We start from the raw sequence: 72,089 nt of genomic DNA on the forward strand, positions 1-72,089 counted from the left end.
GCGGATGAATTCTTTATCTAGGAGATCCTGAATTTTTTGTTTGAGCTCTAACATGTCAGCTGGAGCTAAACGATACGGTGCCTTAGAGATTGGCACGGTGCCTGGCACAGGGTCAATGACAAACTCCACCTCTCTCTCTGGTGGAAACCTGTGATGTCATCAGGAAAAACGTCAGGAAAATATCGGACTACTGGTAAATCGGATATTGACGGAGTGGGTACGTCAGGTGCGGAAATAATACTGGCCAAGAAAGCCTGACAACCTTTGTGAATAAGTCTCCGCTCTGCATGCAAGAGATCATGCGAGGGAAACTTCTCCATCTTTCTAACTCAAAAAGAAACTGCTCCGTGACCAACGATCTTACCCACACTGACCTTTTTTGAAAGTCAATAAGAACTTTGTTCTTCATCAGCCATTCCTTTCCCAAGATAATATCAAACTCTGACATCGACAACAAAATCAGATTGGCATACACTAGGCCCTGCAGTTCAAGATCAATATCTCTGACCACGCTAGTAGCTGACAACTCTTCACCTGATGGGACTGTCACTGAGTAGTTCACTTCGAGTCCAATGGACTTGAAATCCAAATGATTAGCAAACGTCTCTGAGATGAAAGAGTGTGTGGCCTTGGAATCTATCAAGGTCTTCGTGGCCACTCTTTTTATGAAGATATTTCCTGAGAGACGTTAGCACAACACAAAAACTTACACCCCAAAATACTAATCTTAAGCTCATGCATAATTGGAAATTTCTATCTCAAGTCACCAAAAATACGGAACAACACAATAATAATCCCAAATCAAATTTGAAACATGCATGGAAAAATTAATACGGTGCTGAATTATATAATTTACCAGTCAGAAGAGTCGTGTCTAGGTTCGCCTCCTCAGATTGCATGGAAAACACTCTTCCCTGGGTCGGCTGCCTCCACTGCGGGCAGTCCTTCAGCATATGATCGCTGGCTCCACACTTGAAGCATTTTCCCAATCCCCATAAACACCGTCCCGCATGCTGGCGCAGGCACTTTGTGCACACCGGGTACTCACCAGGCCTCTGAGGAGCCTTCTGTTGAGGAATAGGACCTTTGCCTATCGGCGGTCCCTGAAATAGCCTCTTCCCCTGCTGTTTCTGGAAAGGCCTCTTAAACCGAGGCTGTTGCTGCTGCTGAGGTGCCTGATAGGGCCTATTGTCATGCCTGTCGTTCTCAATGTCCCTCTGGTCCTGCTCTGCTGCCAAGGCTCCCGACACGGCAACAACATAAGTATTAGGACTAGCAACTCTCACATCACGGCGTAAGATCAGCCGTAACCCATGAATAAAATGCCTCAGCTTCTCCTGGGCATCATTCGAAGTGAGGGGCGCTCTCCCACCACAGTCTGGAATTTTCTGTCAGCAGAAAAGTGGCACACCTGACACTGTCTGCATCGTGCAGTTCCATGAAAGACAAAATTACCTCAATAGACTTAATTCATCCCTCAGCTATCATCGGGTCATTAGTCCCCAAGAACTATTTTCGGCCCATCCTCCTGAAGCTCTTATATACCGCCTCTTGTCTGGGCCTCGCTCCTGTATCTACGATAGCATGATTCTCCGCAAACTGTGCGAAGAAATGATTCATCCCTGCAAGCATCTGAGCCTGCATATCTGGGGGTGGATGAGGAGGAGTGGCCCTCTCCCCATGCTGAGCTTCTCTATTCTCATCCCTTGCTCCATGGGCAACCATACGTCTAGAAGGTATACTGTTCCAATATTTACCCAACACGTAAACCCAACATGCATGAACATAATATCTATATCATAAGATGCACGTAATTCGAGCTTAAAACATGTACATGCTGAAATCATGACTTGATGCTTGCTACATGAAAGAATTTAGAACTTTAAAACTTACAGACTTAAGGTGTGACTTCGTGAGTTTCTCGCAACTGGCAGTAGGTACAATCCTTTACAAGAACACCGCTCTGTTACCAAATATAACATACCGTATTTTTTTTACTACTTAAAATTTTTGGAAAAATAAAAATTTTATTAAATAAATAATAACATTTCAAATTGCGATAAAAATAAACTACTCATCTAAAATATTTGAAATAAAAACGATTACAATCAAAGTTTGCCAAAAAGGTACTCGTTTAAGCATCGTGAAATAGTTTCATAAAATCTGAGTAACTAAATTAACGTGCTTGAAAATTCTTGAAAACATAGGCGGTCCTCGGGTTTAGACTCCGCGCAGTCCAAGCCGACTCACTTGTCCCCACCTCAAACTCGTCCTCACCTGCATCGATCAAGCTTAGTGATTCTAAAGACTCAACATGTATAAACTAAGAATAACAAATAATACGTAATAAAACCACATGCATTTTAAAGTAGAGCATACATACTTAAACTTGAACGTACTTATATAAACATAGACATGCCACCATATCTTAAAACTTTTCATAAAAATACTTTTATTATACATACTTGGACATACATAAACAACATCATTTTGCGTAGAGATATGTTTCAAAGCAAGTGACCCATACATAAATGCGCCTGAACAACAAACACAATATACCTAAACACACCAGTGATCACCCGGTGGTTCCCAACGAAGCCTAGAACAAATAATTCTCAAGAACATGTGAAGAACATATTTTTATGTCATCGCAGTTTGAGCACTCCCACGAAATTATTCATAACACACTCGTTCTTGTCCAATCGTTTGGTTTTATTACGTATTATTGTCCAATCGTTTAAAATGCTGCCAAAACCAATCGTTCAATAAGTCCAATCGTTCTTGTCCAATCGTATTATTGTCCAATTGACTGGTCGCTCAATAAATTCGATTTGACAGAATTTTTTATAATTGGTATAACCAATCGTTCTTGTCCAATCGTTTGGTATAACTGGACTTATTGAGCGACCAGTTGTTCCATTCATCTGAACTTTTGGGACTGTACCCAATTCCATGCTCTTTGCCTTGTTCATATTTTCAAAATCAGTCGATTATTCTGCCGAATTCTTGAACTCAAAATTCTCATGTACCATGACTGATTTAAAAAGTTAATGTATTCCCTTTGCTTGTATTCAGTTTTGGCATTGTACCACTGGTTGAGGTTTCATCTTGGCTATCAAAGAACATACAAGTATTATCTCCTACAAGTTTTTGCAAACTTGCATTTCAGTTAGTAAAACTGATGACTTGTTCCAAGCCTTAATTACTTCAGTCAGTTTAGAGTTTTCAGCTCTTAGTTGTTGAATCAATAAATCGCTTTCATCTTTTTTGGCTTTCAAACTATCAATCTCCTATGTGACATTTAAGCTCCCAACTGATTTAAGGCTATCAGCTGTGTCAGCTGAGGGATCATTTTGCTTTGATTTGGATTCTTCAAAGGAGATAGCTAGTTCGCGGTACTCATTTACCATGTCGTGCAGTGTTGAAATAAGCTCTTCTGATGTAAAATCGCTTGAGCTATAGTCAAATACCTGATCACTGCTGGACTCCAGTTCAACATCATTATCCATGAGGCATTTCACCTCATCTTCATCACTTAAGCTGTTTGAGCTCTCAGTTTCGAATGCTTTACTGTCAGAGTCAGCCCATTTTGACTTTTTTCCTTCTGCTACTTGAGCTTCATGCTTTTTCTCGAATGATTTCTTCTCATCCCTGAACCTTCTTATGTTCTTGAAGGGCTTTTTACCCTTCTCATATGATCTTCTACTATCTTTTTTGGGCTTTGGACAGTCACCAATAAAATGGCGGTCTTTCCACAGTTGAATCATATATTAGGTTCTTCTTTGGGTTCATTCCTATGGTAGTTCCTCTGAAAGGAGGCTTGATTCTTCTTCATTAACTTTCTAAATTTTCTTACATACAATTACATTGCATCATTGCTTAATTGCTCTGATGACTTTTCAGTTGAAACTGATGGTTTCAATTTCATTGCACTTAGAGCAGTTTTGACTGTTGGAACAATTGGACATGGTTTTAACATTCCATTCCTTGGGAAGGCCACACATAACTTTTAGGGCAATCTCTTTATTTCTATGCACTCTTCCAAGTGCATTTAATTCATTCACTATTCTGTTAACTCTTTCATCAAAGTCATTCATCGATTCTCCATCTTTCATTTTTATTTTGTCAAACTTCTGAACAACAACAGACAGCTTATTTTCCTTTGTTTGCTCATTTCATTCACATAGATGAATCAGCTTTTCCCATATTTATTTAGCTAATTTACACATTTTGATCTTGATAAATGTTTTCTTGTCCAGAGCCTTGTACAAAATTTTCTTGGCCACATTGTCTAAGTTAGCTTTTCTTTTGTCTTCTGAGGACCACTCATCTCGTGGATTCTCTATCCGATGTGGTGCTCTATCAGTCAGAGCAACAGCTGTATTGGCATTTATGATTTTCATTAGTCCATCTGTGATGACATACCACATGTCATCATCTTGAGCATCTAGATGAGTCTGCATTTTTATCTTCCAATCATCAAATTCTTCTCTAGAGAACATGAGAATCTTTTTGAAAGAAGACATGATATATGTATCAGTTCAAGCATTTGTAAGTATTCAAGACACGATTAACCGCTCTGATACCAATTGATAGGATCGTTTAAGGCAGTTGAAGTGTTTAGAAGGGTGGTTGAATAAACACTTAGAATTTTTGTACTCTTTCAATTATGTGAATCAGTTCTTTGAGGAACTGATCCTAAAATCTTATTTGTCGATATAGATCAGTCAACTGATAGTAGTGCAAAATAAGACTGAAATATAGATTGAATACTAAGTGTAAACTGCTTACTTGGGGTTGAGGGATTCGTTGGATCTCGCTTGGGGCCACTGCTACACATACTAACACATTATCAAGTGCTTAGCTTTCATACCTAGACGTTTTACTCGTACTCAACCCCGAAGTAAATAAGTGGCTTATGACGTTCTAGAACACTCGGGACTTGACCTCGTTAAATCATCGTACTAACCCATGACATCAAACCCCGAAAAATTCTAAAGTGATGTGTGAACATTTCCCAGCAATAAAATACATGAACTCATCATTTGAACTTGAAAAAAAAGTGGAAACCTAACACTCTCACAGATGGGGCCGCACTCGGGTGGTAATATATTACGGCTCGAGCGCCAGGACTACTGGAAGCCTACACTCGGACAGAAGGAGTGGCGCTCGGGCGGTAAAACATTACCGCTCGGGCGCCGAGTCTCCTGGACTCCACAACTTAGAAGCTTATTCTCTCCAATTCGATTACACAGATAGTGAAAAACACCTCGAAACTCGTCCTAGGACACTATGGCACTAACTCGACTCCACAAAACGTCCCAAACGACGACACAAACCAAACAAGCAACAAATCCGCAAACACGAAGTTTGGCTCCAAAAGCATTCCTACGACTTCTAATTCAACCCGGTGCCTAATGACACAAAACGAAACACCAACAATCATCCCAACGTCATTCTCGATACACATAAACGTAGCAGCGGTCACCCATCGACCCCCAACGAAGCCTGCAACAATAAAATTTTAAGAACACGTCAAAACACATTTTCAGAAAATCTCAGTTTGAGCAGTCCCACAAAAAAGATCATAACTCACTCATTTGTTATCCAAATATTTCGAATTTACTGTCAAATCGAAGGTATCAAAAATTTCTACGTTTTATATGTTAAAAATTTTTCCAAAAGGTCGATCGAAAAGTCGCAGTATTTAAAATGATAGCGAACTTCGAGTTTTGAGATCCAAAAATATTTCAAAATCGATCCAACCATTTTTGCTCAAACTTTTCCATAACATTCACATGGTTTTCATACAATAAATATCAAAATATTTACTATGACAAGATCGATATTGAGCGAAAGAATATACATGTCTTTAAATCTTTAACGTTATCGAATGACGACACCGAAGCGGAGAAAGATTCGAGATTGATCCGGGACGAAAGTGACACTATTTTCTTTCAATAAAACTCACAAAAATTTTCTGGAATGCTGAAGGGAATGGGGCGGCTACTCTCTAAACCAAGAACCCTAGGTTTTCTCTTTTAAAAATATAGAATATGAATAATGAAGTGTGTGTATGTGTGTGTTAGCCGGTATGTGTGTGTGTTAGTGGGTGTATGCGTGAGTTTAGTGGTGTAACTAGGAGAAAAATTTGCTTAATTAACTAATTAAAACGCTGAGTTGTTGTACTGTTTAAAAGTTTTGAATGATATATTAACATAAATAATAATTTTTGTTAAAACGAAAAACAATCAATTCTACAAATTACGATGAAATTAAAGTACGACTCATAATTATTATTTTTAATTATGAAATGATCTTTGTTTTAATATAAATCAAATTAATTAAAGTAAACGTTGTTTAATATTTGCCGTGGGCCCGTTAAATGACCTTGGATGACCCAGTTTCGTATTCTAAAGATTTAGTATATTTTTTGGGTAAATCTGTGAAAGTTTATTTTTTTTTGCTCTTTCACATGAAATAATAAAAATAAAATAAAAATTGTGCATCTGTTTCTTTTTTCAATATAAATTAACTGTTACACTAATTCATAACATAATATTTAAACTTATTATCATTATTATTAGTTGAGCGAGAGATTTATGACAACTAGATTTCGAACTCCAGATATAATAAAAAGCTATAATATTTAAACTTTATTATTATTACTTTGATACTGATGTGGAGTATTTTTTTTTTAAATTAAATTATGGGTCACTAAATTGGTTGTTGTCTTTCGTTTCATTTGTTTTCGTCTTGTTGTGCTAATTGTTAATTTGATTTTGGATCGTATTATTATTATTATTATCTAGTTTTGTTTTTATATGATTTGCGTTATATTTTATATTTGAAAGACACACTATTGTTATTATTTTTAAATCAATTTGAATACATGTTCAAATAGTTTGTATTCTACTTGATCATTCAAAAAAAAACATAAATCAATCGCAATCATCCGAAATCGTTCAAAATCATAAAATTAATTATGCCTATAAAATCACGATTATTTTTTAAAAGATTAAACAACCGTATATGAAATTTTGGTTTGAATTTTTTAAAAAACCGCAAAACGACTCTGTGATCACCCTTACCCACATGTGCTACTTTTCGGTGTGTATCGGAAAGCAATAGTTTGTAAAACACGCTAGTCAAGTAAAGCACAATGGGCAATCCCCCTGTTTGACAGGATAACTCGAAAAAATGTTGATAGGAGGAATCAAATTCTTGATTATTGATCAAACACTCACTTACTTCATTAACTCGAACACTCTTTTGAGAACAACTATATATAAATGTAATAGCTGATGTGAGACATGTAAGACGATGTTGTTAGGGTCAATACTTCAAGGGGTTCTAATTTCTTTTAATTGTAACATTGATATGTTTGTTGAACTAGCTTAAAATGAAGACCAAAAAAAATTATTTGTAGTATTGCGATACAACACAAAATAGCCAATTGGACTTGTTGAGGGACGAAAACTTGTCATCACGAATTTAGAATGGGTATGCAGTTAAATGTCATGTAACTCAATTACTTGATTTAACCACCCATTTATATGTGTTTTCATAATTATTCAAAAATGGTAGATTTCACGACACATTGCGCAGAAAGAAGGTGGAAAATTGTCTATAAGATAGATTGAGTTTTCGATTTTGCCTTCTAGACTAAATTTGATAGATTTGTTTTCCTAGATATTTACTTAAGTTGAAAATTTGTCTATAAGATATAAGATAATAGAGTTTGATTCCTATAAAACTCTAGTTTCCTTATTTGTAGGTGGAAGTATCTTTGAAGATCTTAGGTTAAAGAATTACTCTATATAAGAAAGTGGGACAAAGATTGAAAGTGTGTGCGAAGGAGATAAAAGGACAACGCACAGCCACTGAAGCTTTGCTGGAGTGAATTCAGTCGTGAAGATTTACATAAGAAGCAGGAGTGATTACATCGAATACATGACCGTGTGGTTGATTGGTGTTGCCAACATTCAAGAACAACACTGACGCAGAGTGTTTGTTCGAAGGGTGTTTTATGGTTTTGTGTTTGAATAATACGTGTTGCATCTAGTATTTACTTTGATTTTTTTGATGCAATTTAATTCCTTGAATTGTCAAGGAATTTAGTTTTGTTTAATCTCAGTAGTGTTAATTTTACTGTAAACGATTTACATATTCTCTAGTGAATTTTTCATCGTGAGGCTTCGCACAAGTATTAGTACTTGTGCATAATTTAACCAAACTGTTCTTTTATTAAAAATTCTATCTATACGCTTAATATATAATTTCCGCTGCCGTGTTGTGTATCGTGTTGACAAAACCGTTGTAACACCATTACCCCATTACAATAAACTAAAAAAATCCAATAATGCGGAAGCCTTATAAAAGATTTGGAGAAAAATAATAAATAATAAAATTTTGGCAAAGTTTACCCATAAATATAAACTTACCAAATATTCCCGAGCAAACAAAACAAATATTACCACAATCAATCTTTTCAAAATACACATAGATCCCATCTCCATAAATACCAAGTGTTAGACAAAAGTTAAAACAACATTTTCTTGTTCAAAACATGAACCAAAGTACAATACTCAAAACCATTTATAATTGCCACATTTTATCAAAACATCATTATCCAAGCTTTGGCACATGCATCTTCCATGCCTCGACACTTCCATCGCTATTCCTATTTATCTGCATCACATGACATAACTGGAATAAGTTTACAAAACTCAGTAAGCGGAAATTCAATAACAATTACATATACAATAGTGGAAAGAAAGGAATCATTACAATAGAACTATAGAAAATGTCATCGTTCAATGGAATATATAGATAACAATTATAAGATGGCATTCTATCAACCATTTTATTCATTTTCCTTGTATGGCATTGATAAGTCATCCGTCGATGGTATACATGTATATTTCAGTCAAAATCAGTCACTGTACATGTTAAATGTTGATCAACTTCCGTTATGTGGGTTTAGAAGTGCTAAAAGCACCACCACTACCATATAACTATCAAGCCATAAAAAGAACCATTGAATCATTGTATCAAACATGTGGTGTGCATGAATTAGAACTAGCTCCTTACTTAGCAATCGACATCAAAATTCCTTTCCTTTTCTTACAATCAATGAACCATTACATAACAAGTATATAATCAATGGATTAAAGGAGCTAGGAACAATAACAACATCATTCATAATACATATAGGCGATGAGATGCATTCAAGGAAAAATCTCACTTACAACCAATAGAACTTGTTGTGATAGCTTCTTGGTAGTTGATCCTACAACATAAGATCAAGATTATACCTTTAACTTCACATTTTCAACCTATGAACTATCATTCAAGCCTAAACCACCATTCCCTTCACTTCAACCAAATACCCAAAAAATAAATTCCCTTACCTTGATTACTTGCTCTTGAGGTTATAAAGATCACATCTCCAACTTGAAGATTTAAACCTTTGAAAGAAAGGAATTAAGAGAAGAAATGAAGAACCCTAACCCCCCAAGTCGATGCATGCAAGAGAAATAAGATAAATGACTAACTTATTGGCTTAGAAACTCTTAAAAATGTGTTTTCTACGTCAAATACATGGACCCCGTGCCCCCCTCCGTGTAAAGGTCCGTGTACACTCGGGAAATCACTTATCTTTCATGGCAAGCCCGGACCCCGTGTAGGGGTCCGTGTACCTACTTCCAGGGGCCGAAACTGCAATTTTTCTTCCGAATTAGCCAAAGTGGTAAACATGAAAGTTGTAGCCCTATGTCTTTTCTTGAATCTCCACAAATTTTAGGTAATTTGAAGGTCTAAGTAAAAAGTTATGCCCATTCTACCAAAATGTGTCAGTGTAGGAACGACGATATACATTAACGCACTTCGGGCCACTTTTGCCTCATCTTCCTCAACTCTTTGAACCAAACTCAAAGCAAGAAAGTTTTAGCCTTGGATCTTAGCTTTCTAATGCAATTGGCCTCATGTCATTTCGATCAATATTCCATTCATTATGCTAAAAACCGTAACAGATACCAAAATTTTCATACCGTTTCTGCACCCCAATTACCTATTTGGCTCAAACCATTCAAACCATCAATCCAACTCCCAACATTATGCCTCCATGACAACAACAACAACTCCTCAAATACACAACCATCTACTTAACCGTACCAAAACCATACAATAAATAACCATGAATACAATGCAATAACCATATTGATGCTATAACATGAAATACCAACCCTTCCATCAACTAAACTCATAAACCTTAACAATAACCATGATCAATAATAACTTAACCATATATCCATAACACCAAATCATAGAGTAACATAATTGAAAATAGAAAGATAAAAGGTTGAGATATTACAATCTCTCCCCCTTAAAAAAATTTTGTCCCCGAAATTTGCTTACTTCAAAATAAATCTGGATAACGTTGTCTCATCTCTTCCTCCATTTCCCATGTAGCCTCTTCAATCACATGATTCCTCCAAAGAACTTTAACAAAGCTAATTTCTTTGTTCCTGAGCACCTTAACTTTGCGGTCAACAATTTGAACCGGCACTTCTTCATAGCTCAGATTAGGCAAAAGATCCAATGCTTCGTGTCGAAGAACATGGGATGGATTGGACAAATACTTCCGTAACATTGAAACATGGAAGACATTGTGAACTCGATCCAAATCCGGAGGCAAAGCCAATCGATACGCTCTTTCACCAATCCTATCCAAAATCTCAAAAGGTCCAATATAGCGAGGACTCAATTTACCTTTCTTTCCAAATCTCATAACTCCCTTGAGGGGAGCTATCTTAACGAACACATGGTCACCTACATTGAATTCCAAAGGCCTTCTTCGAACATTTGCATAAGTTGTCTGTCGAGATTGAGCTGTCTTCATTCTTTTTCTGATCAGTGTGACCACATCAACCATTTGTTGAACCTACTCGGGTCCCAACATCTTCCTTTCTCCTACTTCGTCCCAATATAAAGGTGATCTACACTTCCTACCATAAAATGCTTCATATGGTGCCATGCCAATCGAGGACTGGTAGCTGTTATTATATGTGAACTTGACAAGAGGTAACTTCGAATCCCAACTACCAGGAAAGTCAATAGTACAGGTCCTCAACATATCCTCCAAAATCTAAATAACTCTCTCTGATTGCCAATCGCTCTGAGGATGATAGGCTGTGCTAAAGGCCAATTTTGTACCCAAAGCTCTATGAAGACTCTTCCAAAACTCATATTTAAACCTTGCATCACGATCTGAAACAATCGACACGGTTATCCCATGAAGTCTTACAATCTCTTGGACATACGTCTCTGCATATTGAGTCATAGAATATGTAATATCCCAAGTTTTTATTGTGCTTTGATCAATTATTTCATGTGTTATGGTTAAGGGATATTCATAAATTGATATGGTCAAGTTTTGGGGATGGTTTTATGCTTGATTTTAGAAGGAGTTTGGTTGTTATAATTCATAAGAAATGAGTGGTATAAGTAAAGGTTTGATATTAAGTCGAGAAGAGATGTTTTTAGATGACTGGTCGGGGTTAAAGAGCTAGGGTGCAGGCGGCAGCGCTGCCGGGCAAGCAGCGCCGCACCTGCGCTGCCCTGCCGAAGCAGGGCCGCACCTGCGCTGCTACAGGCAGTGCGGGTGGCATCTCCTAGTCTAGGTGCAAGCTACAAGGTAAGAGCTTAGTTATTCTTTGGTTTTGCAAGGAATTGTTGGGTTGAAGGGTTGCGTTAACTTTATGGATCTATTTATATATGGTGTTAATTCATAGTTTTTATGGTGTTTATTGTTGTAGGGATTCTTTTGAGGTCATCTTTGCAACCAAGTATTGATTGGGTTGTAAGTAGAGGTTATTCCTTGTGCTCACATGATATATATGTATCCAAGCCATTTTTATTGATGTCTAGCTTCTTTCATGGATATGTTATTGCCATATTTGTTGTTATATATTCATTGATCCAAGAATTTTATTGATTTCATTGATAAAGAAGCTAGCAAGCTATTGTGCCTATCAAGTGTTTGTTCAATTGTCCCAATGAATTTTATATGCTTCAATCCAAGGAATGATAGTAATTCATGCACGTCATTGGCCAATCACATGAAGAGTATCTCTCACAGTCTGGTATATATTTTCATATATCACAGAGATACTATCCATAGGTTATCTCTCACAGTCCGATATATATTTATATATATATTAACAGAGATAACATTCACAAGTCACAGATTACAAATTACAGACTATCATTTCCTTTCATGGTTATCTCTCACAGTCCGATATATATTTATATATATTAACAGAGATAACATTCACAGATTACAGTTCATTGAGCTATTGTTTCATTTCCTTTAATTCATGTTATGATATACCATCTATATTGATTCTTCCACTATTGTCATTGAAGATGGTATTGTTTAATATTTATTGTCATTGCGATGTTTCAAGCCAAGCCATATATATATGTAATTGTTATGTAAAGTTCTCTACTTACTGAGTTTTATCTCATTTCAGTTAATGTCATGTGATGCAGGTAATAAAAAGATTTGAAGCAGATTGTCCAAGGAGGAGAAGTCATATAGCTATTGTAATGGAAAACTTTTATTTGATTATGTTAATGATTTTATTGGGGTGTGTTGAACATTTAAAGTTTTAAAAATATCATGTGTTTTATTATATGTAATATTGGTATTTGAATTAGATGTTTGAGATTATGTATTGTATGTATTGTAAGATAATGTTTGCAATGTATATACATTATAATTATTTTTATTTTAAAGATAAATGCTTCCACTGATGTCAGATTATATTTGTATTTAAAATGTGTTAAGTGGGGTGTTTCAGAATATGTCGTCTTGACAGGGATAAAATGTGATGACTTGGTCAATCGATCCATGATCACCCAAATAGAATTATAGCCCTTCTGAGTTCTTGGCAACCCAACAACAAAATCCATAGTGATGTGTTCCCACTTCCATTGCGGTATAGGTAAGGATTGCAATAAACCCGCCGGTCGTTGGTGCTCAATCTTTACCTGCTGACAAGTCAAGCATTCAGAAATAATTGATGCTATATCTTTATTCATACCTGGCCACCAATACAATCGACGAAGATCTTGATATATCTTGGTGCCACCAGGATGTACTGAATAAGGTGCAGTATGAGCTTCCTTCAAAACATCACGACGAATAGCATCACTAACAGGAACACAAATACAGCCTTGAAATGTAATCATGCCATCACTGTTCAATCCAAACTCAGAATTCCTCTTCTTCTCTGCCTTTTCTCTCAATTCCAACAAAAGAGTATCCAACTGTTGCTCATGCTTAATTCTGTCAATCAAAGTCGGTCGAATAACTAAGGTTGAAAGTCGAGCGATCGTACCTTCCTCAACCAATACGATCTCACTTCTCTGCAAATCCAACAATAGAGGCTTTTGAATCATAGAACCCAATTGAAGACCTGAATTTCGGCTCAATGCATCAGCAACCACATTCGCTTTTCCTAGATGGTAACTGATAGTGCAATCGTAATCCTTCACAAGTTCTAACCACCTTCTCTGACGCATGTTCAGTTCTTTCTGAGTAAAGAGATATTTAAAACTTTTATGATCTGAGAAAATCTCACATTTCACGCCATATAAATAATGTCGCCAAATCTTCAAAACAAATACCACTGGCTTCCAACTCAAGATCATGAGTCGGATAGTTCTTTTCATAATCCTTCAATTGACGAGAAGCATAAGCAATAACTTTGCCTCGCTGCATCAACACAGCACCGAGACCTTTCTTGGAAGCATCTGTATATACCACGAAATCTTCAACTCCCTGAGGAAGTGCTAACACTGGAGCTGAAGTCAATTTGTCCTTCAATACTTGAAATTCTTGCTGACATTCATTAGTCCTTTCAAACTTAACTGTCTTTCTCGTCAGAGTAGTAAGTGGCAAGGCTATTTTAGAGAAATCAGCAATAAAACGACGATAGTACCCTGCCAACCCAAGGAAACTTCGTACCTCAGCAACTGTCAAAGGAATAGACCACTTCTTAACTTCTTCAATCTTAGCCGGATCCACAGCAATTCCTTCCTTGGAAACATATGACCTAAAAATGCAACTTGCTCCAGCCAAAATTCACACTTCTTCAATTTAGCATATAACTGGTTGTCCCTCAACTGCTGTAACATGATCCTCAAATGCTCCCTATGTAGATCTCGAGTCTTTGAATAGATTAAAATATCATCAATGAAGACAATAACGAAACTGTCCAAATATGGCTTGAAAACCCGATTCATAAGATCCATAAATACATAAGGAGCATTAGTTAATCCAAACGACATAAACAAAAACTCGTAGTTACCATACCTGGTTCGAAAAGCCGTCTTATGTATGTCATACTCATTTACTTTTAATTGATGGTACCCTGACTGCAAATCAATCTTAGAAAATATAGTAGCACCTTGCAACTGATCAAAAAGATCACCAATTCTGGGCAGAGGATATTTGTTCTTGATCGTTACTTTGTTGATCTCTCTGTAGTCAATACAAGTCTCAAGGACCCATCTTTCTTCTTCACAAATAATACCGGTGCCCCCCATGGAGATGAACTTGGTCTGATAAAGCCCTTATCTAATAACTCTTGCAATTGACTCTTCAACTCTTTCATTTTAGTTGGGGCCATTCGATAAGGGGCTTTAGAAATCGGTGTGGTACCTGGTACAATATCAATAACAAATTCCACCTCTCTATCCGGTGGCAATCTCGGCACATCATCCGCAAAGACATCAAGATAATCGCTCACAATATCAATGTCACTCACATTCCCACTCCCTTCTCTAGTTATATCCACCACCGATGCTAGAAGCCCATGACAACCCTTAACCAACATCTGTTGCATTTGCAAGCAAGAAATAAAAGAAAGGTCAAGCGAAGTACCTGACCCCGTGAAGACCCTGCTATCACCATGCCCTGAAGGAAAACGTACTGTCTTGGCTACACAATCTATCACAGCTCTGTAAGTAGATAACCAATCCATTCCCAAAATAACATCAAACTCAATCATGGGAATGACAATCAAATCGGCATTCAACAATTCATCATTTACTTGAACAGGGCATGCTCGAATCACACTTAAGAATGAATATAATCTCCCGAAGGAAGGACAATAGAAAAGTGGACAATTTCACAAATAGGAACAAGACCCAAAGAATGCATAAATTGCTCAGATATAAAAGAATGTGTGGCGCCAGTATCAATAAGAGTAGTAGCTACCTTGCCTGAAATAAGAATGGTACCTGAAATGATTGATGAATCAGGATTAACACCTTCCTTTGTCAAAGAGAAAATACGCCCCTGAACACGGCCCTTGCCCGATGATTGAGTGCAATTGATCGTGATGTGCCCAACTACTCCACATCTATAACATTTGTTGCTTCCAACTAGGCACTCTCCTTTATGTGGTTTATGGCATTTAGGGCATAAAGGCTTATCTGATTCAGATGGCATCGCAGGAGCTTTACCACGATATTCTTTCTTTCCTTTCTCCTAGTGTCCTCCTTTTCCTCCTTGAACTGAAGCTTGACCCTTTTGGACAAATTGTTGCCTCCTGAATTGTCTTTCTTTATCAATCTCTTTCTCATCATATTCGGCCAACAAGGCTTTCTCAACAATCTCCTTGTAAGAATTAGCATTCGACATTCGAACATCTCTTCGAATCTCCGCCCTCAACCCCCGCATAAAATGCTCGGCTCTATCTTTGTCATTGCTTGCAATGAAAGGAACAAAAAGACATCAAAGGGTCCAAGAATGTAATCATTCATGCTCATTGTCCCTTGCTTTAGCTCCAAGAATTATTTCACCTTGCGGGCTTTAACATCGCTAGGAAAGGACTTGTCATAGAACAAATCTTTAAACTCATTCCATTTCAATGTCTGAACATTAATCGTTACCTTGGTTGCTTCCCACCAAATTCTCGCTATCTTGGTTAAGAGAAACACAGCACAACTCACTCGATCTTTATCATCAAAGTTAAGGTAATCAAAGATCGCCTCGACCGCCTTCATCCACTCTATTGCAATCAAAGGGTCCGGACTCCCTACAAATTCGGGTGGATTCATCTTCTTGAATTTATCATAAGCTCCCTCAACAACTCGTTGATCACGACCTTGGCCTCTACCTTGAACCGGTGTTTGCAATTGGAGAAGTTGCTGAATTTGTTCCCCTTGCACTTTAGCTTGCTCATGAAGTAGCCTACCAAACTCATCAACTACATTAGAGGAAGTATTGTCTCGGTCTTCTCCGGCTCTCCTTCTAGGACGTACTTCATGAGCTTTTCTCTTGGGTGGCATTTTCATATATTGCATCTCAATTTAAAATCATTTTCAAACCATATTACATGTAAAGCTTATAATCATACCAATACATCAATAAGATGCAGAAAGATACATACCGAAGTGTCACAAGCATAGGAAGACATGTGCCAAATCATTGGTCCGAAAAACGTTGCTCTGATACCACTAAATGTAACACCATTACCCCATGACAATAAACAAAAAAAATTCCAATAATGTGGAAGCCTTATAAAAGATTTGGAGAAAAATAATAAATAATAAAATTTTGGCAAAGTTTACCCATAAATATAATCTTACCAAATATTCCCAAGCAAACAAAATAAATATTACCACAATCAATCTTTCCAAAATACACATAGATCCCATCTCCATAAATACCAAGTGTTAGACAAAAGTTAAGACAACATTTTCTTGTTCAAAACATGAACCAAAGTACAATACTCAAAATCATTTATAATTGCCACATTTTATCAAAACATCCTTCTCCAAGCTTTGGCACATGCACCTTCCATGCCTCGACACTTTCATCGCTATTCCTTTTTATATGCATCACATGACATAACTGGAATAAGTTTACAAAACTCAATAAGCGGAACTTTCAATAACAATTACATATACAATAGTGGAATGAAAGGAATCATTACAATAGAACCATAGGAAATGACATCGTTCAATGGAATATATAGATAACAATTATAAGATGGCATTCTATTAACCATTTTCTTTCATTTTCCTTGTATGGCATTGATAAGTCATCCATCGATGGTATACATGTATATTTCAGTCAAAATCAGTCACTGTACATGTTAAATGTTAATCAACTTCCGTTATGCGAGTTTAGAAGTGCTAAAAGCACCACCACTAACATATAACTATCAAGCCATAAAAAGAACTATTGAATCATTGTATCAAACATGTGGTGTTCATGAATTAGAACTAGCTCCTTACTTAGCAATTGACATCAAAATTCCTTTCCTTTTCTTACAATCAATGAACCATTACATAACAAGTATATAATCAATGGATTAAAGGAGCTAGGAACAATAACAACATCATTCATAATACATATAGGCGATGAGATGCATTCAAGGAAAAATCTCACTTACAACCAATAGAACTTGTTGTTATAGCTTCTTGGTAGTTGATCCTACAACATAAGATCAAGATTATACCTTTAACTTCACATTTTCAACCTATGAACTATCATTCAAGCCTAAACCACCATTCCCTTCACTTCAACCAAATACCCAAAAGATAAATTCCCTTACCTTGATTACTTGCTCTTGAGGTTATGAAGATCACACCTCCAACTTGAAGATTTAAACCTTGGAAAGAAAGGAATTAAGAGAAGAAATGAAGAACCCTAACCCCCCAAGTCGATGCATGGAAGAGAAATAAGAGAAATGACTAACTTATTGGCTTAGAAACTCTTAAAAATGTGTTTTCTACGCCAAATACTCGGACCCCGTGCCCCCCCTCCGTGTAAAGGTCCGTGTACCCTCGGGAAATCACTCATTTTTCATGGCAAGACCCGGACCCCGTGTAGGGGTCCGTGTAGGTGTCCGTGTACCTACTGCCAGGGGCCGAAACTGCAATTGTTCTTCCGAATTAGCCAAAGTTGTAAACATGAAAGTTGTAGCCCTATGTCATTTCTTGAATCTCCACAAATTTCAGGTCATTTGAAGGTCTGAGTAAAACATTATGCCCATTCTACCAAAATGTGTCAGTGCAGGAACGACGATATACATAACGCACTTCGGGCCACTTTTGACTCATTTTCCTCAACTCTTTGAACCAAACTCAAAACAAGAAAGTTTTAGCCTTGGATCTTAGCTTTCTAATGTAATTGGCCTCATGTCATTTGGATCAATATTCCATTCATTATGCTAAAAACCGTAACAGATACCAAAATTTTCATATCGTTTCTGCACCCCAATTGCCTATTTGGCTCAAACCATCAATCCAACTCCCAACATTATACCTCCATGACAACAACAACAACTCCTCAAATACACAACCATCTACTTAACCATACCAAAACCATACAATAAATAACCATGAATACAATGCAATAACCATATTGATGCTATAACATGAAATACCAACCTTTCCATCAACTAAACTCATAAACCTTAACAATAACCATGATCAATAATAACTTAACCATATATCCATAACACCAAATCATAGAGTAACATCATTGAAAATAGAAAGATGAAAGGTTGGGATATTACAACCGTGCTCAACAACGAATTCTGATAAACTAGCTTTAATCTATTTACTTTCTGTACGGTTATGTGCACCAACCCTTTCAAGTGGTATCAGAGCCAACACTTGATACACTAAGTGATTGATTCTGACATTCTGCTGTTCGTATAGGAACTATACTAATAACCTGATGGATTCACTAGCATCAAGCACTGCGTTCAGACCACCAGTTCTGGATGGTTCAAACTATGCCCTCTGGAAAGTCAAGATGAGGATGTTAATTAAATCTATCGAAGAAAGGGCGTGGCAACTTGTCTTAGACGGATGGTCTCCACCTAGGACAGTTGATGATGATGGTGATAGTAGAAGTAAACCAGAAAGTACTTGGTCCAATGATGAAGTCCAAACCTCGAACTTCAATTCGAAGGCAGTCAATGCTATCTTCACATCTGTTGATATCAATATGTTTAGTCTCATAACTAACTGCATCTCTACCAAGGAAGCTTGGGACATTCTTCAAAAGCACTGTGAAGGGTCAGAAAGTGTTCGAAGAACCAAACTCAAAATGTTAACCTCAAAATTCGAGAACTTAAGGATTGAGGAAAACGAGACTATTGTGGACTATGATCGAAGATTGCGTGACATTGCAAATAAGTCCTTTAGTCTCGGTGATCCTATGTCAAACGAAAGATTGGTTAGCAAGGTACTGAGATCCCTTCTTGAACTCTTTAATATCAAAATATGGGCCATCGATGAATCCAGGGACACCTCTACACTTAATATGGAGGACCAGATAAGTTCTCTCAGAACTTTTGAGATGAATCTAGATCTGCAGAAAAAAATGCTGGAAAGACTGTTGCTTTAGAATCTACTGATGACTCAGTGAATAGCCTAATTCAAGAGGCGAAGGATTCTGATCTTGGTGATGAATCAATCTCCTTGATCACAAAGAAGTTTGGTGACTACCTAAAAAGAATGAGAGACAAGAAGAAAACTGGATCAACACCAAGACCACAATCTATCCCTTTTGAAAGAAATAAAACAACAGCACCAAATCAAGTAAATTCCAGATTCAAAACCAATTCATCAGGTCGACCAGAAGCAACGAAACTTGATTCTGTCCAATGTCGAGAATGCTCTGGATTTGGGCACTATGCAAATGAGTGTGCAAATCAACTTCGCAGAAATAAAAATATGGCAGTCTCCTTGAGTGACGATGATACAGATGAAGAATGTGACTTGAAGGAAGGAGATGATTGCACCTCCCTCTCTGCCATTCAGAAAGACATCTATAAACTGCAGGTCAATCCTTTTGAGTCGCAACACCTCGCCGCAATACCATATCAAAATCAATGTGCCTCAATGTCAAATCAATAGAGAACACTTACGAGGAAGAACTCACTATTGAGATCGTACAGATGATGTACGAAGAACTATATGGTGATTGGCTCAAGAGGAATGAGTCAAATTCAATACTTTCAAAAGAAAACATTGATTTAAAGAGTAGTTTAACTCGGCTTGAAGTTTTGCTGAGTAAGAAGGATTTAGAACTATTTCGAGTTAAAGACGAGCTTGATAAGGCATCAAAGACTCTCACTAAATTCAATTCAAGCTCATCTAAACTTGACACAATGCTAAACATGGGAAAGGATGGAAAGACTGGTCTTGGTTATATCGAAAGTACTTATGAACACGGTGAGTCGTCCAAAGCTGGTTCAAAGACTACAGTATTTGTGAAGGGTGTAGAAGACCCCAATGACCCATCAATTCTAAATCCACCCATGAAAATTGAATCAAACTCAAAGCTGAAAACACCTAGTTCAACCTGCTCGCCTTCAAAGTTTCTTCTTCCACCCAAGAAGCCTCAAGTCGAGAAGACAATATCAGCCCCTGAAACTAAAAAAGAAAGCGTTGTTTCATCTGTCATTGCTGTTATAAGTCTGGGCACATCAAACCCTTCTGCTACAAACTGAGTTGGCACTCAAAGCAGGTATTGCACAAAGTGTTGTCCAAGAGCAAGCACAACACCGCAGTCAAGAAATCTTCCACAAGGAAAATATGGGTACCCAAAACTGTGATTTGATGCAATGTCATTTATATTTTTTTAAAAACTAACATTGCAGGTACATGGTACTTTGACAGTGGGTGTTCACGCCACATGACTGGATCTAAAGAACACCTCACGGATTACATTGAAGTAAAAAGTGGGCGTGTAACCTATGGTGGTGGTGCCAAAGGAAGAATAGTTGACAAAGGAACACTGAATGTTGATGGTCTTCTTGAACTTCACAACGTTCTACATGTTGAAGGACTTAATTCGAATTTAATAAGCATAAGTCAACTTTGTGATGATGATTTACATATTAAGTTCAACAAAAATAACTGTGAAGTTCTTAATTATGCAAATGTTTGCGTAACGTCAGGTACTCGGTCTGCTGACAATTGCTATCTAGTGGGAGAAGGCGATGGGTGCCGAAGTGTCAAGGTGAGTGATTTGGACCTATGGCATCAAAAATTGGGACATGTGAGCTTCAAGACTCTGAAGAATCTGTGTAAGTTTGATGCTGTGAGAGGTATGTCAAATTTAAGCTCAGATAACTCTTATGTCTGTGGACCGTGTCAGAAAGGTAAACAAACCAGTGTTGCACACCCCGTGTTGCAACATTTTGGGACAACACGGTGTCTTGAACTTTTTAACATGGATCTAATGGGTCCAATGGATGTTGAAAGCCTGGGAGGTAAGAAATACTCACTTGTTTGTATTGATGATTTTTCTCGTTTCACTTGGGTAAGCTTTATAAAAGAAAAATCATATACTTTTGATGTTTTCAAAAAACTGCATGCTAGAATAACTAATTTGCATGATGTGAGGGTAGTTAAAATTCGGACTGATCATGGCAAGGAGTTTGAAAATTCTCGTTTCACTTCCCTATGCGAAAAGAAAGGAATTTCTCATGAATTTTCTTCTCCTAAAACTCCGCAACAAAATGGAATAGCCTAAAGGAAGAATCTAACTCTTCAAGAAATGGCACGAGTCATGCTAAGATCAAAAAATGTGTCAAAAGGTTTTGGGCCGAATCCTTGAACACAGCCTGTCACATTTCCAATCACGTGTTTCTAAGGAGTGGTTCCACCATGACCTCCTATGAAATCCTCATGGGGAGAAAACCAACCCTCAAATACTTTCATGTTTTCGGATGTGTTTGCCACGTTCTAAATGACTGAGAACATCTTGCAAAATTCGACTCCAAAAGTGATAAGTGCTTATTTCTCGGATATTCAATGAACAGTCGGGCTTATCGCGTATTTAACTTGAGAACACGAACAACCATTGAATCTATTAATGTTGTTTTTGAAGATCTTGCAGATCTAACAGGAAAATTGAAGTAGGATGATACCGAAGGACTACTGGAAATTGCAGAGCCAATGACCAGTACTGGTGTTGAGACTGTTGTTGGGACCAGGGAAACAACACCGCCCCCCAGCAGAACTGAAGTCATGGAAAATGAAGAGATTGATGATGATGAAATAATCAACAATGGAAAAGATATTCCCAGCAAAATCCAGAAGAATCATCCATCATTACAAATCATTGGTGAAGTAAATGAAGATGTGAAAACAAGGAAAAGGAGAAGGTTGACTATCGAAAGATGATTGGGCTGGTATGTATAACTTCCTCATTCTCCCAGGTAAGTCACTCTTGTTTCATGTCTAAATTAAACCCAAAAATATTTCTGATGCATTAAAAGATGAATTCTGGGTCAATACTATGCATGATGAACTCGGACAATTTTTACGCAATGAAGTTTGGGATTTAGTGCCTCGACCTTTGAATGTCAATGTTATTGGGACAAAATGGATCTGTAAAAAAAAACTGATGAATCTGGTAACATTTTTCGTAACAAGGCTAGATTGGTAGCTCAAGGGTATACACAGGTTGAGGGGGTGGATTTTGATGAAACCTTCGCTTCTGTAGCCAGAATTGAGTCTGTCAAATTGTTACTTGCTGTTGCATGTCACATGCATATTAAATTGTATCAAATGGATGTAAAAAGTGCATTTTTGAATGGAATTCTGAATGAGGAAACTTATGTTAGTCAACCCAAAGGATTTGAAGATCCTCATCACTCGGACCACAAACTGAACAAGGCTCCCTATGGACTGAAACAGGCTCCATGTGCATGGTATGACAGGTTGGCAGAATACCTGATAAATTTAGGCTTCAAACGAGGTGAGGTTGATAAAACCTTTTTTTTCAAAAAGTGCATCATGATGTTCTGATATGTCAAGTGTATGTGGATGATATTATCTTCGGAGGTTCATCACATAAGCTTGTTGACAACTTTGTTGATTGCATGTCATCTCAATTCGAAATGAGTATGGTAGGAGAATTAAAGTTCTTTCTTGGATTACAAGTTAAGCAACTGCGTGATTGTATTTTTGTATGTCAATCCAATTATGCAAAAAATTTGATTAAAAAATTCTCTACCGACGACTCAAAACACATGAAAACACCTATGGGGTCTAGTGATAAAGTGTCCACAGATGGTGTTGGCGAAGGTGTTGACAACACCATGTATCGCAGCATCATTGGGAGCCTTTTGTACTTGACTGCTACTCACCCCGATAACATGTTCATTGTGTGTTTATGTGCTAGGTACCAAGCTAATCTGAAATTGTCACACATAAAGGCTGTGAAACGTATACTTAGATACATTTCTGGTACGCTGAAATTAGGTCAGTGGTACACTCGAGACACTAACACAAATATAGTAGGATTTTCTGATGCTGACTGTGCCGGTGATCTAGACGATAGGAAAAGCACATCTTGTCGGTGTTTTTATCTAGGAAATAATCTTGTATCATGGTATAGTAAGAAACAAAACTGCATATCACTATCCACTGCTGAATCTGAATATGTGGCAACTGCTAGTTGTTGCTCTCAATTAGTCTGGATGAATCAAATGATTGAAGACTATGGCTTTCATAGTGACACAATGATTGTGCATTGTGACAATTCCAGTGCTATAGACATCTCTAAAAATCATGTTCAACACTCTCGAACAAAACACATAGACATAAGACATCACTTTATTCAAGATTTGGTTGAGATATGAATAATTCGACTGGAATTTGTTAGAACTGAAAACCAGCTAGCTGATATTTCACAAAACCTTTGGACTTTGAGAGATTTTCTAACCTTCGGAAGTCTCTCCGCATGTGTGTACATTAATTATTTTTACGGTGTTTTCATTGGTGCTGACAACACCGGTGCCAACACCAATTTATGCATGACCATTAATAGGATATTAGACATTCTGCATATTCATAATTTATCCTTTTCATTGTGTTTTATACATCGTGTTGACAAATCTCTCAAGTGTGCACCCTGACAGTGTACAGTCCTTCTATGCTAAGTGAGTATTTTACACCCAGCCTAAAACTGTTGTGAAAAATTCAAGAATCTCTTGGATATATCCAATGCTAATGAAGTAAGCTGCGTCCCTTTAAATCGCTTATCAGGTGAAAAACAGAAAAGAGGAACAAAATCTTTCATGTATTAAAAGTAAATGGAAAAAGCTACCTAGAAGAGTCCATCGAAGACCGTTCTTCTAGTGTGGGAGCTACCACTTCTAAAAAGACAAACAAAGAAATGGAAAAAGCTACCTAGAAGAGTCCTGTGAAGACCGTTCTTCTAGAGTGGGAGCTACCATGTCTAAAACAATTTTTTGAAGGATTGTTGCGCATGTTAATGGTGTTGCACTTCCGTGTTGTCAACACTGAGTACCAACACAATACTAATTTCAGATTGCCTGACACTTTATCTTTTCATCTAAATTAAGGCATCACTACGACATGCATTTATGTTTTGTGGATTCGTCAAGATCAGCAGGTTATCAGGTCCTAACTTACATCAGTTGATGAAATTCTTTAAGTTTTTTTTGAAGAAAAGTGACTTCTCATGTGTATGGGGTGTAATCGAAGTAGGTTTGTTTTGGATCATCTTTGGAAATGTTTTAATGCCTACCCAAACTTTTGGTACCATTTGATTAAGGAGTAAAATTTAATGCCTACCCAAACTTTTGGTACCGTTTGATTAAGGAGTAATAAGTCGGGGGAAATATTTCAAAAAGTTACCATTGAGGTAGAACGGCTAATCTGTAATCATTTTACCGTTTACTTCACGTCGTTCTAGTTGAAAATGTTACCGTTAGGGTTTAAGGTTATATTTACCTCTGTCAATTAAACTTGTAATTTACTTTTGTTAGTCTTCTCTGAATTTCTGGAATAACGCACCGTTATCTCTTCTTTTCTCCATGAGTTATTCGCGATTCGCTTGTCTATCTTATCACATGGCTGATAATTCATTTGATCCTCAGGATATTCGCAGTGAAATGGCGACTAGTCACAGTGTTCCTCCTCCAGAAACAACACCACCAACAACACTGCCTCTTGAGAGCACTCTTGAGAATCCATTGCAGATTGTGGCTGTTGCCCCAGAACCTGTACCATTGGAAGCAATTGCTCCTGGAGAATCGGGGAATCCCTGGGATGCAGACAATCCTCCGGATACCGAAGCTTTTCAGCGCGCTTTTCCTTCACAGCCTCTGACTTATCAAAGGCGATCAAAACGACAAGCAGGTTATAGCCCTAATTTCGACCAACCCAAGAAGCCACGCATGGCCACCTATTTCACTCTGGATCCAGATTTTCATCAGGAGACGACTCCAATGATGAAAACTTTGAGCTTATTGCCCGAAAGTGGCCTACTCCTTCAAAAAAGGCATCTGCTTCCACCGCTACTTCTGCTACTCCACCTGCGCACTCTACATAACAACCTCCTGAGGTAAGCTTTTCTTATGATGAAGAACAATCTCTGGCAGAATTTCTTAACAGCTTGCATGAATCAAAAAGGCAACAAGAGTCTGTGGATAAATGTGTCGATACTCAACCGGAGAGTCTTGAGAAAAGCCTATCTGAATCCGAGACTGAAGCCGAAGAATATGAAGATGAATCTGTTCAAGCAGTTAGGACTGAGGAAAATATTGAAAGTATTGAGCCCGATGTTGAGCCTGGTGCTGCCAACACTGATTTAGATGACTACAACCTTGCCACCTCTTTTTCCTCTAAGTTTTATACTGAGGCGGCTGTGGCTCAATGGTACCTGTATGCTCACCGAGAGTTTATCGAAGAACGCAACATCAAATTCGAAGCATATGGGAAATATAACCTAACAGCCTTTTCTTCAATCCCGCTGATTAAGTTCAACTGTCAATTCAGTTATTCCCTATCCGCGCAGACCAATCCTGGAATTCTACTCCAACCTGGTCTCAAGTGTTGGTGATGGGAGATCTGCAAAGTTTGGCAGGATGTTTGTCCGAGACAACATCTATGATTTCTCTCCTAACACCATAAACGAGTTCTACAACACTCCTACTCTTAACAGCGAGGATCCCCTCCCGCACATTGACGAGGTTACATATGAACTCACTGGGGGCATCATCACTGAATTCCGAGTCTCCCCAAAAGCCTTGCTGCAGCCAATCTGACCTCATTTTACTCAGTCCTCCACAAAACTGCTATTCTAAATTGGACGCCCTCCTCAAACACTACTGTGTTCACTAGACAACAAGCAGTTACTCTCTTTACCATTGGAACAGGGCTCAACTTCAATTTTGGACAGCTGGTCTTCAATATTGTTCTACAATTTGCAGAGGTGGATTGAAATCGACGAAGCTCACATTTCCCTCCTTGATTTTTAGTATTATGGAATCCCAAGGCTTCGTATCTGATGCTGAGGATCAGTTGATCGATATCGGAGAACCATTGAAAATTGCATCAACGTATCTTAAAGGGAACAGTGTAGTTGACCTTCCTTGGTCTGCAACGGGTGCTAGACCACATACTACCCACACTGCTCCCTCATCTATTCCTCCGACCACTACCGGTGTTGCCCCTGGTGTTGCACCTGGTATTGGCAACACTGCCACTTCATCCCACTCTGCATCTGAAGACTATATCGTATTGATGGTTCCCGAGGTCCATGCCCAAATCGCCTTCGGTCTTCAACAGATTCAACAGGCTCGTGACACCATTGCCTATGCCAACACGCATGTAACCCAATCCAATGCCACGATCGCATATTATGAGAATTTGATTGCGGATTATCGACTGCTCCTCGATGTGGGTGTACATTCTGGTCAAAAAGGGGGAGATGAGACAAGAAACTGAATCTGGTCCTTCAACTCGAGATGATACGGAAGACACTGATGAGGACGAGCCGTTTTGTTTTTGTTTCTTTCATATCTATCTGTTTTGATGTGTGTCTATTTTACTAATGCCCTTCTGTTTTTGTACATGCTATTGAAGTAATGAACTCCTCATTAAACCTTGTCCTCGTGCAAATATATTTTGGTGTGTGTTGTAAGTAAACTAACATGTCATATTCGAGGGGAGATACACTTTACAATTTCATGGGGAGTTACTAGCTTCATATTTCAGGAGGAGTAACGAGCTTCGGGCCATGTCCGTCATTTTTGGAAATTTTGTCCAGAAATGCAAAAAGGGGGAGATTGAAAGGAGTATTTGATTCCTAGTTTAATTAAGATTGAGTTTTCGATTTTGCACTTCTATACTAAATTTGATAGATTTGTTGAATCCTATTATTAGGAATTATTTACTTAAGTTTCAAAATTATCTATAAGATATAAGGTAATAGATTTTGATTCCTATAAAACTCTAGTTTCCTTATTTGTAGGTGGAAGTATCCTTGAAGATATTAGCTCAAAGAATTACTCTATACAAAAAAGTGGGACAAAGATTGAAAGTGTGTGCGAAGGAGAGAAAAGGACAACGCACGTCCACTGAAGCTTTGCTGGAGTGAATTCAGTCATGAAGATTTACATAAGAAGCTGGAGTGATTACATCGAATACGTGACCGTGTTGCTGATTGGTGTTGCCAACATCCAAGAACAACACTGACGCAGAGTGTTTGATCGAAGGGTGTTTTATGGTTTTGTGTTTGAATAATACGTGTTGCATCTAGTATTTACTTTGAATTTTTTGATACAATTTAATTCCTTGAATTGTCAAGGAATTTAGTTTTGTTTAATCTCACTAGTGTTAATTTTGGTGTAAACGATTTACATATTCTCTAGTGAATTTTTCGCTGTGAGGCTTCGCACAAGTATTAGTACTTGTGCATAATTTAACCTAAGTGTTCATTTCTTAAAAATTCTATCTATACGTTTAATATTTAATTTTCCGCTGCCGTGTTGTGTAACGTGTTGACAACACCGTGCTTAACACCGAATTCTGATAAACTAGCTTTAATCTATTTACTTTTTGTATGGTTATGCGCACCAACCCTTTCAATAAACACACGCTCTTTTGTGATACACAACACTAATAAGTAAAATATTTCAATAGCAAAGAAATATAAATGCATTGTTACCGAATTAAGTCACAAATATATAATTTTTTGCACAATATTTCTGTTATGCGGGCATGCTATGTGAAAAATGCATCAATTTGTCTAAAAATGATAACGAAAGAAAACTATTGTAAATTGATAGATAAACTCCTAATATGATTTAAATTTTTCAATAAAATATAAGAATTTACAAAATATCAACATATAACGAAATAACATTGTTGAAATCCGAAAGAAAATGACTCGAACTACTGAAATCTAGAATAAAAACTATGAAAACACTTGACAAAGCTATGAATTTCTTCAGCGAATTTTTTAGCATTTGTGCGAGAGATGTATGTGTGTGTAATGCCCAAGAATTGTCGTAGAATTGATCAGACAAGATTAATGTAATGCCCAAGACTTGTAGAATTAATCAGATAAGATTATGAGATGTTACAAGGATTAAAAATGTGGATTTTTAGAAAATGCAGGACTGCACCCGCGGTCTGGGAGACACCGCACCCGCGGTGTAAGTCCAGTAGGGTAGGGATTTTGGGCGAAGCAAGACCGCACCCGCGGTCTTGCATACACCGCACCTGCGGTCAAGACACCGCACCCGCGGTAATGATAACACCGCACCTGCGGTCAAGACACCGCACCCGCGGTAATGATAACACCGCACCCGCGGTCTAAGCTTTCGGGAAAAAGAAAGGATAGACATTGCATGAGCGCACCCGCGCTCCTTGCACTACCGCACCCACGGTCATGCGTGGTTGCTGAAAAATGATGCCACGTTTCAGAGTTTGCATGCAATATATATATAACTGATTTACACGTAATTCATCAGAAATTCAGAAAAGGGACGAGATTTTTGAGAGAAAAATCCTTACGCCTTTTAGACTTGCGATTGTGAAATATTCGTCTATCAGAATTCAAATCCGAACGCAGTATTGTGTTCCTCTCGACACGAGCTACACAAGGACGTAAGTTTTATTACGTTTTGAGATGTTTTGAGAATACGATGTTGCTAGAATTGCATGTGATTCAGATATGGTGTTTCTACTACCGTAGACAATGTAGAATTGAAGACAGATTAAAGAACAGACTGTTTCTGTAATTGTTATGTTTTTCAGAGTTGATTTGACTGAGATTTCATATCAAAGTTGTATTGTTATTGAGATTTTGATTAGTATTGTTATTGATTATGAAGTCTGATATTATATTTATGATGTTTAGACTGACGGGGTATCGAGACTGTGTTGTTATGCCGTTTAAAAATCAGTTGATTTAGATTGATCAGATTCAGATATGATGTCGATTAGATTGGGATATTATTGATATGACTCAGATTGTATCTTGTTCAGACATTGATCAGATTGTATACTGAATTGAGTATTGATCAGAACAGATTGTGTTTTGAGTTACACATTGATACAGTGTATTTATATTGTCATTTCAGATCGGATATGGACAGACTGAACTTCGAGACTTCGTCTTCCTCAGACGGGGACGACAAAGGTATGATTCATGTGATATTCGGGAAGAAACAACTCAATTGAGATCACCACTTGAGTTGCCAAATAAATCACATACTATATTCTTGTTTATGATTTATATGATTATGCTTTGTTTACTGATTGTATTCATGCATTTAAGATAGGACAGTTTGGAGATCAGCCAGACTGCTAGACGTTCGGTGATATCACAGCTTAGGAGAAGATCACCTCTCCTATTGTAGATGTGGATACAGATCAGACCGAAGTCTAGGAATAAGACGTACAATCACCCCGAGTGGTAGGGTAGGTGATAGATCGTCTTATTCACCCCGGGATCCCTAGAGTGATAGATCGAGTCAAGTCTAGACATGATTTGATTAGGACTTCATGCTTATATGGATGTGGCTCCTAGATCATGGGACCCATCGTTATTTCTTTCAGTTGTGCTAGCATGTTTTTATGATTTAGATTGTTTATATGCATGTTTATCTGATTTGAGTTGCATGCTTAATTTCATAGATTATGAAATATATTGTGTTTATACAGGATCGCATGTTTTATGAATTAGTTTATTTATATACATGCTTACCATGTTTTATACTGGGATTTATTCTCACCGGAGTTATCCGGCTGGTGTCTTGTTTGTATGTGTGCATGACATCAGGGGAGGCAGGATCGGGGTCACGAAGATGATGAGAGAAGACGAGTTTAGCGTGGTGATTCCGGACTTACAGTAGATTGGATTTTACTACTAGAATTTTAGTAGTGAACCTTAGATTAGAATGTTGTACATTATTGTATTTTTTTATACTGAATTGTATTTTATATACAGACATGTATAGTATTTAGATTCCATTACCTTCCGCAGTTATATAATTTAAAAAGAAAATTTTTAGACCCTGTTTTATCTTAATTGATAATTAAATCCCAAAAAGATGATTAAGAACATGATTAGCGTCCGGGTCCCCACAACAGGTGGTATCAGAGCGATAGATCCTTTAGCGATAGATCCTTTAGCGAGAGATCCTTTAGATTAAGATAGTCAGAACTGATAGATCCTTTAGACGGAGTTAGATTGAGATAGAAGAGAATGAGCGGGGTAGATGAATTTTCTTTCCTTGCATGTGTGTGCTAGCATGAGATTGATTTAATGTTGATTGACATTAAGTGCTGGCATGAGACTATGTGTTACTGTTTTAAGATACATGTTTACCTGAGTATGTGATTGGAATTGGTATTATGTATTCTTAAGTATGAATCAGATCAGATTCATGATCAGCAGTAAGATGATCATGATCAGAGAAAGATTGGTACAGATTTGTAGTACTAGATTACTATTGTGTTTGGTAATCAGATGTACCGCCCAGAAGAATTCCAGAAAGAGGCAGTACTTCATGTGATCAGACAGGTAGGTTAGAACCTCAGATAGACGTGTCAGAAATTCAGATGGAAACACAGGTACGGCGGTTCCAGTCGTTTCAGCCGCCGGTTCTGAAGGGAAATGAGACGTCAGCAGATTGTGAGAAGTGGCTTGAAGAGACAGAAATGTTATTTGAATTCCTAGATTTCACAGATGAGTGTAGAATTAGGCTTATTGAGAACCAGTTACACGAGACTGCAAGAAGATGGTGGTTACTAACCAAAGGAGCTCTAGAACAGAATCGTTCAGTGATTTCGTGGAACATTTTCAAGGTTGAATTTTATCAAAGATTTTTCCCCGTATCATATAGAGAGGACAGAAGTGCAGAGTTCACGAACCTAAGACAAGGACAGATGAGTATCGATGAGTATTTGGCACAATTCTTCACCTTGTTACGTTTTGCCCCTCTCATGGCTAGAAACGATTATGCTATATCTAGTCAGTTCATTCAGGGATTAAATCCAGAAATACGTACATTGGTGAATGTGAAGCAATCGAGTAGTTTTGCTGATACCTTGAACAGGGCCAAAAGAGCAGAAACGGTTCTGATAGGACAACAGGGAGTCTCGTATGATCTTCCGACATCAAATCCACAGCAACTGCCTTCTAGAGTTGAGATTGGCAGCAGCAGTGATAGGAAGAAAGAACCATTGAAGATTCAAAAGAAACAGTTCAAGAAGTTAGGAAGTGATTCCTCTAGTTCTAGCAGTCCTAGTCCGAGCTATACCGGAGTGTATTGTAAGACGTGTGGAGGGCGACATTCCACAAAACAATGTCAAGGAGTGCTTGGTAAATGCAACGTTTGTAAACAAACGGGACACTTTGCTAAGGTTTGTCCCCAGAAGGGTTCTCGAAGATTTTAGAGGGCAGAGTCATTGGTGATAATGACTGAAAAAACAGACCCAGAATATATGGCAGGTACTATTCTTTTATGATTATATTGTATACGTATTGATGTGTACTACTGCATTCTTTATGAGTATTTGTGAATGAGTAGCATGGAGATATGCTGTATCTGTTGGGTCTGTGTATACTGTAGTATTGATTCCTTGGTTGTTGAGGAATATGTTGATATCAGAAATTTCTGTGATATATGATATACTACGGTTAGATAAGAATGAGATTGAACTAGATTGTGATGTACTTGTGTTATATGATTCTGATTGCATTATTGACATGTATATGCTAAACAAGTACAGAAATATCGTAGAATGTGTGCCAGAAACGGTAAGATTCAGACCAAATCTGGCTGATAAACGGAGATTTTCCGGTAAGGATTCTAGATCCAGAATTCCTTAGATCGTTGTACTGTTTATAACTCGATTATTATAGAGAGTAACAGATAGCATCCTTATGTATTCAATAGATCCATTGAAATCGAGTCTACCAGTGACAGAGTTGCTAGTAATATAATAGTTGACTGGTGTTTGCCTAGATAAGATGTCAGATGTGTTTTATATCAGCGAGAATTGGCAGATTCATGCATGGGCTGAAGAATCCAGTTGACTGAGTATTTCTCTTGAAGACATTTCCGTTCTGTTTCTAAATTGATAGATTTTATGTTCAGAGATATTCTGAAAATTATGCTTGGTATATCTATGAGTTATTGATATATTGCAGCATTTGATTGATTATATTGAATATTCGAAGACTGTGTTAAATATTCAGAGAACTAGGATCATTGTATACAGAAATGGGTCAGGTATGAATCCAGTATGCAATTATGGATACAGTGTTTATTCAGAATATGCAGTATCTGAAGATCGATTGATTTAGATAGTTAATACAGAAAGATCAGGAATTCCAGAAATGTCAGAAATTTATTATCTGCAGATTATCTTATTCTGATTATTTATTCTCTTATTGTTATATATATCTGCTGAGTATTGTTATTGTTCTACATCAGTATTTGTGCGATATCTTATATTGTTGGGAGCATATGTTATTTGCAGATAAGATATAGCAGTTGATATGGGCAGTATGAGGGTTGGTCAGATAGCCAGAAATTTACAGTTGCTTTATTTTGTTATTTTCTTATGAGTTTTCTTAAGCTCACTAGATCTGTATAGGTTCTTTCTATTTGGAATCTGATGTAATATTACTGTTATTGTGAATCAGTGTTGATACAGTTTATTGTAACCAGTTGAGTGTACATCAGTTCAGAAATCAGAGGGTTCAGAATTGTATTTTGCTAATCAGAACAGAACATCAATCAGAATTAACAGATCTGTGATTTTGTGTTGGATGAGACTGATTATTTTATGATATCAAAATGTTTCAGGATTGTTTACAGATTTTGATATTGATAGTCAGAGCCGAATAACAGGTAGGTATTTCTTTCTTAATTTATGTTATTAACTGAGTGTTTATACAGCATGGTTCGAATCTGAATTCACAGATAACGTCAGAACCGAACAGTTATGGATTCAGTTTTCATTCAGATAGTTGAGAATGTATGATATTCGAACAGACAGTCGTGATATAAACAGATCAAATCAGTTATAACAGAATGTGTACAGAAATGTTGGCAGAAATTGTACTGACAAGTCTGAATTGATAACAGAAGAAGACAAAAAAATAGAAATCAGAAGATTATTACAGATTTTGTATAGTTCTGAATAGAAATGGGAGTGCATTTCTATGGCTTTTGTAATAAAATTATCGCCATTTTCTTCAGACTATGATAGGATATGATTATGATTGATAGATCACTCAATCTATATCTATCAGTTTGTACCAGATTACGTACAAACAGAACCAGATGACAGAGATCGATGTCAAAGAAATGGTCAGATTGACTAGAATGCAGAAATTAGATGATATCAGATTGTGATGTTGATTGAGGGTACTTGTGATAGATTACATCATAATCTCTCTGGTGCAAATTTACTACAGATTGACAAGTAGTCAGAGTATATTACCAGATATTGGGAGATATTGGTAGAGCTTTAGTACTGGATGTTAGTACTAGTTGATATAGATTATCGTCATTGTGTAACTTACTGTATGACAATAGCTATTAAGATAGTTCAAAATGGACAGATTTAAGAAACCAACGTTGGATAATGACGATTGGTAATTGAAGATGAAGATTGACTATGTCCTGGATTGCGATAAACAAATAGGATAACAACTACAGATGGTATTGTTTTGTTATAGATTGCAGATTGAAATATACGGATGTTGTATAGCTAGTAATGCGGGATTGATTCGGCTAGAACGAGTTGAAGAAGGATTATGATTTTATAATTCTTGACTTCTGATTCCAGACCAGAATCAGAGCTTGATCAAAGAAAAATACCTCAGAATGATGTTAGTAAAACGAGTTTGGATGTTAAACTCTGTTATATATTTCTTCTAATATATTTGATTGAATTGTCATGAGTTCGGGGACGAACTCAGTTCTAAGAGGTGGAGAAATGTAATGCCCAAGAATTGTCGAAGAATTGATCAGACAAGATTAATGTAATGCCCAAGACTTGTAGAATTAATCAGATAAGATTATGAGATGTTACAAGGTATAAAAATATGGATTTTTAGAAAATGCAGGACTGCACCTGCGGTCTGGGAGACACCGCACCCGCGGTGTAAGTCCAGTAGGGTAGGGATTTTGGGCGAAGCAAGACCGCACCCGTGGTCTTGCATACACCGCACCTGCGGTCAAGACACCGCACCCGCGGTAATGATAACACCGCACCTGCGGTCAAGACACCGCACCCGCGGTAATGATAACACCGCACCCGCGGTCTAAGCTTTCGGGAAAAAGAAAGGATAGACATTGCATGAGCGCACCGCACCCGCGCTCCTTGCACTACCGCACCCGCGGTCATGCAGTGGTTGCTGAAAAATGATGCCACAGTTTCAGAGTTTGCATGCAATATATATATATAACTGATTTACACGTAATTCATCAGAAATTCAGAAAAGGGGCGAGATTTTTGAGAGAAAAATCCTTACGTCTTTTAGACTTGCGATTGTGAAATATCCGTCTATCAGAATTCAAATCCGAACGCAGTATTGTGTTCCTCTCGACGTGAGCTACACAAGGACGTAAGTTTTATTACGTTTTGAGATGTTTTGAGAATACGATGTTGCTAGAATTGCATGTGATTCAGATATGGTGTTTCTACTACCGTAGACAATGTAGAATTGAAGACACATTAAAGAACAGACTGTTTCTGTAATTGTTATGTTTTTCAGAGTTGATTTGACTGAGATTTCATATCAGAGTTGTATTGTTATTGATATTTTGATTAGTATTGTTATTGATTATGAAGTCTGATATTATATTTATGATGTTTAAACTGACGGGGTATCGAGACTGTGTTGTTATGCCGTTTAAACATCAGTTGATTTAGATTGATCAGATTCAGATATGATGCCGATTAGATTGGGATATTATTGATATGACTCAGATTGTATCTTGTTCAGACATTGATCAGATTGTATACTGAATTGAGTATTGATCAGAACAGATTGTGTTTTGAGTTACACATTGATACAGTGTATTTATATTGTCATTTCAGATCGGATATGGACAGACTGAACTTCGAGACTTCGTCTTCCTCAGACGGGGACGACAAAGGTATGATTCATGTGATATTCGGGAAGAAACAACTCAATTGAGATCACCACTTGAGTTGCCCAATAAATCACATACTATATTCTTGTTTATGATTTATATGATTATGCTTTGTTTACTGATTGTATTCATGCATTTAAGATAGGACAGTTTGGAGATCATCCAGACTGCTAGACGTTCGGTAATATCACAGCTTAGGAGAAGATCACCTCTCCTATTGTAGATGTGGATACAGATCAGACCGAAGTCTAGGAATAAGACGTACAATCACCCCGAGTGGTAGGGTAGGTGATAGATCGTCTTATTCACCCCGGGATCCCTAGAGTGATAGATCGAGTCAAGTCTAGACATGATTTGATTAGGACTTCATGCTTATATGGATGTGGCTCCTAGATCATGGGACCCATCGTTATTGCTTTCAGTTGTGCTAGCATGTTTTTATGATTTAGATTGTTTATATGCATGTTTATCTGATTTGAGTTGCATGCTTAATTTCATAGATTATGAAATATATTGTGTTTATACAGGATCGCATGTTTTATGAATTAGTTTATTTATATACATTCTTACCATGTTTTATACTGGGATTTATTCTCACCGGAGTTATCCGGCTGGTGTCTTGTTTGTATGTGTGCATGACATCAGGGGAGGCAGGATCGGGGTCACGAAGATGATGAGAGAAGACGAGTTTAGCGTGGTGATTCCGGACTTACAGTAGATTGGATTTTACTACTAGAATTTTAGTAGTGAACCTTAGATTAGAATGTTGTACATTATTGTATTTTTTTATACTGAATTGTATTTTATATACAGACATGTATAGTATTTAGATTCCATTACCTTCCGCAGTTATATAATTTAAAAAGAAAATTTTTAGACCCTGTTTTATCTTAATTGATAATTAAATCCCAAAAAGATGATTAAGAACATGATTAGCGTCCGGGTCCCCACAGTGTGTCTTCTTCTTTAGCCGATACCCTCCTTTTCTTCTCTAAACTATGTAGTTTTCCCACTCGTTCCATGGTCCGCGATCTTTTGCTTTATTCTCCACAATCTCCTCCTATCTACACTGTAACGCCCCGAAAATTCGAAGGTCCACGCGAACCACATACATGCAATTATTAAATTCTTTGTGTATTTTACTTAAATATTTTAATTGCATAAATTAATTATGTTGTACACATTTGCATGTTTAAAATATAATTTTCTACATGGTTGCATTAAAACTGTATTTTTAAAGGTTATTCGAGTTTCGATCGAGGAATGGAGACCGATGGCTGAAAAATTGTAAAATGTTTTTATTAAATAATTGTTTTTAATTATTTATAATATGGGTGATGTTTTTTATTATTTTTTTGAAAATAAGGGGTTTTGAGGTGATTTTATATGTCGGGACGTAAATATTATCGGTGTTGGATTTTTAACAAAAACGCGAACGTTTTAGCAACACGGCTAATAAATTCACAAACATTTATTAAAAAAATTTATTTTTAATATTTTAATTAAGCACTAATGGGTCTAATTAACTCCACTAATGGGCCCACACCCCAATAATTGAAAAACCTACCCCAACTCATTATGATACACGCCCCACACCCCAATAATTGAAAAACTCCTCCCCCACCAGCAATTATTCACGTCACACACACAATTTTGAAAAGAAACCTTCAAAGGTTGCAAAGAAAATTCAAGCCAAGGATCTTCAGGTCGTCGTTCTTAAATCGTCAACAAATTATCGTGAGTTAAACACGCAAATGCACGCCATAATTCTTCTTTTACTCATCCATCACACCATAGTATTTATTTAATTGTGTTTTGCATGAAAAACAAGATGCATCATGTTATATTTTCAAATTTGCATCATAGGTGAATTTTAAAGCTTGTATTTTCATCCAAAATCATGTTTGCTTGATGCTTAAGGGTCTGCCATGAGTTAGGACTTGATCAAGTATGGTTTTACATGATTTTAGAGTCCTAAGAAAACACCAAAACGCTGCACAACAACAGAACACACAATCTGGAACCAACTTTCTGTTTGGTGAATTTGTGGCTCGGCTTTAAGGGTTTTGTTACTGGACTTGAGTTCGGTTAGGACCAGGGCATGGCTATTGTCCTTGAGGGGTCAAGGGAAGAGTCCTAACCACTCTAGGACTCGAGACCAGGGGCTGGGGTGCTAGGACTCCACCCGAGAGCACCAAGAAAGCAGCGCAGGGTAACAGCTGGTGCAAGAAGGAGATGGCTCGGCCTGGGGGCTTTGGGCTGGGCTAGGTCGAGTCATAAGGGTCCTAGGGAGAGCCTAGATAGGGTGGTGCAAGGTCTGGGTGGTTCGAGAAAGCTGCAGGACCAGAAAACTCCAGCTGCACAGGTATGGGGCTCACGTGGAGGCTAGTGCTCGACTTTTGGTGTTTTGGGGGTTTGGGTCAGTCCAGGTCCTGAGTCAGTGGGTTAGGTCGACTCTTTAGGGTCCTAGGAGGGTGCTTAAGGGCTTAGGCAGGGGCTGTGGCTGCTTGGTTGGCTGCTGATTCCAGAAAACGTGAGGAAGCAATGATGTGGCGCGACTACTTTTTTCTCCAACAGAAGACTCGCTGCTCTGGTTCAGGGGTTGGCTTTAGTCTGGGCTTGGTTGGGGCGTGGTCCAGGGAAGTTTAGGGTCATGATGGGTCAAGTGGTTATGTAACGTCTCACTCATTTTTAAAAGTGCGGAATTTTTTTTTTTTTTATAAAGATCGCATTTTCGAAATAACATTTAAAATAATCATAATTATCTTACCGTAAAAATAGTGCAGTTTAAATTAACCAAACTCATCCAAAATCATACATATACATAAACGAGTAAAAATCTTAAATTCATCAACGTATAAAAATATTAATCTCCTCTCAATCTCATAAATCGTAATGCGGAAAACATGTGGTCCTCGGGTCATGTCACCGCACCAGGTCTGCCTACTCAGAGTTCAACACCTACAGTCTCCTCATCATATAGCTCACCTGCATCACACACGCCTAGTGAGTCTAAAGACTCAACACACCTGTACCAGTAATAACAAGTACATATACGTAGCACACAGCAGTGAAAAATATCATACTCAACATATCTTTCATGAACTTAAAACATAACGTAAACATGTCGTGAAAAATCGTATCGTGTCAAAGCATGTCATCTCATGTCATCATATACGTATACGTGGCGTGTAAAATCATATCGTATCAAAACATGTCATCATATAAGTATATGTGTCGTGTAAAATCATATCGTATTAAATCATGTCATCTCATGTCATCATATACGTAAACATTTTCTTTTTAATTGAATTTAGTTCATTAGCTGTGACTTTCGTATCATCATGTCATCATGTCAGTCGATGGATCCATCTACGTGTAACCGCGGTACGCGGCGGCGAGGGTCATCACCGACGGCATTACCCGCCCACTGAGCTCGGGCCTATCATATCATGTCAATGGAAATACGATCGTCGGGCTCCCTCTGGGGCTTTTTCTCTCACGATATCTCCAATCATATCATCGTGTTAGTCACAACTAAATCACTTCCTTCAAAACGTGTCATCATATTCATCATCACTTAATAAAAGCATGCATATACATAATTTTTCATTTAAACCAAGCATGCACCGTATTTATCATAATTGCGTAAAAATCGTAAACATGATGCATGAACATTTAAAATATCATGAATTTGTGCTCAGGGCGCTGCCAGGACCAACATCTCACCCGAGGTGCAAAATGACCATTTTGCCCCTGAAAACCCAAAATTATCGTTTCACCCCTAGACGTAAAATTCCACGTTTTTAACATTTTCTTAATTCCATTGGCTCTAACATGTCCCAAATAATTATTTAAGCCTACAAGAATTTTCTCATATTTTTATTTGGCTTAAATCGATGACTTTTAAATTAATTTTTAAATATAACATATTAATGCGTTTTAATCCCGAATTAAACCAAATCTTAGCATAAAATTCTCAAATTAAAAACTTAGACTTCTAAAAATTATTTGAGCTTAAATATAATTTTCATAATTTTATTAAGCTTAAATCTAGGTATTTCAATTAATTCTTTAATTAACATTTCCTGCGGCGATTATATCACGAATAATTCCAAAACTCATCATTTTGACCCAAAACTTACCAAACTCCTTAAAATATCCCAAAACATATTTATAAGCATTCCTAGACGTAAACTCGAGCCCATTTTACAACTTAACCAATTCTTTTTAAAACTTAGCTCAAGGTCTAGGTTTTAATCCGAATCGAGCCGAAACTTAACCAAAATCTTACCAACCATTTACCACCCTTTCTAAACACTTAAAAGGCTCTAAAACCACTAAGCCAGCCCCCTTAGACCTTCGAACAAGACCCTGAACAGCTGCTGGAAATTCCAGCAAGCCATCGTCCAACTCTAGCCTTGACCCTAGCATGCTTCTACCGACTTCATGCTTAAACCGACTCAAACCGGACCCGAACCAGGCCCTAGACTTAACCCTTAGACATAACTTAAGACCATGGTTAAGCCCTTTTTAACTCAGAACCAGCGCCTAAGCCCCAAAAATTCAGAAACATGTCAGCAGCTACAAGGGACTCAAACTGTGCAGTTTTCATGTTTCTGGTTGTACAGCTTTCTCCAGCCAACCAAGCCACGAACCACCTTAATTAGACTCATCCTAGGACCCTTAGAAACTTCCTAAACCATAGCCAAAAGCCCTAGACCAACCCATGTGCAGAATCGAACAACGAAACCCAAACTTCCGATCTTGTACTCAACCACCACAATGGCTACTATCCCGAGCGTTTCCCCTTCGAGCTTGAAAAAACCGAGACTCCCTTATTCATTTGCCCGTACACACGACACATACAACCCTTTGCATCATGCATTTAGCAGCCCCTTGCACAAATACTAACAAGAAACGTGAGTTGGATGAAGAAGGTGCAAGAACTATGAACAAAACCGAAGCCTTCCTACGTTATATGCAATATCAAGAATTTTATGCAAATAAACCCACGTAACAGCAAGTATCTAGCATGTATGATGCAGAAATAAAAGTACAATGCGTGCCTTGAAGAGTAAAATGCGAGGCGGTCGAAGGATTGAGCAACAATGCAACGCCGAAGGATTTTCTTTGCAAGAATAATTGAAAAGCAAGGCCACCAGCTGGGTTTAAATTCTGAAACCGAGGTGAAGAATTCTGAATGGGGGAGTGTCGGCTGATTGAAACTTTGCATACAAATACACATATTACAGCCTAATATTGGAGTGCATGATGAGAGAAGGAATATACAAACGTGCCTTAAATGATGCACACCCACACAAGGGACACGAGATGAAGGCCGGAGGAAATCCTGCAAGAACAAGTGGAAAACCGATGGGGCCTATAGCTGTAATTGATGAAAACGAGAGGGAGATGGTGCTATGAATGGTGTGTCGGCTGGTACAAAGTTTAGGTTTAGGGTAAATGGTGTTTAGTAGCTTAATTATATAGTTAATAATATGTTAATGGGCCACAATTGTATTTTAAAGGTTTTTAAAAGAATTTTAAGCCCAATAAGATTAAAAGTAAGCACATTAAATCTAAACGCACTCTCGAAAATTATTTCGTGATGGAAAGATGTTGAAAATATTAGCCAAACCATTAAAAAGTCATCCGATTCGATAAAATTCGCATACAGTTAAAAATAAAGTCCCGCGGGTAAAAATACCTCATAAAATCCTATTTTTGAAAAATCCACTTAAAAACACCTTATATTAATTTATAAAAATAAATCGTGTAATTAAAATAATTTCTCTGAAAATTCTCCGGTCTCCGATCCTAGTTTGAACGCGAAATGCAACTTAAAAAAAATCTTTAATGCATGAACCTTTAAAATATCATGAAATAAATTCTACCATGCAATAGTAATGCATAAAATGCATAAAAATAATTAGACACAAATTAAAAAAATAAACATGCATTTTATGCTTTAAAAGAATTTAATAAAATACCAAAAAAATTTAATAATTTGCATGTATGTGGCTTACGTGGACTTTTAAATTTTCTTCGGGACATTACAGGTTAAGGGCTGGAGTATCCTAGTTGACTAGGAAACCTAATACACCTATGACACTAACACACGCACACAAGCAAGCATACGGGTCCATGGTGCAGGGGATGTAACTTGGTTCTAAGAGCTGGTTAATGGGTTGGGCTTGGTCAGTAGGGTCTCTAGAAGGGTTTGCTCGGGTTTGGCTCGAGGTGGCTCGAGTAAATCGGGAGATGACTCGGCGTATTCGTCGATGTGTGAAAACGAAAATTAAAAGGCAAAAATTGAATCCATGGGTCCACGGGTGTGGCTCATGACTTGGAAGGGTAGAATAAATAATAAAAATGTTATGTTTAAAGTTTGGGATCAAAATATTGAGTTTTGGATTTATCCGGGATTTCATTGCCGTACAAAACGCTAGTTAAAGGATTAATGGAAACGCCTATATTTAAGCTTGATAAAATTATGAAAAAATTAGGTTTAAGCTTAAATAGTTATTAAATGTCTAAATTTTTAATTTGGGAATTTATATTATGGTTTGGTTTAATTCGGGATTTAAAAACAGTAATACGTCATATTTAAAGATTAATTTAAAAATCCTCGATTTAAGCTAAATAAAAATAGGAGAAAATTCATTTAAGTTTAAATAATTATTTGGGACATGTCAGAGTCAATGAAATTAAGAAAATTTCAAAAACGTGAAATTTTACGTTTAGGGGTAAAATAGTCATTTTACACCTAGAAATTAGTAAACGTCATGGCAGTGTCCTGAATGCTGTTTTATGTGCTAATATGATTATTTTTAATGGTTATGAATGTTTATGGAATTTTTCATATTAAAATGATTATTTTAAATGTTTATGGAATTTTATATGTGTAGGGACTTTTATATCAAAATATTTATTTTAAATGTTTATAATTTAATATGTCAATATGTTTTTTAAAATGTTTTGATGTTAAAATGGTATTTTAATATTTATGGGTTTCTATATGTTAAAATGTTATTTTAAAAATGTTTATGGATTTTTATATGTTAAAAAATTTATTTTAAAATGCTTACGGGTCTTTATGAAGAAATGATAACGTTAAAAGATATATTGCATGCTTGGTTTAAAAGAAAAACGTTATATTCATGTTTATTTTTATTTAAGTGATGAGAATACGAAACGTTGAAGAAATTGAATTAATTGTGACTAATACGATGTTATGTTGGAGATATCGTGAGGGTTATGGTCCCGGTGGGAGCCCGACCATTGATACGAATACGATGATATGATAATATGATAATATGAATGGGGATGTCGTGAGGGGAGAAGGCCCCAGAGGGAGCTCATTTACGGGAGAAGGCCCCAGAGGGAGCTCATTTACGGGAGAAGGCTCCCAAGGGAGCCCGTCTATAGGAGAAGGCCCCCGAGAGAGCCCCGAGGATCGCATTTCCATATGAGGATATGATAGGCCAAGGATCAGTTGACCGGTGAGATGAACACGAAAGTCACAATTAACGATCTGAATTCAACGAAAGGAAAAATGAATACGTATATGTTGATGATAATATTAATATGAATATGTTGAGGATGATATGAATATGTTTATGAAAAAGGATCATGAAAATGTTTTTAAAGTTTATACATCATGAAAATATTCATGTTTGAAATTTATGCATCTTCATGAAAACGATATTTTAAGTACAAGTTTTTTTCACTATGGTATGTGAGTTTTATAAGTATTATTTTGTTTCAAGAATATGATATGTTGAGCCTTTAGCCTCACTAGGTGTGATTGATGCAGGTGTTTATGATAATAATGTTTATGGAGGCCTTGATGATTGACTTTGCTGGACTGAAGGTGCACATAACCCGAGACCTACGCTAGTTTTCTGCACTAGTTATGATTTATGATTTTAAGTGATGCTAAAGATATTTTACGACTGATTTAATTATGAGTGGTTTTTGAGAGGTTATAATATGACTATACTTTTCAAATGTTATTTTTAGGTTTAGTAAAATGTTGGTTAATTTTATGGTAAATTATTTCCTTTGATTTTCAAATTATAGTTGGTTGTTTTATTTTAAAAATGGTGTCAAGGTATTTTAAAGTATTTATATATATGTATATTTTGAATTATGTAGATTAAGTTTAAAAAAATATCACTTTTTAAGCAAAACGAATAAGCAAACGTTGCATACGCGCTTCTTGAACTAATTTAAAGTAATATAAATTACTGATGGGTTCCTTATCTAGATGTTTCTTCTTGAGCCTTAGTTAATTAATTGGGCTTGAACAATTTTAGCCCAAAAAAATCCCCCCACAAGCATTGTCCCGTCGGGCCAAGTGCTTGTATATAGGCCCGTTTTTTTTATCAATTTGAATCAGTGAGGCCCATAATTATCTTTATTGACTTGGGTCATTTTCTTTGGGCTTGTGTGCATAAATAATCTACTCCCATTTTGAATTATGAAGATATATTACTACAAAAATATCTTCTTTCAGAATTTTAGATCCAAAATCCTCCTACACCTTGTTTTTGTTTCTTCTGTCCGATTACTCGTCATTGCCGCTGTGGAAGGTCGCCTGTGGAAGGTCGTCATTCTTGGATAACCAGACACCCAACCACGACGGCTCTTTGGTTCATCCCTACCTCCATCAGATCCCTATGTTTTCCTTTCCCCTACGTTGTTGTCACTCGAAGAAATAATATGGCTCAAGAATCTTTTCCAGCGCGCCTATCTGAATCAAACATTGTGAGCGCTGCTTCCACCCAAGTCGTCATCTTTTTCTTGCTGCCAGTCACCTTCACTGGTTCAGCTATTGGTCTTAACCCCTTTGCTGTTGCTTCTGGATTGTCAATTTGACTCCAATCAAGTTTTAGTTCGGTATATCCAATAGGAACGACCTCTATTCTTTGCTCGAGCCATGGTTTCGCGACCACCATGGCTAGCTTAGACTCTCTTCTGGAAGCCTCCATTTCTTTCATAGCCCAAGCTTTTTCTATGTCGACCCAACCATTGATTGCACCGACCCTTATGAAATACTTGGCTCGAACAGTTGCTCCCAAATGTTTCAGAATTTCCATTATAATGACTAGTGCTTCATATTTTTCTTGATTGTTTGAGCATGAAAAACCCAAAATAAAAGATTGAGCAATTTTCACACCTCGTGGGGGCTTGATCACAATACCAGCTCTGGCTGCTGTTTCGGTACTTGATCCATCGAATTTTAGTTCCCATGGTTGAAATCCCACTCCAAACATTGGAAACCCAACCCGCTCTTCCATAAACTCATCAAGTGAAGACTGATCAGCTATAAAATCAGTGATAGCATGGCCTTTCATTGAATTTTGAGAATAATTGATCAATGTAAACTCATCCAATGCTAAATATCATTTACAAATTCTACCAGAGAGAATGATTCTATTAAACATGTACTTAATCAAACCAGTTTTAGCCACAACAAATACTCTTGATTGATTCAAATATATATTAACTTAGTATATGCATAATACAACGTTAAGCATAACTTCGTAATCACATAATACTTCACTTGTATTGGAGTAAGGAATCTACTCAAATAATAAATATCATGCTCATTTCATTCTTAATTATTTTGAACTAGCAAACATTTGATTGATTCATGATCGGCAGAAATATATAATTTAAGAGACATTTCATACCTGGATGGCATAACAACATGAGGATTGGATAAATATACCTTGATCACATCAAAATCCCTCTGATATAACTCTTCTCATTTGAACTCCCCATTGTCTTTGAGTTTCAACAACAGTGAGAACTCCTTAGTTTTCCCTTCAAGGTTAGAGCAAAAACGCCTAAAGTAATTTACTTGCCAAGAAAGCGTTGTAACTCTTTTTTGTTCTAAGCTGGATTTTCCTCCATAATAGCATTCACTTTATTTTTATCTACCTCGAATCTCCTCGGTGTACCAGAATTTCAAAAACTTCCATGCTTTCATGCAAAAGGCACATTTCAATGAATTTAAATTCTACTCATGTTGTCTCATTCTTTGGAAACACTTTCTCAAATGCTCAACGTGAGCAACAACATGCTTAGATTTCACAACAATATCATCTATATACACTTGAACACGATGCCCCATCATATCGTGAAATATCGAATTCATAGCTCTTTGATACGTGTCACCACTGTTTTTCAGCCCGAATGGCAGGACAAGCCATTCAAATGTACCAATAGCTCCTGAACATCTAAATTTTATCTTAGATGCATCTACCTTTGTTATCTTGATCTGATTATAGCCCGGGAATCCATCCATGAAGGATAACAATTCATGTTTAGCTACTAAATCGATCAACATATCAGCTATAAGCATCTCATAGACATCCATGGGAGTTGCACAATTCAAGTTTCGAAATTCGATGCATATTCTAACCTTGCTATTATTTTTCATGACTGTCACAATGTTTGAAATCAAATCATTGTATCTAATTAAACTTGGCCTTTAATAGTTTCTCGTCTTCCTCTTTAACTTTCAACTCAACTTCTTTTGACATGTGATGAGGGGCTGCTGAAATGGTTTGAAACCCTCTTTAAGTGGAAGTCGGGGTTCGACCAATCTCCTATCTAACCCTGACATGTCATCATAATCTCATACAAAAAAATCTTTGTAATCCCTCAACAAGTTAGAAAAATCTTGATTCACCTGTTCTTCTAGTAACTTACTCACATATACCACTTTAGGATCCTCAAGCTCCCCTAAGTTGATTTATTCTAATGGGTCTTCTACTTCATGTTGCTCATCTTCCATTTGAGATGGCGCCATCAACAACTCATCAAATTGGAATTCATCTTCTTCATATTCTTCCTCTTGGACAACCTCAGTTCCATGGGTGTCTCATGCTTCTTTAGTATTTGATGCGCATATACTTTCCACATAGAGGCTGCAGCTATAATTTTTTCCTTTTGGTTGAATTCAATCATCAAGTTTCTCGATCAGTGGCTGAATTATCAGACTATACGACACGGTAATAGTAGGTTTGAGGATCTTTCCAACACCGACCTTGGAGTTGGTGTTTGCATGTACACCAGACTCTCTCTTACTCTTGCTATGAACTTTGATGATCCAAAATCCCCATTGTATTATTTAGCTTCAACTGCACTTGCACTAGCTTGAAAATGTTGTTCATTGGCTTCTAATATTTCCATTTCTTTGGGCATTGATCCAATCTCTACTTAACAATGCTTGGAAGTTGGCAGATGAGTTTACTATGAAAAATACGTACAAATACTACAAACTCCCCAAGGTAACATCAGCGGGGAATACCCCAATGGTCTAGGTGGTTTCTCCTGTATTTTCAACAACAGAAACTTTTATGGGGATTAAGTTTCTTCAGTTTTGCCCAAACTTCCTAACATCCTCACTGGCAAGAAATTCAGTGTTGAGTCATTCTCAATTAACACCCTAGACACTGGCTTCATATTCACGTGGGCTTTGATATACAATGGCTTTATGTGCTTGTTCGTGGCTGGTGTAGGTTTCTCGAGTATCACTTGTTCGGGCATGTTTGGATGATTTTATTTGATAATCACTCTTGAACTTCATTTAGAGACTCTGCTTGAATGACCTTCATTTTGCACTGATTCTTTGGGCATCAACTCCTCATTCTCCTCTTCCACCATTTTGAACTTCTCTTGCAGTATGACCACTCTTGTGGCACAATCCCCTATGATATGAAACTTTCCCACACAAAATTTGATTGTTTTTCTGCTCTGATCATTATCTTTATTTAATAAGTCATCATCCTCATCCACTAACTTATCTTCAGTAGTTGATATGAATAACTTGGACATACTCCCCACATGATCCTCAGTAACTGGAATATCGAGTGTGGGCTTATTTTCCAACTTAGTTGACTCCTCTTTTCTTGCAGCAAATTTTTCTCCCCACATAAGACTCATTACATACATTTAACAGAAGATTTAACATCATGCTTTCCTTGAACATTTTCTGGTATTCTAAATTTACCCTTCCATTCTCAGTTTTGAACCTACTAACCTATACTTTTAAAACTTAACAAATGCTCTGTTGTATGCAACTGAGCTTACTACGTTGTCCCTTTAAGCTTCTGTTTCAATCTTAAATTCCTCAAATGATTGAGAAAATATTTGGTATTCCTTTACCATGTCATGCAAAGCATCAACTAAGTCACGTCACGTGAACTCTTCAGATTTAAAATCAAATACCTCACCATCGTTGGTTTACAGATCAGCATCAATCATTATACATTGGACTTTTTTATCATCGCTTTCGCTTGAATAGGATTCTGAGTCAAAGACTCAGAGCTAGAGTCTACCCGCTTGGCTTTGCTTCTTCTGCAATCATACTTTTTCTCTCTTCTAGACTTCTTCTCACCTCTTCTATGTCCTTTTTGCTTATTTACTTCATCTTTATTTGCTTTGAACATTCAACAATGAAGTGACCGATTTTTCCATGGGTGAAACATGACATGTCTCTAGTAGATGTATATTTCTTTAATTTATATTATGATTGTGGTGTATCCTCTGATTCTTCTTAATGAATCTGAAGAAATTCTGGACCAATAGACACATAGTCTCATTGCTAATTTGTCAGCAGTATTATCAGACACTATTTCACCAGCAGTGACATCAACAACAACAATCAAATCTTTGGTAGATTGACTCGATGAAGGCTATTCTCCACTTCTGACTTCCAGTTCAAACTCACAGGCCTTAAATCTGCAAACAAGTCATGTAGTTCTAATTTAATCAAGTCCTTCGATTCTTTCATGACAATAGTTTTAACATCACATTCCCTGGCAATGCTCTCATAATTTGGAGCCTCTTTTCTATTGCTGTATTTCTTCCCAAGAGTTGTTAACTCAATGATTATGATGTTGAATCCTTCATCAAAATCATTTAAGATTCTTTAGACCTCATTTTGGCATTTTCAAACTTTTCCATTTCTATGATGAGTTTATTCTCCTTTATCTGATTGTTTCCTTGACATAATTGAATCAAATTTTCCAAATCTCCTTGGCAGTAGAACACACCTTGATTTTGCTGAATGTATTATTGTTTAAAGTTTTGTACAAATATCATTGGCCGCATTGTTAAGGTTTGATTTCTTCTTGTCTTTACTAGTACACTAGCTTCTGTGATTTTCGATCATTTGTGGTGTTGTTGCAACATTTGTGTTTGCTTTCATTATTTTTATGAGATCAACAGTGATGATGTACCATACGTCATCGTCTTGTGCTACAAGACGAGCGTTCATTCTAATTTTTCAGTCATCGAATTCTTCCTTTGAGAACATTGGGATCTTGTTGAAATATGTAATGGCTTTTTTAGTAAATGTTTCTTAGAACGAGATAAACCATTTCAGATACAACTTATTAGTAGCAATAGAGTGGTTAGAAGGGAGTTTGAATAAACATTCTCAAATTTTTAGCTCTTCTTCTTCAGTTAGATATGCTTATATTATTGTGAGTAGTCATAAACTAATATCGTTCTTGTATGAGTTCAACAAACTACTGAAATTTCAAAAACATGCCACAAATCGTTACTGAAACAATAAGAGGTAGACAGGTGAGTGACACAAGGCTTGTTTCTAGAAGTTTGAAAACCCTTTTACGTCTCCTCTTCTTCTATTTTCAAAAGATATTACTCGAAAACTTTGATTGATACAACACTTGTACAAATCTACTTCAGCAGGTCATACATTTGCATATTTCAACTTCTTTTATTTCAACACTAAAATGTAAAAACAAAGGTTCTGGGAAAGATCTTTCTACATATTAAAACTACTCACACTTTTTTGATAATAAAGATATACAAAGTTTATAAGCACCAGTAGCACAGATGATCCTCTTGATCTGATGGACTTTAAGCATGTGCTTGTTTTGTAGTTTTCAGTAGACTTGAAAAGCTTGAGTCTCAGAAATACGATTCACGGAGATATTCAGAATGTTGGAGAGACTTTTCGTAAATCCACAAAGAGCCTTTCATAGATGAATTTAAATGTCCGAAATCAAATAGCTCTTTAATAGAATTGAATGCAAATGTACAAAAAAGAGGTTAGTTTTTTTTTCTTGTATTTTGCTTTATATTCAAAATAGTAATGAGCAATAAATAGCCTTGTACGATATATTAGTTAATGTGTACTATAGTACATAATGGTCACATAAATGAGGGACATTCTCTGACAGATAGTACCATTGATAAGATAAAAACAATCTGCTGAGAAGTTGTACTAAATATTTTCAACTGAAAATCTGATCGTTAACAGCATTTCATACAATGACTATAGGCTTTTGAATTTGTTTAGCTATACATTAAGGTTCTGCTAATTCTAATAGTTATAGAGGTAGAAGTCCTACTAGATGTCTGATGGTTTTATAAACCCCTATTCTAATGGTTGTCCTTAGACGAAATAAGCATCACCAAAGTCCAAAATACTTATCAGTATGTGAAAATTAGGTATCCATAGAATTAATTAAAATCATGATATTTAGCATTAAATCATGAACATCCATTAAAGAATAATATTTTATTTATTAGTTTTGTAATGCTAAAAGTAAAAAAAATAAGTCTCTTGTGAGACGATAACGTAATACAGGTTGATTTGATTAATATTTATAATGAAAGTAATATTTAGTATTTGATGCGCATATACTTTCCACATAGAGGTTGCAGCTATAATTTTTTCCTTTTGGTTGAATTCAATCATCAAGTTTCTCGATCAGTGGCTGAATTATCAGACTATACGACACGATAATAGTAGGTTTGAGGATCTTTCCAACACCGACCTTGGAGTTGGTGTTTGCATGTACACCAGACTCTCTCTTACTCTTGCTATGAACTTTGATGATCCAAAATCCACATTTTATTATTTAGCTTCAACTGCACTTGCACTGGCTTGAAAATGTTGTTCATTGGCTTATAATATTTTCATTTCTTTAGGCATTGATCCAATCTCTACTTAACAATGCTTGGAAGTTGGCAGATGAGTTTACTATGAAAAATACGTACAAATACTACATACTCCCCACGGTAACATCAGCGGGAAATACCCCAATGGTCTAGGTGGTTTCTCCTGTAATTTCAACAACAGAAACTTTTATGGGGATTAAGTTTCTTCAGTTTTGCCCAAACTTCCTAACATCCTCACTGGAAAGAAATTCAGTGTTGAGTCATTCTCAATTAACACCCTAGACACTGGCTTCATATTCACGTGGGCTTTGATATACAATGGCTTTATGTGCTTGTTCGTGGCTGGTGTAGGTTTCTCGAGTATCACTTGTTCGGGCATGTTTGGATGATTTTATTTGATAATCACTCTTGAACTTCATTTAGAGACTCTGCTTGAATGACCTTCATTTTGCACTGATTCTTTGGGCATCAACTCCTCATTCTCCTCTTCCACCATTTTGAACTTCTCTTGCAGTATGACCACTCTTGTGGCACAATCCCCTATGATATGAAACTTTCCCACACAAAATTTGATTGTTTTTCTGCTCTGATCATTATCTTTATTTAATAAGTCATCATCCTCATCCAATAACTTATCTTCAGTAGTTGATATGACAAACTTGGACATACTCCCCACATGATCCTCAGTGACTGGAATATCCAGTGTGGGCCTATTTTCCAACTTAGTTGACTCCTCTTTTTTTGCAGCAAATTTTTCTCCCCACATAAGACTCATTACATACATTTACTAGAAGATTTAACATCATGCTTTCCTTGAACATTTTCTGGTATTCTAAATTTACCCTTCCATTCTCAGTTTTGAACCTACTAACCTATACTTTTAAAACTTAACAAATGCTTTGTTGTATGCAACTGAGCTTACTACGTTGTCCCTTTAAGCTTCTGTTTCAATCTTAAATTCCTCAATTGATTGAGAAAATATTTGGTATTCCTTTACCATGTCATGCAAAGCATCAACTAAGTCACGTCGCGTGAACTCTTCAGATTTAAAATCAAATACCTCACCATCGTTGGTTTACAGATCAGCATCAATCATTATACATTGGACTTTTTCATCATCGCTTTCGCTTGAATAGGATTCTGAGTCAAAGACTCAGAGCTAGAGTCTATCCCGCTTGGCTTTGCTTCTTCTGCAATCATACTTTTTCTCTCTTCTAGACTTCTTCTCACCTCTTCTATGTCCTTTTTGCTTATTTACTTCATCTTTATTTGCTTTGAACATTCAACAATGAAGTGACCGATTTTTCCATGGGTGAAACATGACATGTCTCTAGTAGATGTATATTTCTTTAATTTATATTATGATTGTGGTGTATCCTCTGATTTTTCTTAATGAATCTGAAGAAATTCTGGACCAATAGACACATAGTCTCATTGCTAATTTGTCAGCAGTATTATCAGACACTATTTCACCAGCAGTGACATCAACAACAACAATCAAATCTTTGGTAGATTGACTCGATGAAGGCTATTCTCCACTTCTGACTTCCAGTTCAAACTCACAGGCCTTAAATCTGCAAACAAGTCATGTAGTTCTAATTTAATCAAGTCCTTCGATTCTTTCATGACAATAGTTTTAACATCACATTCCCTGGCAATGCTCTCATAATTTGGAGCCTCTTTTCTATTGCTGTATTTCTTCCCAAGAGTTGTTAACTCAATGATTATGATGTTGAATCCTTCATCAAAATCATTTAAGATTCTTTAGACCTCATTTTGGCATTTTCAAACTTTTCCATTTCTATGATGAGTTTATTCTCCTTTATCTGATTGTTTCCTTGACATAATTGAATCAAATTTTCCAAATCTCCTTGGCAGTAGAACACATCTTGATTTTGCTGAATGTATTATTGTTTAAAGTTTTGTACAAATATCATTGGCCGCATTGTTAAGGTTTGATTTCTTCTTGTCTTTACTAGTACACTAAGCTTCTGTGATTTTCGATCATTTGTGGTGTTGTTGCAACATTTGTGTTTGCTTTCATTATTTTTATGAGATCAACAGTGATGATGTACCATACGTCATCGTCTTGTGCTACAAGACGAGCGTTCATTCTAATTTTTCAGTCATCGAATTCTTCCTTTGAGAACATTGGGATCTTGTTGAAATATGTAATGGCTTTTTTAGTAAATGTTTCTTAGAACGAGATAAACCATTTCAGATACAACTTATTAGTAGCAATAGAGTGGTTAGAAGGGAGTTTGAATAAACATTCTCAAATTTTTAGCTCTTCTTCTTCAGTTAGATATGCTTATATTATTGTGAGTAGTCATAAACTAATATCGTTCTTGTATGAGTTCAACAAACTACTGAAATTTCAAAAACATGCCACAAATCGTTACTGAAACAATAAGAGGTAGACAGGTGAGTGACACAAGGCTTGTTTCTAGAAGTTTGAAAACTCTTTTACGTCTCCTCTTCTTCTGTTTTCAAAAGATATTACTCGAAAACTTTGATTGATACAACACTTGTACAAATCTACTTCAGCAGGTCATACATTTGCATATTTCAACTTCTTTTATTTCAACACTAAAATGTAAAAACAAAGGTTCTGGGAAAGATCTTTCTACATATTAAAACTACTCACACTTTTTTGATAATAAAGATATACAAAGTTTATAAGCACCAGTAGCACAGATGATCCTCTTGAACTGATGGACTTTAAGCATGTGCTTGTTTTGTAGTTTTCAGTAGACTTGAAAAGCTTGAGTCTCAGAAATACGATTCACGGAGATATTCAGAATGTTGGAGAGACTTTTCGTAAATCCACAAAGAGCCTTTCATAGATGAATTTAAATGTTCCGAAATCAAATAGCTCTTTAATAGAATTGAATGCAAATGTACAAAAAGAGGTTAGTTTTTTTTCTTGTATTTTGCTTTATATTCAAAATAGTAATGAGCAATAAATAGCCTTGTACGATATATTAGTTAATGTGTACTATAGTACATAATGGTCACATAAATGAGGGACATTCTCTGACAGATAGTACCATTGATAAGATAAAAACAATCTACTGAGAAGTTGTACTAAATATTTTCAACTGGAAATCTGATCGTTAACAGCATTTCATACAATGACTATAGGCTTTTGAATTTGTTTAGCTATACATTAAGGTTCTGCTAATTCTAATAGTTATAGAGATAGAAGTCCTACTAGATGTCTGATGGTTTTATAAACCCCTATTCTAATGGTTGTCCTTAGATGAAATAAGCATCACCAAAGTCCAAAATACTTATCAGTATGTGAAAATTAGGTATCCATAGAATTAATTAAAATCATGATATTTAGCATTAAATCATGAACATCCATTAAAGAAATATTTTATTTATTAGTTTTGTAATGCTAAAAGTAAAAAAAAAATAAGTCTCTTGTGAGACGATAACGTAATACAAGTTGATTTGATTAATATTTATAATGAAAGTAATATTTATGATATAAAAAAAATATTTTTTCAGGGGTCAAGTTGGATAAAAAATCATTCTCATAAAATTAACTCGCAAAATATTTTTCATAAGAATTTTTGTGAAATATAAATATGATTGATAAAAACATGGAACATAAATAATAATTTTCATTATATTAATTTTTTTCAAACATATGAGGTGAAATAATGGTTGAAACTTCAAAAAACACATGAATGTTCCCTATGGTCATCTACTTTTTAAATTTATCAATCAATCAATCTTTAAGTCAAATCAAAAATAATATGGGCCAAATATACTCTCCTACTATTTGTTGATTTGTCCACAACGAAAGTTTTATTCTCCAAACGTTCCATACATTGTTTATTTTTAAAACAATAATAATAGCACATGTTATATTCAAAATGATTTCCTTGACTTGTATAATTAGTAAATTTTTTAGTTTGGTTGAGGATTTAGCATGAGGTGTCAAAACTGGCTAACAGAGCCACAACTTGTCCCAACCCACGATTAGACAGGTTGGAAAAATACAAACCCAACTCATTTATTTTAAGTAGTGGGATATGCCAAAAAGGGCTTGTGTAATTTGGTGGGTTAGGACGGGCCACAACCCATCATTAGGCGGGATGGGACAGGTCGGCCCACATTTTGTTGGGTTGAGAATTTGTCAACCAAACTCAATCCAACTATTTTATATGGTGGGACGGGAAAACCCAATGAACGTAGCTCATTTTGACATATCTAGATTTATCTAATTTGCGTCGAAAGTTAACGATAGTTGATTCTTGTCAAAAAAAAAAACCACACGTAGTTATTATATGTTCACATACTTTTAGATATTATAAATTAATATATTCTTCTTATGCATGTTTCAATCATTTTAAAGATAAAAAAATCAGTATATTATATCATTAATTAGTGGAAATATATATTTAGGAAAATTGAAAAAATAAAATAAAAAATAGTTATATTTCATATGGGATGCTTTTAGAATAAGAAGGAAGAACATTTAAGAGACAAAAATATTGTTAATAATATTATATACAACAAAATAATAATATAGATATGATCGAAATATATAATTTAACAAATATCATAATGACCAAGTTTCACGTCGATAGAGAACATATAAGACTGATGGTGCATGCTTCCATGTACATCTTTTCCAATGTAACAGTTCTCGCAACATTGTATGTACGTTAATCATTAACTATCTTGTGTATTAAATTATAACTGATTTTCTAATTCACTTGGAAATCAATTATTAATATAACAAGAAATAAATGTTATAAGAAATGTCACAAAAGATTTATCTCCATATAGGGCGTGCAATGCATTTATAATAATGGATGATGAAGAATTAGGTTTTCCATTATTCAATTTTTTTATGAAGACATTTAATGGTTTGTCCTCTCGACCCCCATTATGTTATTACTATTTATTTATATGGATAGCAGAATTCTAGGAAATTAAGGTGTCGATTACCACATAAAAAATACTGTGGATTCATTATGCCATCTCAACCAACTGAGTCAGCACTTAATAAGTGACTAAATAAAGATAACTACTTCGGAGCTGAGGGATCAAGACTGCATTGGTGAAGGAATATTTCTGTTGGAACAGTTAGGATAACATAACTGAAAAAGGAGTTATGCCCATACTTAATAGAAGCAAGGAGTCTTGAATGAATAATAGATTGTCAAAAGGGATCCATTGGTCATCTCTGAAAAAGAAGCATAGATCAAAAGGAGAGTTCAGTGCATGTGTTCTGGAGAAAAGAGAGTGCATGTTGAGAGTGAATTCTGTAGGATTGCTTGTTGGTTTCTTTGTAATTCAAACTCAGATTGTTGATCAATAAAGATATAAGCTCCTCCCGTGGATGTAGGTCAATTCATGACCGAACCACGTAAATCGTGTTTTGAGTGTTATTTTCTTTTCTTGCTTATTGTCTACTGGGTTTCTTGATTGGTATTGTCTTCGTTCTGTTTATGTGATAATAACCGATTTGCTTGTGATATACAAAGAGCTTGATTCTTTAATTACTGGTATCAGAGCCATAGGTTCAAGGCTGTACAAATCAAAGCGATGTGTACAAAGATTGAGGTGGAACGGTTTGATGGAAAGGGAGATTTTGGTTTATGGCAAAGGAGAATGAACGCCATTCTTGTTCAACGGAAAGTTGCGAAAACTCTACTTGGTGAAAAGAATCTCCTTGATACACTTGACTCTGAGAAGAAAGATGAAATTCTTGAATTGGCGTTCAGCACCCTCACTCTGGATCTAGACGATAAAGTTCTTCGGGAAGTATCCTCGAAAAAAACAGCTACTGGCATATGGAACAAGTTAGAATATCTGTATATGAAAAAATCCCTTCAAGATAGAATATATCTAAAAGGTGAGCTATTCGGGTTCAAGATGACAGAGACTAAATCAATATGTGAAAATCTTGATGAGTTTAACAAGCTCATTTTAGACTTACAAAACATTGGTACAGACGTAGAAGATGAAGATAAGGCCATTATCATTCTTAATGCCCTTCCAAAATCCTACTCAGTATTCTCTGATACTATGAAGTCTGCAAGGGAGTCCCTGTCATTCGAAGACATACAAAAGGCCTTAAAGGCAAAAGAATCTCAAACACACAATGAAAAGGAGTATAAAGATGTTGGAGATGGATTGTGCTCTCGTGGCAGAACTGAAAAGAAGGAGACTCGATCAAAACACCGAAGTAGATCGAGATCCAAGTCAAAACAATTCAAGTGTTACCTCTGTCATAAACCTGGTTATTACAGAAGAAATTGCCCAGAACTCAAAAGAAATGGTGAAAAACATCGAGATCAAGGTGAGGCAGAGGCAACACTTGAAGGATATGAATGTGAGGATGTTCTGTGCACATTAGACCTGAAAAGGGAAAACTTTTGGATACTAGACAGTGGATGCTCTTTTCATATGAGTCCTAACAAGGATTGGTTTGAGTCTCTAAATGAGTCCAATGGGGGACAAGTCATTCTTGGCTACAATAAAACCTGTAGAGTGAGTGGAATTGGGAACATCAGATTAAGATTGAGAGATGGTACTGAGAAAATCCTGGGAGAAGTGCGCTATGTACCAGAACTTAAAAAGAATCTCATTTCTCTTGGCACTCTGGATAAACAAGGATATACATTCAAAGATGCTCAGGGAATATTAAGTGTCTCCAGAGGGTCTCTAATTCACATGAAAGGAACTCAGCAAAATGGCTTATACATTCTAGATGGAAGTACCATTGTTGGATCTGCTGCTACAATATAAAAGGACCAACATAATACAATGCTATGGCACTTAAGGGGATTGGGCATGTCAGTGAGAAAGGCTTAATAGAATTACATAAGCAAGGACTGATACAAAATAAACTAATTACTCCACTAGCATTTTGTGAAGACTGTGTAAAGGGAAAATCTACTAGAGTAAAGTTCACCAAAGGATTACATACTTCAAAGGCTCCCTTGCAATATGTGCACTCTGATCTTTGGGGGCCTTCACGTGTTGCTTCAAATGGTGGGGCCAGATATTTCCTATCCATTATTGATGACTTCTCCCGTAGAGTATGGGTTTACACCTTAAAGAATAAGAGTGAAGCTTTAGGTAAGTTCAAAATTTTGTTGACTCTCACTGAAAATCAGTCCGGACAGAGACTTAAGAAGCTGAGGACAGACAATGGGATGGAGTTTTGCTCCAAAGTTCTTTGAATTCTGCAGGAAAAGGGTATCTCAAGGCACTTAACAATCCCTGGCACACCACAGCAAAATGGCACAGCAGAAAGAATGAATAGAACACTACTTGAAATAGTGAGATGTATCATGTCCTACTCCGGGATGCCCAAGTCTTTCTGGGCTGAGGCAGTAGCTACTGCATGCTACCTAATTAATAGAAGTCCATCAATACCATTGGGTTTTAAAACTCCCATGGAATGATGGACAGGGTCACCTCCTAATCTAGATGAACTAAAATGTTTGGATGTGCTGCCTATGCACATATAAAGCAAGGAAAACTAGATTCAAGAGCCATCAAGTGTGTGTTTCTTGGCTACCCAGAAGGAATACAAGGCAATAAATTGTGGTGTATAGAACCTGGAACCCAAAATCTGCTTCTTAGCAGGGATGTGATTTTTAAAGAGGATATGTATCCCTTTAATGATAAACCATTGAGCATATCAACTTTAGAAATCAGTACCAGAAGTGATGACACATCTATTAAGGTGGAGCTGCCTAACCTACAACAAAGGAAGGAAGACACTATATCAGATTCCACAGAAAGTACAACATGTCAAAAATACAGACCTGGATGATTATCAATTAGCAAGGGACAGAGAACGAATGATCATTAAACCACCTCAGAAACATGGTCATGCAGACTTAGTCTCTTATGCTTTTTCTGTTGCCTCTCAGGTAAATGAAGATGAGCCTCAAAATGTGGAAGAAGCAATGAACTCAAAAGAGAAGCACTCATGGTATACTGCAATGAAAGATGAAGTTGATTCCCTAATAAAAAATAAGACCTGGGAACTGATCCCTAAGCCACAAAATCAGAGAATTGTTGGCTCTAAGTGGATCTTTAAGAAAAAGGAAGGTATACCTGGAGTTGAGAAGCCTAGATATAAGGCTAGGCTAGTGGCAAAAAGATACTCCCAAGTTGAAGGGATTGACTACCAAGAAATCTTTTCACCTGTTTTCAAACACAGGTCAATAAGGATTGTGCTTGCCATAGTAGCTACTGAGGACCTTGAGCTGGAACAAATGGATGTTAAGACAGCTTTCTTGCATGGAAACCTTGAAGAACTGATTTATATGGAGCAACCACAAAAGTTTGAAGTTAAGTCTTTAACACCACATGTTTGTCTTCTAAGAAAATCCATTTATGGTCTCAAGCAAGCCCCTAGGCCATGGTACAAGAAATTCGATGAGTTCATGTTGAATCACAACTTTTTAAGGAATAAGCATGATTGGTGCGTTTACCACAAGACACTTCAATGTGGGAGACAAAAGCATCTCTTACTTTATGTTGATGACATGTTAATTGCATGTCATAACCTCACTGAAATACAGAAGCTGAAACATGAACTCAATGAGCAATTTGAAATGAAAGACTTAGGAGCTACCAAAAGAATACTAGGAATGGAGATAGTTAGAAATAGAACAAAGAGAGTTCTAAGGCTTACTCAAACTGAATACCTGAAAAAGTTGCTTCAAAGGTTTGAAATGAGTGACTGTAAGTCAGTGCAGGGACCACTTGCAAATCACTTTAAGTTGTCAGCAAGCTAGTCACCAAATTCTGAACAGGACAAAGCCAACATGCAGAAGATTCCATATGCAAGTGCTCTGGGATGTCTAATGTATGCCATGGTCTGCACTAGGCCAGATCTTGCTTATGCAGTTAGTTTAGCGAGTAGGTTTATGGCTAACCCTGGGAAAGAGAACTGGCAGGCAATTAAATGGATTCTCAGATATCTTAAAGGAATTCTTGAGCTTGGATTGATGTTCAAACACACTGATGAGGTTCTAGACATTGTAACTGGTTATGTTGACTCCGACTTTGCTGAAAGTTTAGACAGAAGAAGATCCTTAACATGATACATCTTCATGGTATATGGAACAGCTGTAAGCTGGAAAGCTATGCTACAACATGTGGTAGCTCTATCAACAACAGAAGCTGAGTACATGGCCGTTACAGAAGCTGTAAAAGAAACTTTATGGATGAAAGGATTCTTGAAAGACTTGGGATATGCTCAAGAGACAATAAATTTTCACTGTGATAGCCAAAGTGCAGTACATTTATCCAAGCATCAAGTCTTCCATGAAAGATCAAAACACATAGATATACGTTTGAATTTTGTAAGGGATGTGGTTGAAACAGGCTCTGTATCAATAAGGAAGATCAGTACAAAAGATAACCCTGCAGATATGTGTACAAATGTTATTCCAAACTCAAAGTTTCAGCACTGTTTGAATTTGATAAATGCTTCCAGTGAGGTAAAGACGTAGAAGCGGTGAACTGGAGGAGCTAATCACTTTAAGCTGATTGATTGTCAAGGTGGAGAATTGTGGATTCATTATGCCATCTCAACCAACTGAGTCAGCACTTAATGAGTGACTAAGCAAAGATAACTACTTCGGAGCTGAGGGATCGAGACTGCATCGGTGAAGGAAGATTTCTGTTGGAACAGTTAGGATAACTGAAAAAGGAGTTATGCCCATACTTAATAGAAGCAAGGAGTCTTGAATGAATAATCGATTGTCAAACAGGATCCATTGGTCATTTCTGAAAAAGAAGCACAGATCGAAAGGAGAGTTCAGTGCATGCGATTTGGAGAAAATAGAGTGCATGTGGAGAGTGAATTCTGTAGGATTGCTTGTTGGTTTCTTTGTAATTCAAACTCAGATTGTTGATCAATAAAGATATAAGCTCCACCCGTGGATGTAGGTCGATTCATGATCGAACCACGTAAATCGTGTTTTGAGTGTTATTTTCTTTTCTTGCTTATTGTCTACTGGGTTTCTTGATTGGTATTGTCTTCGTTCTGTTTATGTGATCATAACCGAGTTGCTTGTGATATACAAAGAGCTTGATTCTTTAACAAATATTAGTAGTAATTTTGAATATTTAAAGCATCATTTTTTCGCAGACATACGTAATGTGGTCAAAAAATAGTTATCCCATCACACTCACAAGCAAAGGCCAACCAATGAATATCCTTTCAACACCACATGACAAGATCACCTTTCATTAATTCATTCTTTAAATAAAAGCCGAAGTACAAAGAACCGAGGCAGGTATTACTCAACTCCATTCAAAGTAACAAATGTTGGATCTCGGTTTTCTCGTGTCCAAAACTCAACGGAAATTTTAAAATTTTTATTTTATTTTGACAATCAAAATGTTTGTTTGAGCACTCGTATGGTTTATAAATAAACATTCATAGAGAGTTTAAACTTGTATACTTTTGGTGAAAGATTCACACGGCTCCAACTATTATGGTGCTAGCAGATATAGCTCTTGATGAATTCCCTAAGAACTTTCTTCAAGAACTCTTTCCTTCAATCCTTCTAATCAGGTCCACGACTAGAAGATTTGTTCCTCTTCCAATTTGCACTAGAAAAATTGGAAGAGATTTTTACGTTGGAGATCAAAATATCGAGAGGCGGCTCAAACCCTAAACTCACTTTAGGGGTGGCCGAATTTTTAGGGGAAGGGAGGAGTGATTTTCGAAAAATACAAGGATGGAGGCTAGGGTTATGGCTTGTTTTCTCCTTTTTATAAAAAATTCATGACCTAATATACATAATTAACATTAATAGGCTTGATTATTTAATTGAGTTAGTCCAACTCGTTTAATTAATTAATCAAAGTCCGTTAATAACTTTAATTATTTAGTATGTTGGACTTGTACTCCTACAAGCCCATTAAACATACTTCCTACTATATTTTAATTTAATATTTAATGCACTCAACTTTTGAGCTTAATAAATTAAATTTATTATAAATTCGACATGTGAATTTATTATTTAAATTATAAATTCAACTCTTTGAATTTTATTACCTCCAAAATTTAATATTTAATAAACTCCACTTTTGTGTTTAATAAATTAAATTCTCAGATTTTATAAATTCAACTCCTTGATTTATTCTCCCAAATTTTATAAATTCATAAATTCAACTTCTTGAATTTACTATCTCATAAATTCAACAACTTGAATTTACTATATCATAATATAAATTCAACTCCTTGAATTTATTCTCTAAACGGGAACAAACGATCCAGTGCTTGTGTGACCCTCAATGGTTCAGGGATACAGCTAGTCGTGGGTTCACAACTTCTTGTGATTCAGGACATAATCCTTTATTCGGGTTTACCCTTATTTGCCTCATTCTATGTATTAACAATTGATCATGAGAATGTCAGAAATCATATTTCTGATTAAACCCATCGAATCATGGTAAGAGCGTCTAGTAGCATCGCCCCATGATTTCCTAGGTATCATTGATAGTGTCTGTAAGAACCAGTCGATTATGATTAGCGCACAGTATGGTCCCTTCATCTCATATATCCCGATCGATTCTGCAAACATTGGTTCATCGAAGGTTGCATAATAATTCGATAACTATGTGATACATATAAATAGTGGCATCGCATGTACCATTGGAGAACTCCTTCTCCAATGTACATCTCATACTCTGGCCAGAGATTCCACGCAATATTATTTCATCAGATCACATAGGATATCCACACCCACAGGTGAGCGGTGAATCCCCGACTACAATGCACTGGCTCCTATATGTGTCGCAACTGTACCCAACCTCGCTATCTGATGACTCTCCTGGAGCCTGTAAACGAGTCAAAGCGCAGCCCTAGCATATAGAGCCTCAGTGTTGTCCCGGTCGTAAGGACTAATGGTGTACAATCATAACCACGGAGTTATCCTCTTGATGAATGATAACCACTTGAAAAGTCCGAGGGAGGGTTGTTCGGTATTATCATCATATGACTACTCATCTGCATGTTTGGACATCTCTATGTCCTTACCAAGAAACGCGGTACACAACATCACAGATACTAGTCTCATGCTCAAGCGACCTTTATCCATGTTTTAGGCGGCTGAATCAACAAGGAACAAATTTATATTATACAGTGTTTACAAATGAGTTTCAACATTGAATTACGATTCATTTGTATTAAAGTATAACCAAGGTTTTTATCTATGTTGCTCACATGGACATACAGATAAAGAAATAACAAACTATGAAAAGTTAAATTATATTAAAATAAAGATTGTTTATTACACTTGAGTCAACAAATTCCCTAACCAACCGTTGACTTGTAAGGCATCTACTCTAAAAATCTTCCACTTGCCCTAGAGCCAACTACCCATAAACATTAATTCCATTACTTCGCGATGCTTTTCAAACAATGGTCCTGGCAAGGGATTTGTAAGTGGATCAGCAACATTATCTGCAGAGGGTACTCTTTCGATTGATATATCTCATCTTTCCACAATCTCCCGAATGATGTGGAATTTCCTTAGTACATGTTTAGTTCGCTGATGAGACCTTGGTTCTTTTGCTTGCGCAACGGCACCAGTGTTGTCTCTGTACACTGGGATTGGATCAACTCCATTAGGAATAACGCCCAACTCTTTGACAAAATTCCTCATCCAAATTGTCTCTTTGGCTGCATCAGATGCAGCAATGTACTCAGCTTCAGTGGTGGAATCCGCAACGGTGTCTTGCTTGGAAGCTAGAATCAGTGTAGCCTTCCAATTTCAATTCTCCACCCCCGTATACCATGAACAAGTTTTTAGTCTTACTCAAGTACTTAAGAATATCTTTCACGGCCTTCCAATGCATTGGACCAGAGTTCGCCTGATATATGCTTATCACACTCAAAGCGTAAGCAACATCAGAACGTGTTGATATCATACCATACATGATATTACCAATAGCTGATGCATATAGAATATGTGTCATCATATCTATCTCTTCATCAGTTTTGGGACACATAGCTTTAGATAGAGTAATACCATGACACATTGGTAAGTATCCTCTCTTGGACTCTTCCATAGAGAATCACTTCAGAATGGTATCGATATAAGTGGCTTGGGTGAGTCCTAGCAGCCTTTTTGATCTATATCTATAGAATTGTATTCCTAATACATAGGATGTTTCACCCGTGTCTTTCATAGAGAATTTACTTGCTAACCGTACTTTAGTTGATTGCAGTAATCCTACATCATTCCCAATGAGTAGGATGTCATCAACATAAAGTATAAGGAATGTCACTGCACTCCTACTAACTTTCTTTTACACATATGATTCCTCAGGATTCTTAGCAAAACCAAACTCTTTGATAGTGCTATCAAATCTGAGGTTCCAACTCCTTGACGCCTGCTTGAGACCATATATTGATCTCTGAAGTTTACATAACTTATGCTCACTTCATACTGATGTGTATCCCTCATGTTGAGACATATAAATTTCTTCTTTGATTTCTCCATTGAGTAATGCAGTCTTTACATCCATTTGCCATATCTCATATTCATACCATGCTGCTATGGCTAGTAGTATTCTAATGGACTTAAACATAGCAATTGGTGAAAAAGTTTCCTCATAATCAATTCATTGTCTTTGAGTATAACCTTTTGCAACCAGTCTTGCTTTGAAGGTCACTACCTTCCCATCTGCCCAAAGCTTTCTTTTATAGATATATTTGCATCCTATGAGAACAATTCCCTCAGGTGGATCCACCAATGTCCAAACTTTGTTTGAATACATAGAGTCCATTTCAGACTGCATGGCTTCAAGCCATTTGGTTGAATCAGTATCAGATGTTGCTTCTTTGAAATTCATTGGATCACATCCAACACAATGCTCATCATGGCTTTGTTCATGAAGAAGCGTATATCTTGCAGGTGGTCAAAAACCCTATCAGACATTCTAGGAGCTTGTACTTCAACTATTGGTTGTTGGGAAACGTGTTCAACTTCTATAGTTGAGGGAGTATCTTGAATTTCTTCAAGTTCTATCATTTTGTCTTTTCTATCTAATAGAAATTTCTTTTCTAAAATGTGGCATTTCTTGAAATAAATACTTTTGCTTCATTGGGATGATAGAATAATATCCAACAGAATTCTTTGGATATCCTACAAAGCAGCAAAAAGTGGATCTACTATCTAATTTGTCTCTCACTGTCTGTTTCACGTAAGCAGGACATCTCCATATTCTCATGTAAGAATATTTTGGAGTTTTTCCCATCCATACCTCATATGGTGTTTTATCCACTGCTTTAGTAAGGATATTATTCAACAATATTGCCGCAGTTTCAAGCCAAAACCCCAAAACGATGTAGGCAATTCAGTGAATCTCATCATGGATTGAACCATGTCCAACAAGGTTCGCTTACGACATTCAGAAACACCATTCAATTGCGGTGTTGCTGGTCGAGTCCACTATGAGAGAATCTCATTCTCTTTTAGATAACCCAAAATTTCAGCACTCAAGTATTCTCCACCTCGATCAGATCGAATTATCTTAATACTTATTTCTAGTTATTTTTCTGCTTCAAATCTGAATTCTTTGAACCTTTCAAATGCTTCAGATTTGTGTTTCATCAAATAAACATACTAATACCTCGAATGGTCATCAGTAAATGCAATGAAGTAGGATTGCTCATATTTTGTGCTAACACTTAGCGGGCCACAAACGTCTGTGTGGATCAAATCCAGTAGACCATGTGCACGTTCCACATTTCCATTGAATGGATTCTTTGTCATTTTTCTTCTTAGACAGGACTTACAAGTAGGTAGAGAATTTATGTCTGACAAGTCAAACATGTCTTCTCTCACTAGTTTGTGCATCATTCTTTTAGAAATGTGACATAGTCTAGCGTGTCATATTTGTGCGGGACTTGGATCATCTAACTTTAATTTTTTTTTATATCCTGTTTACTTGGACATTCACTTATCATTTCCAGAACATTTCTGGCGCATATAATTTCTTATGTCTGGACTTCTTGAAGTGAAATATGTTCTGACTTATCGGGTTTTATAGTCCTTTTAAGTGTCCTTCAGAGTTTGCCTCTTATTGGGTTTGTTTTTATTGTGAGGGGCAGAACATTTCTTTCCCTTATTTTGTGGGCCATTTTTCGTCTGACGAGAGGCCCATTAGGAAAAAAAACAACATTTTCCTCTTTTATGGTGATGTCATAAGTCATAAGCATATTGACTAGCTCTTCAAGACTATCATCTATCTTATTCAAATTGAAGTTCACCATCACCCCCGTCAAATGAATGTTACAGGCCTACCACATTCTCAATAAGCCCAGTCGTGTGTACACCATGCTCATGAGCCAGAGCCCTATCTTGCATGTGTGTAGTCACGAGCTCCTTGAAAGTAGTGTGCATCATCGTATGAGTTTCATGCACCATGCAACTCTTGCACGTGCATTCGAATGTCAGCAGCATTCAATATTTCCTCAAATTGTTCCTACATTTCATTTGACATACAAGCGAGCATGTTACACTTTAGCTTGCATTCTATGGTCTTACCATCTTGCATGCTTTGTCAGTTCAACAGGACTGACAATAGTGTGTATGTCATTTTTTCCCGAATTCAGAACAATTTTCTCAACCAGTCTTGAAAATTAGATTCGATTAGCTTGTTGATAATAAAAATGTATTACGTGACGAAATCGAAAATATACTGATATGGAAACAGAATAATGGTTGCTGATAATTTTAAAATAATTCTAAGATATAAAATATGGATTTTATTTTTTAAATCTCCCTCCCACTATTTTGACATTTCCACCACCCTCTGATGAAAAAGGGAAATCGTATTTCCTTAGTGGACACGTAGAGTCCAATTAGCCAATTATAATCTCAAATAATATCAGCCAATTATAATTTCTTAAAAGGTAGAATCCAATTGCATCCTTATGCAACCTCCGCTTGTTTTGTCTCACGTTTAATAAGGACCCAATAATATGATGACGTTTATTTTCACGTGTCAAACCAACCCATCAATATTGAATTGTAGTGGACGGTCGCCATGAGTTCCATCAATAATATAAGCCGAAGTCATGGGAGTTCCACTCAATTCACATCATATGTCTGGTGGAAGTCACAGTTTTCCGGTGTCCAGGCCTCCCCAATAATATGAGCTATACATTGTGCGCGGGTAGCGATCAACATGCAACCATGGTTGATGGAAGGCAAGGAAAAATTAAACTCTTTTAATTTTTACTTTTCCGGTTTGATATAAATTTTGAATCATATTCAAAATGAGGATTTAAATTTTAAAATTGTCTCATCATTTTAATTTAAAAATTACGGGCCACGATTTGTATGTTTTCCGGATTCATGCAACTATATTATTTAATAATATACATACATGGATACAACTATATATCACATATATCATAATATGACATTCAATAATAAATAAGGATGATCGATCGCCAATACTATTAGATCCATGTGAGTCATACATGGATCCAGGTCCAAAACCTAGGTGAATGCAGGGATGCAAATGCAACTATTACAAGAGCTTCCAATATTTTACATGTTTTCATCTTGTTCATCGGGCCCACCATCTTCCAGTCTTGATCTCCCACTATTTCTAATAATTACATTTAAATAGCCATGGCACATAAGGGATACATCTCATGGGGTGGGAACGGACCATAACCAGACCCACTTTAATAATATCAAATATTAACAAAATGAATAAAACAATAAAATATCATAACATACACCTAAAACATTGGTCAAGCCTCTCGATTATTCTTCATGCATTTAATATCAAATATTAACATCAATTTATTTAAACAATTTAATTAATTGATAAATTATATACCTAATAATTTTATCACTAACCACCACAATTATTAAAGAATTTAATAAATTAAATAAACACTTTTATTTAATTTCCAATTAAATTAAGAGTGGGTCTCATCTGAGACCGTCTCACAGATCCTAATCTGTGAGACATGTCAACTATACTCATATTCACAATAAAAAGTAATACTCTTAGCATAAAAAATAATAAATTTTCATGGATAACCCAAATAAGATATCCGTCTCACAAATACGACCCTTGAGACCGTCTCATACAAGTTTTTGCCCTAAATTAATAATAATTGATTTCTTGTAAAACTCATTTTACCATAAATAATTAAAATCATATTCTAATTATTTATTTTGCAAGAAAATTATTAATTTTACGAAAAAGTAATTTTCCAAAAGAAAAATTGAACCAATTTTCAAAAATAATCAATTTTGCCCAAAAATTTGAAAAAATCATAAAATTGCACATTAGTCCCAAACAATTCCAGCACATCATCCAGCACGGTTCCCGAGACACTCCCAGGCAGCTCGCCCGCGCACTGCCCGAATGTTTCTGGCAGTCACAGGCAAGCTGTGCGCGCACCGCCGTGCGCCAGTGGATGATGGGAGTTTAAACATTTATACCTTTGGTGAAAGATTCACACGGCTCCAACTATTCCGGGGTTAGCGGATATAGGTCTTGATGAATTCCCTACGAACTTTCTTCAAGAACTCTTTCCTTCAATCCTTCTAATCAGGTCACGACTAGAAGATTTGTTCCTCTTCCAATTTGTAATAGAAAAATTGAAAGAGATTTTTATGTTGGAGATCAAAATATCGAGAGGCGGCTCAAACCCTAAACTCAGTTTAGGGGTGGCTGAATTTTTAGGAGAAGAGAGGAGTGATTTTCGAAAATACAAGGATGGAGGCTAGGGTTATGGCTTGTTTTCTCCCTTTTATAAACAAGTCATGACCTAATATCCAAAATTAACATTAATTGGCTTGATTAATTAATAGGGCTAGTCCAACTAGTTTAATTAATTAATCAAAGTCAATTAATAACTTTATTTATTTAGTATGTTGAACTTGTACTCCTACAAGCCCATTAAACATACTTCCTACTATATTTTAATTTAATGTTCAATAAACTCAACTTTTGAGCTTAATAAATTAAATCGATTATAAATTTATTATTTAAATTATAAATTCAACTCTTTTTATTACCTTCAAAATTTAATATTTAATAAACCCAACTTTTGAGTTTAATAAATTAAATTCTCAGATTTTATAAATACAACTACTTGAATTTATTCTCCCAAATTCTATAAATTCAATTTCTTGAATTTAATATATCATAAATTCAACTCCTTGAATTTATTATATCATAAAATAAATTCAACTCCTTGAATTTATTCTCGTTTGTGTTACCCTTAATGGTTCAGGGATACAGCTAGCTGTGTGTTCACAACTCCTTGTGTTTCAGGAAATAATCTTTTATTCGGGCTTACCCTTATTTGCCACATTCTATGTATCAACAAATGATAATGAGAATGTCAGAAATCTTATTTTTGATTAAACCCATCGAATCATGGTAAGAGCGTCTAGTAGCATCGCCCCATGATTCCCTACGTATCACTGATAGTGCCTACAAGAACCAATCGATTATGATTAGCGTACAGTACGGTCCCTTCATCTCATATATCCGGATCGAATCTGCAACCATTGGTTTATCGAGGGTTGCATAATAATTCGATAACTATGTGATACATATAAATAGCGGCATCGCATGTTCCATTGGAGAACTCCTTCTCTGATGTACATCTCATACTCTGTCCAGAGATTCCACGCACTATTATTTCATCAGATCACATAGAATATCCACACCTGCTGGTGAGCGGTGAATCTCCGACTACAATTCACTGGCTCCTTTTGAGCAGAATCTATCAGAGTTGTCAAAAAGACGTTACATTTAATTCGATCAGTGTAACAGTGAAGCATGGCCATATTCTCAAACCTGGCCAGATGCTCCTCGGTGTCTGCATTGCCATCATAATCTTTAACTTTAGCAGATTTGAAGTTCCCGGGAAGAGGTTCCCAGACAATAATTTCAGCAAATGGGCATCCTTTGACAACTGCCCGAGAAAGACTACGGTCCTGCAACTGTCCCTCCAATACCTTCATCTTCTGCCTCAACTCCAACAGTTCTTCCGCCACAGTCGGGGATTTGGACCCGGCACTAGACTCCTCATCTTCTTCTCGCACCTTCTGCTCTCCTACCTCCTGCTCTTGCTCTTGCTCCCTCTCCGGAAGGGTAACATGATGAGAGGGGTCTCTCTGGGCCATAGCTTCTTTCACTGCCTCAGATACAATCCGAGCCAGATCTTCCAGGGACACAGTGATAATGTTAGGTGCTGTGGGAGGAACACCACCTTGTCTTGAAGTATACGCACCATCTCCAGGATCCTGGGAAGTGTCCTGGTTACTTCTTCTGGTTGGAGCCATATCAACGCCTTAGTCTCTCAATTTTCCACAGACGGCGCCAATGATGATATCTAGGTGAATCGGATGTGATATACGTGAGCAATCCGCCATATAATGATGATAATGAAGTGTTTAGGAAATTGAGTGAAGGTAATGGCACCGATAAATTCTGCAAACAAGAAAGGAACTCGTGAATGCGCGCCGGAGGGGTATCCGGCGTGACCACTCCGATGCTAAAGTCAGCAGGTTGAAGAAGGAAAAACACAAATGATATACGTGAGAATATATGTATGCTTGAGAGTTCAAAGATTTCAGAATATGTAAATGAGAAATATACCTGTCATTTATAGGAAAGAAAAGGTGATAGGTACCTTATTTTCAGTATCTACTTGTTAAGTATGGCAAGTCAGCTACCCATACATGTCTGATAACTTCTAAAACACGCCAAACCCATGTTGCTATGACGGATTAGACAACTCATACCAGGGAGTTAACATGAGAGCCCAGGCTTCTGGTCGCCCAGAGAATAGAGCCCGGGCATCTCTCTGTACGACTGTTGAAGAAAGCACTTTGCACATTGACCATAGTTTGGCAACAATCAATTTTCCCAGGTGAAATCAATGCCAAAATACACATATCGTGTTTTAAACTAAATTTTATTTTTAATGAAAATGAATTAAAAATGATTTGAATTTTGGCACGAACCGAAAGAATTGACTGTTGTTGAATTGAAATATTCCAACTTTTGAGACAGAAGTACGGTACGCCAACACCAATAATATTCACCTTTTCAACAAGAGGTAGGGGCCCATTAATATATTTCATAACTACCAACTTAAATCTACATCTAATAAAAATATTTGTATGGATTTATTTATTAGTAACATAGTATGTATCGAAATGTGACCATAACGTCAAGATTCAAATTTTCCAAGCTGAAACAAGTTTTCAGATTTTTTTTATTATTGCAATTTTAATCAACCATTAGATTACATAACATATAAATTTTGTTATATAAACTGATATTACAAAATATTTAAAATTTTTTAATTTAATTTTTATCAAGAAAATTAGTATTTTTTAAAAGCATTCTAAAAAGTGTGGACGAGTAGATGAAAGTTGTATGGGTGTTAGTGAGTCAGTCTGCACATTAACTTCAATTCACACTGCACATACTCGTATTTGGAGGATATGTCAAATCCTGCAGGCATTTATTTTGCTTCCATTTTTATATTATTTTTAGAGATGTCAATTGGACGGATATGGGACGGATTTGACTAAATTCAAGACCCTTTCCATGAAAAAAATTTGACCCATTACCCGCCCCACCCTAGTTAAATATTCTTCGGACCCACCTCACCTCGAATATGAAACGGGGCCGGGTGAGACCCGAATTTTTTTAAAATAAAAAAGTAATCTTTCTTCTCACATGACTGAATTATGAAACAGACAAGCCTCTGAATACAATGTTATGGAAAATTAATTCATGACTTCACCACACTTAATAATAACAAACAAATTATTTTCACGACATAGATAATACATAAAAAAAAGAGTTACTAGCTCTCCAAAAAAATCTTGACATCCCCAAAAATAAGTTATAACATAATTTAAACATATCAATATAAAATCATCGAGTAGGCAATATTTTAGATACATTCTTCGGGATCATTTTCCTCTTCATCGAGAATGGAGGGACAAGTTGGTAAACTACTTGAAGAATTAACTACAAAATTAATAGAGAAAGTACATTGAAAAAATAAAACTATAATTTCAAATTGTAAAAAATGTAATTTAAAGAGAGAAAGTAAAGTAAAAAAAATTAAAATGAAAGTACAATAACAAAATAAAATGTGGTTTATTTACCTTTCACCTCACCCCGCAACCATCTTCGCGAGCACATCAATGTCTTCAAAGTCGTTGGATTAAGTCTACTAAGATGAGGACCAATTATTATTCCATTATTGCTAAAAGCAGATTCAAATGCAACAGTTGACATAAGAGTAGCTAAGATCGTTACTGTTGAGATGAGCTACTAAAAAATGAAAATTAATAAAACTAAAACCCTGGAGTATTTATATCTACATATATGGGGCGGGTATTGAGTGAGTATTATAGGACCCATGAGCCGTCCCATATCCGAACGGGTCTGAAAAATTGGACTTGAGACCCGTCTCATGACCCATTTAGTGTGCCCAAACCCACTCTATACACACAGGTCCATTGCAGATATGGGTGAAACCCGGATCCATTGACATCCCTAATTATTTTCCCCCTTTGGCTTCTTGGATTTTGGATTTATTTATGTTTAAACAATTTTCAAATTCAA

General features: G+C 36.5%; 3 protein-coding genes across 3 annotated transcripts; 2 read left to right on the top strand and 1 right to left on the bottom strand.

Moving 5' to 3' along the window:
* Positions 1–13,045: 13,045 nt before the first annotated feature.
* LOC140831466 (uncharacterized) lies at positions 13,046–15,523 on the bottom strand. The gene is made up of 6 exons (XM_073195220.1): positions 15,290–15,523; positions 14,604–14,906; positions 14,384–14,484; positions 13,780–14,123; positions 13,110–13,526; positions 13,046–13,056 (listed from the first exon to the last, which is right to left on the bottom strand). The coding sequence occupies exons 1-6, from the start codon at positions 15,521–15,523 to the stop codon at positions 13,046–13,048; spliced, it is 1,410 nt and encodes a 469-aa protein (XP_073051321.1).
* Positions 15,524–18,766: 3,243 nt separating this feature from the next.
* Positions 18,767–19,953, top strand: LOC140831467 (uncharacterized). The gene is made up of 2 exons (XM_073195221.1): positions 18,767–19,244; positions 19,412–19,953. Exons 1-2 carry the CDS (start codon positions 18,767–18,769, stop codon positions 19,951–19,953), a joined length of 1,020 nt encoding a protein of 339 aa, XP_073051322.1.
* Positions 19,954–23,093: 3,140 nt separating this feature from the next.
* LOC140831468 (secreted RxLR effector protein 161-like) lies at positions 23,094–23,693 on the top strand. The gene has a single exon (XM_073195222.1). The coding sequence runs from the start codon at positions 23,094–23,096 to the stop codon at positions 23,691–23,693; it is 600 nt and encodes a 199-aa protein (XP_073051323.1).
* The last annotated feature ends 48,396 nt before the right edge of the window (positions 23,694–72,089 follow it).

This window comes from Primulina eburnea, chromosome 5, assembly GCF_022965805.1.
Source record: "Primulina eburnea isolate SZY01 chromosome 5, ASM2296580v1, whole genome shotgun sequence".
Classification (NCBI taxonomy): domain Eukaryota; kingdom Viridiplantae; phylum Streptophyta; class Magnoliopsida; order Lamiales; family Gesneriaceae; genus Primulina; species Primulina eburnea.

What these genes read in the sequence shown, in the direction of transcription:
- LOC140831468 (XM_073195222.1), top strand. Translation starts at nt 23,094, where the DNA reads ATGGGGTCTAGTGATAAAGTGTCCACAGATGGTGTTGGCGAAGGTGTT.
- LOC140831466 (XM_073195220.1), bottom strand. Translation starts at nt 15,523, where the DNA reads ATGCCATCTGAATCAGATAAGCCTTTATGCCCTAAATGCCATAAACCA. An exon ending in CATCTCCATGGGGGGCACCG is followed by an intron (nt 14,485 to 14,603) that starts GTATTATTTGTG and finishes CTTTTTGATCAG; the next exon opens with TTGCAAGGTGCTACTATATT. An exon ending in TGCTGTGTTGATGCAGCGAG is followed by an intron (nt 13,527 to 13,779) that starts GCAAAGTTATTG and finishes GTTACCATCTAG; the next exon opens with GAAAAGCGAATGTGGTTGCT.
- LOC140831467 (XM_073195221.1), top strand. Translation starts at nt 18,767, where the DNA reads ATGGATTCACTAGCATCAAGCACTGCGTTCAGACCACCAGTTCTGGAT. An exon ending in AAATAAGTCCTTTAGTCTCG is followed by an intron (nt 19,245 to 19,411) that starts GTGATCCTATGT and finishes CTAGATCTGCAG; the next exon opens with AAAAAAATGCTGGAAAGACT.